This window comes from Festucalex cinctus, chromosome 8 (assembly GCF_051991245.1).
Source record: "Festucalex cinctus isolate MCC-2025b chromosome 8, RoL_Fcin_1.0, whole genome shotgun sequence".
NCBI classification, from domain to species: Eukaryota; Metazoa; Chordata; class Actinopteri; order Syngnathiformes; family Syngnathidae; genus Festucalex; species Festucalex cinctus.
The window spans coordinates 4671067-4743155 of record NC_135418.1 but is presented as its reverse complement, the minus strand read 5'-3'; the positions used below and the strand labels follow the sequence as shown (position 1 = coordinate 4743155).

Here is a 72089-nt window from a genome sequence, read left to right as displayed (position 1 = left end):
TTCTCAGATAATAAGTTTATATCGTATACAAACTTGGTCCAAAAATATGAAATAAAAAACGGAAATTTCTTACATTATCTGCAAGTTAAAAATATGGTTAAGAAACAAATCCCAACACTTCAGGACACGCTCCAACTGCCTGTCTTAGCTAAAGATATTATAAAGCTTTCTCCAACAACAATAAAGAAAATATAAAAAATATATAAGTTATTTTTATACACAAATAAAACGTATTTACCAACTTTAAAATGGGGAAAAAGACTTGTCTATAGTTCCGGAACCAGGCTTTTGGACCCAAATTTGTGAAAATGTATTTAAAATGACCAAACATACAAATTTGCAACTTATCCAATATAAGATACTTCATAGAACATATATTACACAATATATGATGAAAAAAATGGGACTCTCTGACTCCGACATTTGTCTCCAGTGCTCACAAAACACTGCCGATACTTATCTTCATGCTTTATGGTCATGTACTCCAGTGCTGTATTTCTGGACTAAAATCTTGGAAAAGCTCGCTGATATATTAAACTGTAGGCTTCCTTTATCTCCAAGATTGTGGCGGTGGTTGCGGCTTGTTTGGGGGGGGTGGAGGTATGGGTGGGTGTGGGGTTGGGTGTTGGGGGTCGGGGTGTGTTCGGGGGTTTGGGGGCCGGGGGTGGCGGGGCCTGGGTCGTGGCGAGTGGCGGGTTTGGGTGGGGTGCGGGGGGGTCGTGGGGGGGTGGGGGCTGGCGACCGGTGGGGCGCTGTGGGGACCCGCCGGGCCTCGTTCTGCGGCCTTGGGCTCGGGGGTGTGGGACGGGGCTGGGGTGTTCCGGGCGTCTGGGTCGGCTCGCCGACCGGTGTCCGCTCGGGTGGCGTGGGAGTGGCCTTGGTGCTGCCACGGCCTGGGGATTCCGGGGGGGGGCGGTGCTCGCTTTGCTGGGCCGCGGTTGACGGCTTCTTTCTTTATTTGCGGTCCTTATGCATGCCAGATCCATCGCACCAGCATCTACTGAAACTCAAACAGAATTCGCCTCTCCCTCCCACAGCCCCTTGAATCAGTGGGTGCTGGTGTCTGTGGATCTCACTTTGCTTTATCTATCCTTCCCTCCTTCCTCTCTTTAGTTTTTCCTCTGGTCACTTGAGATCTCAATTTATTGGAAGTTTGAGGTTTCTGGGGTTGGCATAAGACTCTGGTTTTGTAAACACGCAGGAGGGGTTTGGTTGGTGCTGGATTTCACTTTGATGGATTGGATGTACTGGCTTCTATGGATCTCACTCTGCCTCATCGATTCTTCCCTCCTTCCTCTCTTTAGTTTTTCCTCTGGTCTCTTGAGATCTCGTTAATTTGTTGGAATTTAGAGGCTTCCGGGATTGGCGTAAGACTTTGATTTTGTAACCATGGGGAAGGCAGGAAGTGTTTGGTCGGTGCTGGATTTCACTTTGATTTATCTTTCTTTTCTCTTTATTTTTTGTGACCTTTTCTCTGGTCTCCTGACCATTTGAACCTCACGACTCTGGCGAGACTCTGAAGTACCTGGTTAAGGTGACAGGTAATGGGATTTTTATAAGGTTTTAGGTGAATTAATGAGTATAAATTTTAGGGGTGTGAATTGCCTAGTACCTGACGATTCGATTCGTATCACGATTCACAGGTCACGATTCGATTCGATACCGATTAATCCCGATACGAATGGTCACGATTCGATACCGATTAATCCCGATACGAATGGTCACGATTCGATACCGATTAATCCCGATACGAATTTATAAGTCGATTGTTGCGATTTTTTTTCATTCATATTTAGAAAATACTAATCAGTAAGCTTGTAGAGTGTAAGATTTATATGAAAATGTATTATTTATTTATCTGAAATTTCAGTCTCAGCAGAAAGAAATCAAGATGGCGGGTGGAGCAGCAGCTTATGTGGCAGCCGCTCCTACTCTCTGTCATGCTCGGCAAAAACCTGAAATATACAGGACTGTGGACAACAAACTAATAGTGGAGGATGAACTTTTAAACTTCCTTGCTGTAAAATTGAGAACACTGAGCCAGGATGAAATTGTTATGCTGGCAGTTAACACGTTTGACTCGGAGTCCATTGAGGCTTCCAAGAAGGTGCTGTTTGAGGTGTGTCAAACAACGCAGCGCAATATAGCACATAAAGGAGCACAAAAAGACATTAACAACGTGAAGAGTTGTCTGAAAGTACTGAACGAATGTGGGGAAGAGGTACCGCATTTTGTATCGCACTATTTGGAGGCTTTGCCCCCTGTGACATTCACTAGCATGGATGTATGCAGTCTGCTCAAGAAAATGGAACAATTACAAGTTGACATTGGTGCCTTGAGGAGTGTGCTGCAACTTCAGGGGGAAGTATGCGCGGATCTTCGCGTGATCACCAAGGATGTCAATCGCCGGGTTTGCAACCTGGAAGACGCCGCGAGTGAAGTCAACAGTGGCCGCCTGGTCTGCCGGGATGACAGCCAGCAGGAGTGTGCCGGCGGCACGTCACGGAGTGGTGATGTCTCGGAAGTGATCGGGCCTGCGCGTGAGAGTGCTGTCAGCTGTTTGAACCTGGAGGCTGTGACTGACTCAACTAGCGATGCTACCTGTGGAAACAGGGCTAAGACTACGATCAGTGGCGGCATGGCGGAAGCGATTACTGCACGGCGAACAACGCATTTGCCTGGATCGCCAAAGTGGTCAACTGTTGTCAAACAGGGGAAGCCACGAGCTGGTCATAAGGGAACCCGCGTCAACATTGCGCCTGGTCTGAAGAAGAAGCCAGGTAAAGGCATGGCAATTGTGGGCACAGGAGCGGTTGGTGACCATATTAAAACAGTGACGACAAAACTGGTGAGTGTCTTCGCTACTAAATTCTCGCCTGATCTGGACACAGAGACATTGTCTGACTATCTTCGGAAGCAGCTTGGACGCGAAGTGGCTTGCCAGAAAATAGTCACTGCTAATAATAGATTCTCCTCATTTAAAGTTACTGCTGAGTGTCAAGAGGTAGCTGAAATGTATAACCCTGAGATATGGCCGAACGGAGCCTATGTGAGACGCTTTTATGAGCAGCGCAGCAGGGCTGGTGTTACTGGCTCGAATGATGCTAGCTTGGGAGCGCAGATGAGTGGGGCTTAGGTGGGCTGCAGCATTCGCTAGATTCAACATGGGTTTGAAAGTCCTGTCGTACAACTGTCGCGGTCTGCGTTTGGGGCAGACTGTGGAGGATCGAGCTCGGCGAATGGTTGTTGATCGCCTGTTGGAACAGTGTGATTTGCTGTGTTTGCAAGAGACGTTTCTGACAAAACAGGATCTAGAGGGATTGAACTCAATGAATGATAACTTTCATGGAGCAGGAGAGTCCAGCGTCGACATTAGTGATGGAATAATACGTGGACGTATTCCTGGAGGAGTAGCAATTCTCTGGAATAAAAGACTTGATTCCTGTGTAAATATAATTAGGCTCGGAGTGGACTGGTGCATAGCAATTCAGTTGACATGTAACGGAAAGGAATGTGTAATACTGAATGTTTACACCCCATATGAGTGTACTTTTAATGAAACTGAGTATTTATATAGATTAGCTTTTATGAATTATTTTATACAGGAAAATAAGTGTTCTAATGTATTTATTATTGGGGACATGAATGCAGACATTACTGATAGTAAGTCACTTTTTGCAAATCATTTGACACAGTTCTGTGATGACAGTGGCTTGATTTTGTCATCCAGAGACCTACTGCCTGTAAATAGTTTTACATATATTAGTGAGGCGTGGCATACGACCTCTTGGTTGGATCACTGTGTCGCAACAGTGGACGCACACGCTTCTCTGACAGATATGAGCATCCTTTATGATGTATCAACAGCTGACCATTTACCATTTGGGATGGAGATAAATGATCAATTGTTGCCTCTAACGGAAAACTGTTGTAATGAAAGTAGACTGTATTTGGATTGGAGTTCTCTCGCACAAGAAGACATTGTACTATATTGTGCAAGTACGGATATCTTATTAGAAAATATACATCTGCCTCGAGAAGCAGTAGTGTGTAGAGATAATAACTGTAAGAACTCTGATCATATATTAGCTATTTCTTCTATGTATGAGGATATAATGGATTCATTGATTAGGTCAAGTAAATGTTTTCAAAAGCCTAAATTTAAAAAGAAAGTAAAACCGGGATGGAATGCTCATGTGGCAGAATTCTATGCAAAGGCACGTGATGCTTCTAGAGAGTGGATGCTGGCTGGAAGGCCAAGATGTGGTCCAATTTATGAGTATAAGAGGGTCACTAATGCACAATATAAATATGCACTACGCTTCATTGTAAAAAATGAGCAGGCAATGAGAGCTGATTCTATGGCCAGGAAACTGCAGTGTAACAACACATATGAATTTTGGAAGCAGGTTAGGGCCATGAAAACAAAAAATTCTCTACCATGTGCTGTTGATGGTAAAACTGGAACAGATAATATCTTGGAGTTATGGCGGCAACATTATAGTAGGTTATTTAATTGTGTACAGAGTAACACTTACTGTGTGAATGAAGTTGACAGCTCAGATACAATCCTTGGTCATGAAGTACTGAAAGCTATCTCCAATTTGTCAAATAATAAAGCTATTGGTTTGGATGGCATCTCAGCTGAGCACTTAAAGTTTGCAAGTGCGAGGTTACTTCCCCTGATCTCCATTTGTTTCACAGCTTTTTTTGTTCATGGGTTTTTGCCTGACTCCATGCTAACTGTGCTATTAGTTCCTGTTATTAAAGATAAAGCTGGGAAGATTGGTAGTTCAGATAACTATAGACCAATTGCTTTGGCCAGTACTGTGTCGAAAGTTCTTGAAGCAATATTGCTGGATAAAATCTTAAAAATTGTTACATCCTCAGACAGCCAGTTCGGTTATAAAGCAAATTTAGGTACAGATATGTGTATCTATGCTCTTAAAGAAATTATTAGTAAATATAAAGCTCAGAATTCATCCATTTTTATGTGCTTTTTGGATGCATCCAAGGCCTTCGACAGGGTAAATCACAGGAAGCTGTTTATGAAGTTGATACAGAGGGGTGTGCCAAATTATATTGTTCGAATTTTAACCTATTGGTATGCTCAGCAGACGATGAGAATTAAATGGGGGAACAGTGTCTCCTTACCATTTCGCGCTACAAATGGGGTTAGACAAGGGGGGGTATTATCCCCAGTTCTTTTTAACCTATATTTGGATGAGCTGTCAGTAAGGCTGAAGGCATGCAATACTGGCTGTTATAGTGGTGATTTGCTGCTAAATCATCTGATGTATGCAGATGATTTGGTGGTTTTCAGCCCGAGTACTGCTGGTTTACAACAATTGCTCAACACCTGTGCTAGTTATGGTTTGGAGCATGACATCAAGTATAATGCAGATAAAAGTATGATTATGATATGTAGAACGAGGGAAGACAAAGGTCTGACATTTCCTGCTTTTTATCTGTCCAATATTGTGCTTCATGTGAGGAATAAAATAAAGTATCTGGGACATATATTCACAGAAGATCTGTCTGATGATGATGACATGTATAGGCAATGTAGGACATTATACGCACAAGCAAACACTCTGGCTCGCAGGTTTGGTTTCTGTACGGACAAGGTGAAGATCGAATTGTTTAAATCATACTGTACACCGCTGTACACAGCTCACCTGTGGTCAAACTACAAGAAAGGAAGTTTGCAAAGGCTGCAGGTGGCCTACAATGACGCTTTGCGGGTGCTCCTTAGGAGACCAAGATGGACTAGAGCAAGTGAGCTGTTTGTTACAGCTAGAATAAACGGATTACAAGCTACTTTGCGAAAGCTTGTATACAGTTTTATTTGTCGCTTGAATAGGACTATGAATGAAGTTGTGCTGTCTTTGACTGATATTAAGTGTAGTGCTGTACGGTATCAGTCTAGGATGTGGAAACATTGGTATGACTGCCTGATGACTGTATAACAGTCCCCCTGTTTTTTATTGTTTTTTATTGGTTTTTAATGTTTTTTGTTTTTTATTGTTCTTTTATTGTTTTTTGATGGTGTATATTTTGTTATTCGTTTGTATTGGACTTAGAGTCTGGAATAAAGTTGAAGAAGAAGAAGAAGAAGAAGATAGAGGTTGTAATCTGTTTCATGTTTGAACAGCATTAAAATAAAAATATTAAGGCTTAATGTGCCGTTCATATAACATTCTTCCATGCTCAAGGTGTGAATCCTAAAAAAAAAAAAAAAAAAAAAAAAAAAAAAAAAAAAAAAAAAATCGATTCTGCCGATTATTGAATCGATTCGAGAATCGCGCGGTGTAGTATCGCGATATATCGCCGAATCGATTTTTTTTAACACCCCTAATAAATTTAGACGTATTTGCACGCACGCGCACACACGCAAACGCACGCACGCACGCAAACGCACGCACACAAACGCACGCAAACGCACGCACACATACACAAAAAAAAAACAAAAAAAAAAAGCAATGATGATCAGACGTTGAATCGGTAAGACTACTGAATGAACAATTCTGAGCTCTTAAAAATAAATAAATAAATAAATAAATAAAAAATAAATAAAATAAAAAGTAAAAAAAATTCCCCACGCAAAAATGACAGATGATTTTTTAAGGAAAGACCTTTATACCCTAATATATTTTTTCCCCTTAACATTGGATAAAATGAATGGCAATTCATATAATTTCTAATTTCTAGTTCCTGATCGTAAAACGGCTGCAGGAGGGTGGCCAATAATGGTATCGGTCACAGCCGCGAGTACCGATACCTTAAAATAAGACTGGTATTGGCACGGATACCTGGTATTGGTAGTTGCCCACCATAGTCAGGATGCTACCACCTATGGCTCAATTTGAGCCAGGAAAAACCCTGTCTCCTGTCTTTGACTATTTACATACAAATGTAATGGGAACATCTAAGGAGGAAAAAATCTTTCAATTTTGAAAGGCTGTGTAAGTGTTTACAAAAACCCAAATATGCTCTTATTCGGTGTTTGGTTATGCCTATTCTAACCTGAAGATTTGGTTTAAACAAACTGGAACATTGGTTTGTATTGTGCACATGCTCTATTCGGCAGGAATATTGGTCTTTTGAGTACAGGAACTTCTTGTATGCGCGGTGGCGAGAGAGGAACACTTGACAGCATGGTGTGAGAGAGGAAGACTTGACTTGGCATGATGTGAGAGAGGAACACTTGACTTGGCAGGGTGTGAGAGAGGAACACTTGACTTGGCATTGTGTGAGAGAGGAACACTTAACTTGGCATTGTGTGAGAGAGGAACACTTGACTTGGCGTGATGTGAGAGAGGAACACTTGACTTGGCATGATGTGAGAGAGGAACACTTGACTTGGCATGATGTGAGAGAGGAACACTTGACTTGGCATGAAGTGAGAGAGGAACACTTGACTTGGCATCACGTGAGAGGAGTAGACGGGGAGACTTGAGTAAACATGGACAAGAGAATACTTGAGAGAACACTTGGTGTGGACGAGAGAACACTTGACCAGAACGTAGCGAAACCTGACCCAACGGCAACAGTACCACACCAGGACAAGACTAGACAAGACAATACAATGCTCCCTCCACGCGTGATCAAACCCCACTGTCTAAATATAACACTAATGAGACACTAACAAGACACACCTGGGAAACACAGCAGGCAGAAGGCACTAATTAGGTCAACCCACACTGGGAAGGGGAATGACACACAGGTGGACCTACTCAGACATAACGAGACAGGGGAAACACACAAGAAAACCAGACAAACACAACACACCAAAATAAAACAAAACCCAACCCAAACAAAACTGAAACATGACACTGTGTGTTCAGGCTTTTTTCAATAGTGTGGTTTTATGACAGCTGGAACCTTCTGATTCTTCTTGATTAAACTTCTGAAAGCATTAAAATAAAATGTATTGATTGATGGATAGATGACATACCACCTGCCAATACATTAATATGTTCAAATGACTTTTGTGTCCGTCCAACATCTGGATTTGGTCATCGAAAACCATAAACACCAGGCATGGTCAGTGGAAACACTTTCCCAAGCGCCTGTGATTTATTGTGTGTGCGTGCACATACACTTGTGGAAATGTTAAAGGCTTTAAGGCTGTTATTGATTGGAAAGGCAAAATGGCTCACACACTAAAAAAAAGAAAAAGAAATCAACTCAAAATTGAGAGCAAAATGTGTCATTCACTTTTAAAAGTAATTTGTTAGGTCAAGATTAGTTACCAATAATGCTCCATTTACCCAAGCCAGTCACTTTGTGCCAGATTAATACGACGTCAGCTCAAATTAAACTGTGTGTAATCACCTAATAACGCCTCAAATCAGATGAATAAAATGAAAAGCAGTTGCGTTTTATCTTCAGGGAGCCCATTTGAGTCCTACATCCTGAGGTGTCGATCCATCAGAAGGATAATCAACAGGCAGGTAATTGACATTGACAGAGCGTGATTGTTTCTGTCTTGATTCAGCTTGCGGTTTGAGACTTTGAGTGCGCGATTGCTGCCTTGCGTCTACGATGTACATTCTCAGCTTGCGGGCCTTTTGTCCCGTAGCCCTTTTGTGGAGACTGGCGCGGATTCATTGAAACTCTCCACTGCTGAGTGAGCTGAAGGAGCTGCTTTTTGTCACCCCCCCCCCCAACAGAACGTGCGCACACGCACATACACAGGCTGACGCTCTGCCAGCATTTCGTGGGATAATCTACCTTCCTGAAGGTTCGCTGCCGCACCCGCCCTTTTCCCTCTTTCCCACTGCAACACTGCTTGGTCTTCCTCCCGCCTCTTTCTTATCTGCCCCGTGTAAGCGGGGTTTCCTGCCAAATTTTGGAAGCAGCGAGCCGCCTTTCCAAACAAGAACATGCATGAAGAAATTCCACTACTAAAGGGGGAAAGCGTCCTCAGTTGCCCTCCCCCATCTTTTCCAGTCCTCATAGACCCTCAAACATGTGCAAGCATAGTTGAGCACAGCTATGGATATGGAAATGAAGATGGTTGTGTGTGTGAGAGAGGGCGTTTAGCTAAATCCCCCCAAAGGGGATTTGAAAGATTAAATCTTATCCCAAGCCATATATGATCATAAATCATCCTATTGGATTTCTTTGATTTTGTTGCAGGAATCCCACTCAGCCCTCTATTAGGAACGCTACAGTTTTGCGAGGCGCAATTGAAAACTCATAAAAGCTTACATGAAACAATACTCTGATGTCCTGACAGCAGCTAAAGGGATAATAATTCTGTACATACCCATTCAAGTGTGGGAGCACACTTTAAACAATACATCTGGACACTAAATGCTTCGACAATAGAGAAAAACACAACACACCATTAGACGCAGAATCGGGGGCAGTATTCAGTGAAAGGTCAAGTAGGTCTAATTTAGAACAAACAGTCGTTTGGGTGTTCTCCTAATGACAAAGGCGGTTCAATTGTGAGGGTAAAAAAATAATAATAAAAAATGGTATAATTAGTAGGAATATGAAAACATGACCACAGGAGAATATTTCCGCACAAAAACAAACATTTTAGAGGGATAAGTGATCACTTGAGTAGGCCTTAAATAACTTAGACTGTTATTTAAAATCTCTGAGATTTCTCTGCTCCAGTGAGTGGTCCATCAATAGTGGCATGTTATGAGGAAAGTCTGCGTGAGATGATTAATCACTTTCCTCCGCTGTGCGTATGGATCGGTGCCATAGACAGAAGATGCTCCCTTCTCTTCTGTTCTCCCACGGCCTTTTTAACAGCCAATCCTCCCACTTCTCACCAGTTTTCTTAGGGGAGAAATAGTTCTTCAGATTTCAAGGTTTGAGTACATTATGTGGTTTGCAATTTTAGTCCACATACATGATTCAGTGACAGAAATTACTCAGTGGGAACTTCTAGTGAAAGGGCAAATGTGTCTTGCCATTTTGATTCCGATACAGCCCTTGAAGAAAGAGCATTCAAGTTCAAGCAGTTTCAGATTTTATTTTTCATTTAATTGGCACATTCCTCGCTTAAGACGTCACTTGAGTTTTACTGCTAAAGCGTTGAATGCAGACTTTGTGTTCAAGCCAATAAAATCTGTTCAAGAGTCATGAACTAAATAAATCATACTTGTGACTGGCCTTCAGCTCTAATGTCTGGTTATGTATACAACAAATATGTCGTTTGGAGTAATAGGCCTAATGCACTGAGGACTCCCAAAAGAAGAAAATTAGATTTTCTCCTAATTGAAGTTGTCACATCAAACTTAAATAAATTGTATGCTAGATCAGGATTGCTATCAAATGTTATGTAGTTGACCTACCTTTTAAACTCAGGCTTTGACATTTCCTGTACACAATGTGAATCCAGACGTCTGGTGTCAAACTCTTTTGCATGTTTTTCCACAAGAACCCTAAAAATAGAGCTCAGAGTCAAGCTCACTGGTATGTGAATGTGTTTTTAATGCTTACTTAGTTTAGTTTAATCACACGCTGCATTACAATTTGACAAATGACACTGATTATTCAGCAGCAAGTGTATGACTTTGCTGGGTGGCAATCATGAAATGAGTAGTTGCCATTTTCAAGAAATGTCCTATTTTGACATTTACTAACCTCAATTTGTATAGCTTTTGAATGTTTCACACATGCAGAATTGTTTGGCTTACCACAAGCAATAACTCCTTTGTGTCAAGGTTTGGGTTGGGTTTCGGTTAGTTTTTATTTATTTATTTATTTATTTATTTATTTATTTATTTTTTGCTTTTGTCAAGGTTCTGGTTTTGAGTGGGTTTTGTTTGAGTTTGTCATCATGTTCCTTTAAGTTTCTGTTATGATCTGTATGTTCTGCTTTCCTTGTGTGTCTCCCATTGTCTCGTCAAGCATTGTCCTGCCCACCTGTGTTTGCCTGACTTCCTCGTGTGTCAACCTGTCAGAACCCTCTGCCACTTGTGTCTTGTCGTGTCAGTTAGTGTGTGTGTATTTAGTCTCTTGTCTCCCCTTTCTCTGTGTTGATTCATTGTCAATTTCCTCCGGTCATGCTGCCGGTTTTGTTCCACGCCTTGTCTCATTTTAATCTTTTGGACTTTGTTTTTTTAGTTTATAGCTCATTTTTGCCTCCTTGTTTTTGTTTATTCAACTTTTTTTTTTTTTTTTTTTTTTTTTTTTTTTACATCATTAGATTAACACTATACTGGAAAATGCATTGATGATTGGCAGCGTAGTCACTTCCTAAATAGCTGGATTGGGAGTGCATCTTCCAAATCTGGCATCAGAAGGTTTTAAGCATACAGACACGAATAACATGAATAACATCGCAACTGTCAAGACATGACTTGTGATCGTGATGGCATAGACTATAGCAAAGCCTAAAATTATGTTTTTACATGTCACAGGACTCTTTCAGTGAAAGCCTGAGCAACTGAAGTGTCGAGCTGATCAAAGGGTTTAGCAGCTGTCACAAACACAGTTTGAATCAACACTCTGACCATCACTAATTTGTTTTCTTCGATTCTTTTAGCTATCATTTAAGCCCACAGGCACCAGATTTGTCCATTTGAATGCTTGTCCTTTTTTTTTTTTTTTTTTTTTTTGGTACAGATTTGTTTCACCATGTGCACTTCACTTCTCCGAAATAATAATTAAAGCCCTGTTTGTTTTCTGAAGTTGTCTCCAAGAAATGAAAGATCACCGCTCAAGTTGGTAGTTAATTAGGGATGCTTATTCCCTCAATTATTCTCAGCACTATTCATGAATGTATTATGTTGTAACATGTTGTACCAATTAATCAATCAATCAGCAGAATAATGTATTTGTAAATCTTGCACCAAAAAAAGCACACACTCTTGGAGGGATTAATTACAGAAGCAGTAAGAGACGGTTCCAAACTACTTTTGCTCGATTGTAGTTTTCCTTTGGCCATCATCATGAATCCCAATTAGCACATCATACAATGAGATAAGCAGCAGTAATCACTGGGTGGCGTTATGTAGAGGCAGAAATAGTCACTTGAAACAGAAAAGGGGATGCACAATGGGACCTGGAGTCGTGGAGAGCAGCTAATGAGCATACATGATTCACGCTAGCTCTCCCCCACAGAGAGCCTCGACTTGGGCAGAGTGAAAGCTCACAAGAGGTGCAGCGACACATTCCATGATGCTGCCTGACGGAGACATAAGCGCAAAGGAGTGATTAAAAGTGTATCTTTTGTGGATGACAGATGAAAGGAAGTCTGAGAAGTCTAACGGCGGTTATTGAACCAATCAGGAGTCGAGTGTAAACACATTCATCTGTCTAAACATAGCAGTACATGTCATACTTTATAAAACATGAATTGAATTTTTCTCAACCAAACTTGCTGTTAATGACAAGGACTTCAAGCTCATGACTTCAACCTTTTCACAGTGCACTTATCATTTAGAATTATACTTCCCAGATATTCATTAAAACATGTTTAATTTCCTATTGTGCCAAGTTTTTAAAGCAGGTACTCTCAGAAAATCACTCTACAGTTTTCTATGTTATTTTTAGTTCAACCCTAGAATGGTTTTAACAACTGAAGAACATGTAAAAACATGTTAATAAAAACTCCACACTGAAAGGCTGGAGCTCAGATTTGAACATTAATTTTGGTGGTACATGCTGTATTCATACAGCAACTATTTATATTACAGTAAATAAAAAATACCATTACAATAATACCTTATGAGCCTTAACTAGCCAAACACACCATTCTGATTAATTTTGTGCTTGTCGAATACGAGTTAAGATGCAATATCCACCCATTTTTATCTATCTTAGGGTGTGGCCATTTTGCCACTTGCTGTCGACTGAAAATGACTTCACTGTGCCAAAGTGCTCAGCTTGCGAACATCACATGACCAAACCCAGAAAACAGGTGAGCCGTGATTAGTTGTTACAAGAGTCTTAGGCACTATAGGTGCGTTTCCATTACCCTCAGTTTTGCGCAAAAGGCAAGTTTTCGCAAAAGTAAGCTGGTAATGGAAACACCGGATTTGCGAAAAAACTCTCAAATATCGCAAAAAAGTTTTTGCGCTCTCATCAGGTGGTTTTCGAGACGTATCGAAACAGAAGTATTTCGCAAAAGTGTAATGGAAACACTTTTTGCGCATTAGTAGTCATGTGACGCGTACCCGCCCGGTCACGGAGGAAAGGAATGTAACACGTTGTTTATGTGTATTTTTAATAAACTTGCAATAACTATTTGTTTTGAGAATGATTAATTTCGGTTTTGTATTTTTGTTTTACATGCTGAAGTGATTTGTATCGGCTACTGCACGTCATGAGCGCAAAAGAGAGAGAGGTATAATCGAGCGAGCCCCCTTCGAAAAGTTGAAGGAGAGGAGAGCTTGAAATCCTGTCCTGCCATGCCTGGTTAATTTAGCAGAAAACATCAGAAACTTTTAACAATTTGTAACCCGCCTTTTACCCAGCTTCTGCATGGGGACAACAACATTTTAGGATTACAGGAAGTAGGAAGTACGGTGCCACTCGCTTTCGCGTCAGAACTGCTTGCAATGCCGACTGCCGAGGGGCACCCACAACAACACCGACACTAAATGCCCGAAACCGCCCGATGAAGGGTGAGTGTTTTTAAAGTAATATAACTACACCGGACGTCCGTCTACCGTAAACATCATGAGCACCTCCTACAGAATAGCGAGGTCTCGCGAGGCGGGACATTCCAAGAATTGCGCCTCAGAAGCGAAACTCTCGTCACTGGAAACACCGACAATTCGAAATTGTACTTTATCGAAATAGTACAATATCGCTTTTATTTTTGCAAAAAAAGGTAATGGAAACGCACCTTGTGATGCCATCTTTAGTGGACAGCAAGTGGCAAAATGGCCGCCCCTGAGATGGAATAAAAGCAGGTCGATTTTGCTGCTTAATTCATATTACAAAAATGTAATATTAATTTGAATGTCGTGTTTGACTAGTGGGGGTGCATAGTGTAATGTGTGATGGTTTGGGCCAAGTACAGCCATGGACGGTGCTGCTGGATGGATAGCGAGGGAGCAAACATGGCTAAATGTCCACATGTAATTAATTTTATTAATAGACAAAAACAACATGTTTCTTGAATAAGCGTACAACTATGTACACGCCCACTGAGGTCCACGGCATAAAATACATTGAAGGCAAAACGAAAAGTTGTTGAATGGGCATAACAATACAGAAGTACCACCATACGGTGGATTATGATAGAACATAATGTAAGATGAAAGAGATTTTTTTTTCCCCTATGCTTCCACTTAACGTACAGCGGTTGAATCAGTACTTCTTACTTCTTCCAACATCTTCTTTACACAAGTATATGTACTTATGCTTTGTTTATAACCAGGATCCTCTTTTTTTTCATTCAGTGTGAGTTTTTATTATCATGACGTTATATACTTTTATACTTATAAAAAAATAAATAAATAAAATGTCACTTAGGTTGACGCACCTGCCATGTCCTTGTACTTTTAGCAATGACAAAATTTTTATTCGTATTCTTTACTTTGGCCAGCCAGTGTCCTGAAATGCAACTTTAATTTTCTTTTAAAATAACCTCAAAGACTTATTTTTCGCCGGTCACTTTGTTTTCAACTTTCATCCGATAACGCCACCTTCTACTTTTTGATATTTAGGGTGAGGACTGTCAAATATGCCAGTTGTAGTTATTAAAAGAGCTCTGAAATCTCCATCCAGACTTTTAAAGCTCCTCGCGCTGTGATTGGAGGAGAGCGAGCACGTGGTATAGTGCAGTCAGTCTCTGTGCCGTGCCTCGAGCCAGCGCTGAGTGGAGCCTGTCTGCCAGCAGCTTCAGCAGCGGCTCTATCTGGATCCTTGCACACTCACTGACAATTAAAGGAGGCCCATTTTTCTTCTTATTTCTCGCGGAATATTGTTCACCATGGGCGACAAAAAGAGCCCTACCAGGTAATGCGACCGCCTGCTGACCAATTTCCACTCGTTCGAGGCGCCACGGGCTCGACGTTTGGACGCGTTTCCTTCACTCGGGGATCGTTTCTCCTTTTTCAGTCGCTCTGCCACAGCTAGCTAGAACAGTGCAGTCACTATGGCGGCTTCTCGCGCCCTACAACCCAGTCACTTAACAAAGGGATTTTTTCACAGGATACGCCTGACATTCGCTGAAAGGCTCTTCCGTCTCGAGGCAGTGTGCTGGGCGGCCCAATGTCGAATTCGACATTGTTTAGTTTTGCACGACACGTTAAGCTTCGATGCCGAAAAATACGAGCGCTGCCTGCTAGGCTAACTGGCGATATACAATCGGACGGTGTTCGCAGTCGTCCGCTGGTGAGCAATTAGGAGATTAACCAACGAGGTCCACTTGGCGGGACTCGAAGCAAATATTTGGAACTAACCCACTCCCCTACCCCCCCAACTGCTTCGCGCTGTCTTTGAACGTAGCTCGATCTTCTCGCGTTCTTCCAAAATCGCCTTTTCTTGGTTAATTTAGGAAATGTGTCAATTGCACCGTCTAAACAACTCAACATAACGTGTGTCTTGTTTGTCAGGCCAAAAAGACAAGCTAAACAAGCTGACGACGGCTACTGGGACTGTAGCGTCTGCACCTTTCGGAACACAGCCGAGGCTTTTAAATGCAGCATCTGCGATGTGAGGAAGGGCACATCAACAAGGTATCGTAACTCTCTCTCTCTCTCTCGCTCTCTCTCTCTCTCTCTCTCTCGCTCTCTCTCTCTCTCTCTCTCTCGCTCTCTCTCTCTCTCTCTCTCTCTCTCTCTCTCTCTCTCTCTCTCGCTCTCTCTCGCTCTCTCTCGCTCTCTCTCGCTCTCTCTCGCTCTCCTCTCTCTCTCGCTCTCCTCTCTCGCTCTCCTCTCTCGCTCTCCTCTCTCGCTCTCCTCTCTCTCTCTCTCTCTCCTCTCTCTCGCTCTCTCTCGCTCTCTCTCGCTCTCCTCTCTCTCTCGCTCTCCTCTCTCGCTCTCCTCTCTCGCTCTCCTCTCTCGCTCTCCTCTCTCTCTCTCTCTCTCCTCTCTCTCTCTCTCTCTCTCTCTCTCTCTCTCTCTCTCTCCTCTCTCTCTCTCTCTCTCCTCTCTCTCTCTCCTCTCTCTCCTCTCTCTCCTCTCTCTCCTCTCTCGCTCTCTCTCTCCTCTCTCGCTCTCTCTCTCCTCTCTCGCTCTCTCTCTCCTCTCTCGCTCTCTCTCTCCTCTCTCGCTCTCTCCTCTCTCCTCTATCTCTCTCCCCTCTCTCTCGCTCCCCCCCCCCCCTCTCTCCCTCTTTCTCTCTCTCTCTCTCTCTCTCGCCCCTCTGGAAGGCTGGTGTCGGGTCGATATTTATCGGAATGCAACTTTGATCGACAGTGGGACTTTTTGATGATCACCTAAGCAAACGTCGAGCGCATCCGTTTGTTTTACAATGTATGCGTTTTAGGATTTGTTTGGTTTTTAAGTTTTTTTTTGTTTTTTTTGCAAGGTAAGGCATGATGCTCCTGCAGAATAGAGGTGGGGATGCATGCTTGATTGAAGGTGTACTGCTGCTTAAGTGCACATATGGAGAAACAGCAACGGAGTGGGAAAAAAAGGTGAAAAGTGTGTGCCTCTGTCTGCTTGTTGCTTGTTCCATAATAATTTGTAATTTCCGATTAGTTGTTTGTGTGATGTGCTTTTACAGTTTTTAATTAACAGGCATTGAAAAATTGGACATCACTTTGATTGTCTCTGTCGTTTGGTGCCCAGTGTAACGTGTTCTCCATTTCTTTAGCCACATAACTCCAACTCATTTATTCAAGCTAAGTTTATCACAAAGTGAGCACCCTTCTTTTAACTGATTCATATTGGTGAGTTCGTGCATGTTTGTGTCTCTTCAAGGAGAAATAAATGTGGTGACATTTCTCAGAAGAAACTGAGATGAAATCCCAGAGTCACTTCTCATGATGGGATTCCCTTCAGGTTCTTTATAAACACCCCCTCTTTCCTGGCAGAGAATGTTTTTGATGACCAATAAGTGTGCAGTACGACTTTGTTTACACATGTCATCAGTTGTGTGATGATACTGAAACATAGATGAGTCATTTGTGGTTTACTGACGAGTCCTTAAGATTCTAACCTTTCCACTTGTGGTTTTACAATGAGTGTTCGGCCACCACTCGTCAGGACGAGGAGAACATTCGTTCTGTTTTACTGAGAATCCGAAAGATATACTTCCAGCTTAATTGTCCGCCTCCCCTCCCCCCATGTCCTCTCCCCAGCAGCGTACATCCACAGCTGATGATGCATGCAGAGCATGCTCTGCAAAAGCAGGAAACAGATAAGCGTGTCATAGCCGTTCTGTCATAGTGCCTTGGCGAAAGCCCAGTTGTTTCTATTTGCCCAGTGACTTCACCGCAGTGCTTGTCATGTATATCTCTTTGATCTGAGAACAAAACCTTTGATTCATGCAGTTGTTAGGTTGTTGGGTGGCCTTTCATTTTAATGAGTACCAGTGCTTCCCACTGAATTCAATTATAGAGGAATGGTGGAGGCATTTTCCTGTGATGTTGTTGAAGTCGCATATCAACTGTATTTATTATGTTGCCGTTTTAAGGCCTAGGTACAACAATCCGATGTCGGCCAAATGTGACCGAGGCCTACCCTCTGTGGCTCTGTTGGCACGTCACGTAGAAAAATTACGTAAATACACAGCGCACCGACCCCGACTATTATGTACCTTCAACGCATGCGCGAGAAGTAATTCCTCTCCATACCATCGGCGGCTATAGTCATTATTTCTAAAGTCAACTGGAAACCTTTCAGGGGCGGGATATATATATGTAAACAATGAATACCAGTTACTTTTTCTCTGACGAGCTCCTCCCACGTGAATGAAACCCTCCGGCTTTTTGCACGGTATCGTGTATAAAAGTAAATCCTGCCTGCTATATCCAGTCACAAAATGAGTGGGGGAAAAAAAATGGTCCAGGCTTTCCATCAGTACTGTTTATCCACGTTCGTCACTTCATCTCCTTGGCCCGTGCGTTGTTTCGCTAGCTAACAGCCAATCACAGTGATCAAATGCCCCGACGCCCGGTGCCAATTGAACATGTCAAATTTGCTGGAACCCCCCCCCCCCCCCCGAAGACGTATTCCAACCCGATTCGACTTTAGAACAATAATTTATACACTGATCAGACGGCTCATGCTGTCGGCCCAACGCTGTCTGACTCAACGTCGGATTGGTGTATCTAGGCCAGGGGTGGCCAAGCTCGGTCCTTGAGAGTCCCTATCCAGCCTGTTTTCCATGTTTCTCTCCACTAACACGCCTGATTCATGATCAGGATCGTTATCAGGCTTCTGCAAAGCTTGCTGATTAGCTGATCATTAGATTTAGGTGCGCTGAAGGAGGGAGACATAGAAAACAGGCCTGGATAGGGGGGGTACTGAGGACCGAACTTGGCCACCCCTGATCTAGGCCTTTAAACTGTGACACTCTTTTGCTCTGTGAACATCGGTGGATGGGGATAACCTGTTTGCAAACATCTCAGAGTAGAATCATACCAGCTGTCCCTTGTACAATTATGTTGAGCCAAGTTATGATGTTTTTGTTGTTTGATCAGGCTGGAGCAACAATGATTTCAAAGAAAAACGTTGCAAGTAAATCTTGTTTTGTCGCAATTGCACTAAAGATGGCTTGCACAATTTGTTGATGAGATGTTTCTCCATGAATAGTGTCTTGCATCAACTTCATTTGCTGCATCAAATTGGCAACGCTTTGCTCCTGAAGGTGCTGGCGGTTTGTCTTGACCCTTGCGGATTAACTCCCACTGTTCTTGTGGTCTGGAATGGTGCTGAATGAATCTATTCAGGTTTTATTCCTTGGCTTCACTTCAGTGCAATTCTTAGGGGATGAAAGGGGGGGGCAAAGGGAGATTGGAGCTGCAATAGGTGATATGATGTGCATCGTTCCCTTGATAGATAAAAATGAAATTTAATATGCGTCTTAATAGGAGGACAAGATATTTGTGTACTTGCCAGTTGTCTGTAAACCAGGGCCGTCTACCAGAGTAAAGTCGGCACAACTGCGGAAAGTACTAATTAGCTTTCATTCCCTCAGCAGAAGATGCAACATACTCGACGTATTCCCCACTTAAGACTCCTAATGCTGTATGTGGATCTTCATTTTGCTCATTTTCTCCCAGCTTTTACTTGTATTGGGCTCTTATGACTGATGGCCTGTGTGCTCACTCACCATGAGCCACAATAGAAGTGTCATTTATTTGGTTGAAATATTCTTATCTAAAGCTTGCATATCTTCTTTATCTGATACTGTGTACTTAAATCTACAAATTATGTATTTAAAAAACAAAACATTGCATCCACATGCTTAGGAAGCTACCATATTAAGGGTTAGGGCAAAATCGGATGAATGTGACATGAATCAGCTCTCCCTGCCTGTGTTATTCATTAAGAAAATCAGACAGATTTGGTGTATATTCACCAATGGCAAACTATACATCGGACAAGTCCACCTTTCTAGCCAGCAGATGTCGTACACGCAACTCCGCTGACTCGCAATTGTTGTCTACCTTTCATTGCCACCAACTGTTGCCACTAACATCCACACACCGTCCCGACGAAATCATGTTTCATCACTAGTTTAATACACTAAACAATTGGTAATTAATTAGAACATGCTGTCATTGATTCTGGTCTGCGGCTGATGGCCATTACACAAAATATTGCAACCACTGACCTGCATGTTTATGATTTATTCAAATTAATGCGTATTTCATAATTCCAACATTAATCAGAGTATTGTGTTTTGACTAGTGCTGGCACATACAATGTACTGGTATTATTGAGGGGGGAAATCAGGTTTAGTTGAGTTCCCCTTTAAGGCACAGTGTGTTAAATTACTGTCTCCAGAGCTTGCACTCTACCGAGTATTCAGACAAATATCTGTTGGATTTTTAGTCACTCATCAGGATGAGTGAATTTTACAGTAAATCATCACTTATGAAACATGTAGCTGTTCTACAGAACTTTGTTTTTTCTGTGATATATGTAACCATGTTTCTAAATAGACAATATGAAATAAATATATGATTTAAATACTTGACATTTAGACACGTTAACACTAATTAATGGGTAACTGTTTGTCAGGATTGTGACACTTGACTAGAAAAGTAAATAGTGAAAGCTTCGTGTGGTCAGCAGACTGTCATTCAAAGCAATAAGATCCAGTATCACCTTATTATACACAGTACAGTTATACAGGCATAACTTTTTTTGTTTTGTTTACAGTTCTCTCACAGTTGAATGAATGTTAATGTTACTTTAAAATAACAACTGTATGACTTAAATGTTCTAATATTATTAGCTTGAGTTCTGTGGGGAAAAATAAAAGAATGAGTTGTGTGGACGTGAAGGCATTGGAGACATCGAGCATGATTCATTCTAATGGAACAGGTAGAAGCTCGCACCACATTTCCAAACTGGCTGTGGGTAGGGTAAGCCAGGTAACCGCAGGTCACAGTTTTAATTTGTGTTTTCTAGTGCTGAAGAATGTGTGTTAACAAGGGCAAACTCCAGCTGTGACATTAGCATCTTGGGACAGGCCCTCCCCCATCAGTGTGCAGTCTAACGAACCTGTTGACCCAGTCCTGCACAGTGATGTAACTTGATACCCAAGTAGGCTAAATCGAGCCTCTTACCTCTCTGACTCTTGAACGAGAAGGCCCTCTGCCTTATGCACCTGACCCCAATGCCAATCTACAAGCCCATTCATTTTGTTAGCATGACTTGTGAGGTGTTTGGCAGTCATTGAAATTTCTGCCATTTAAACTCCATTTGCGCCAAGTTGTGTTGTTTTACATCATCTTGCATTGTGGTGCTGCCTGGTATGGTCTTCTGGGAGCCCTGGGGCCCCTAGAGAAAACGTATAAGAGCCCTCTAAAGTTGACAAATGGTAGCCATCAATGATCTCTTAAGGTACCTCAGTCGCTAACTGCTGCAATGTTGTTATCTCTTTTCTCTTCAACCATTTAAAATTGCTTCCATTGAGTAAAATATGTCATCTTTTTGTGTAATATCTAAAAACATAGCTCCACCAAAATTTTACAATGAACACAGTGTGACTTGCTATTTATAATAAAAAAAAAAAAAAGAATTTAACAACTAGTGGAACTCATCCATTTTTAAACCATCAAATTATGGAGCTGGTTTTGACATGTTTTGTGCTTCAAAAGCTGTTGCCATATCAGTGATATCAGTCATATTGATATGCTTGCTTGACGGTAAATGACCAGCAGCTATAACATTTTGTTTGCATTTTTTTTTGTTTCAAAAACTTGCAAAACAACCCAGGCTGACCAGCTTGAGTTTTTGTTGTTCCTATAAATAAACTACTATTGCATGTTGTATAAAATGCAGCTACAAGTTTCAGTTGTAGTCAAAATAATGTATTATTAACAGGGGTGTGCATCAAAATTTTGGTTTGGTCCTCAAATGAGTACCAGAAGTTGATGTTTGGTGCTCATTTTTATGCTGTTTGCTACTCATTTTAAATCCTGCCCCACCAACCTAAAGACTGAGAGCCCATGTGGGGGAAAATACGGCCCATGGGCTACAGCTGGCCTGTCTATAAGCCTCTGCAGCCTTTATGAAGTCATACAAGTACAAAATCAATGCACTGCTTTTATTTTGATGTGTATGTGTATCTGCAGTGCAAACGAACAAACGCAGGTTCAGTGGCTTCAGTGTTGCCAACTTGGAGGTAATGGCGCTGTATTATTCAGTGACTTCTCACACCATTATAGGAACTTTTTTTTTTTTTTTTTTAAATGAATGACACCAACGCCAACTGGTCTTCGTGTTGAAAACCTTTTTTTTTTTTTTTTTTTTTTCCAGCATTTTGGAGGGAAGAGAGGAATTTGCCCTTGTAATGATTTAGGAGTCCTAAGAACAGCTAATTGTGTATGATTATTATTTTTTTTTGCTAATGTCACCACACTTTAAAAATATAGAAAAAAAAATCTGGACACTGTTAGCTATGTTTTTGTGTGAATGGTGATTAATAGTGAAAAATCACCCTGAAAGCATTTTTAACTTATTCACTGCCTTTGACAAGAATACTTGTCAATTATATATTTTTTCGAGCGGGGATAGAGTCTATTCTGTCATCTGGTAGATTCGGTTTATATATAATTATTGAACGTAATATCGCGTTGGTATTGAGAATTTTGAAATTAGTTAAAATGGCTGGCAGTGAATAAGTTTCTAATACAAATATTATGATTCAATGTTTACTTTGGTAAATGTGCATCTGAAACGGCCTCGTAAAAAAAATAAATAAAAAATTGTTGACTCTCAAGCTGGCTAGCAATAGTACTGTCGTTAGAAAGTGAGGCATTATGAGGATGTTAATAAGTGTGACATACCGTGACCGAACATTTTATTCCGCCAACACAGTAACATAGCAAATTGTTTCATGTGATGACGTATTTTGACGGACCGTCAAAGCCGCGGTCCAACGAGACCTAGATGACCGTGCCCTTGGTGTCGTCACCAGTGTTGCCACAGTTACCTTGAAAAAGTAACTTAGTTACTTTACTGATTACTTGGTTTTAAAAGTAACTAAATTGCGTTACTGATTACTTGATTTTAAAAGTAACTAAGTTAGATTAAAAGTTACTTTTTTAGTTACTTTCAGCAGCTGCCAATAACACCATCTCAACATAAAAATAATGAGTTCCAAATACTTTATTGAAAGTGCATTTTTAACATGAAAATAAAGTTTTTTTTTATGAAAAACAAAATAGGCAGTCTCTCTTGACTTCTTGTAACGTAAATACTTTTTATAAAACAAAAAATAAAAATCTATCCAGGTTGAAAATGAAAATCCCCTAAATTCCTCTATTGTTTGTTTGTTCCGCTATTCCAGTGTGTACACATGTATCAGTTTAAATATTTATTAGTAGTTATTGACAGTTATAATTGTTTTTTGGTTTGTTTGTTTTTTCTCTTCAAAATAAGGATCAGGAAAACAAAAGGTTGATAATTTAATGTTAAATATAAATATTTAACCTTTAGACAGACACCAACACAATTAAACAGAATATTTGCACATTGTGAAGTATTTCAGAAACATAAATTTAAGACATGAAATAAACCTACCGTCCAGCCAAAAGAAATATGAAGCCACCTTATGGAACAATAAATCTATCAAACACATTTTAACCACTTAATATATGCAAAAATATTTCCAAAAGTTCATTTCCCTTTTTAATCAACAATTTTTGAATTTAACAATTGTTTTTTCTTTTGTCATCACTTTCATTTTTGGTTAATGTATGACATCTTTTTTTGTTTTTTTTAATCTGAGACACGATGATGACCACAGAATCACTACTGTTTATATTTTGTTTTTTGGGCTGTCGTAATCGCGGGCACGTCTCAGTTCTCCTATCTGCTGCTCATGCTAGTTGTAGACATTGACAGGGAGCCACAAACTGAGAAATGAGATACTTGCAGTGTGCTTTTAGCTTAGCTGGTGTGTTGGCTGTGGGACATACCTGTGTCGTTTGAATCCATGCATTGGATCGTCACGGGAGTTATTCTTTTTGGCTCGCGCGCAGTACCAACGCCGACATACAAGTGCACCGAGAGGACTCGATAGCCATGGGAAATACCGAGATGTACGGCACCGGCTTCTGCTAACTGTCTCCATTTGTATGTTGTCACTCGTTGCGCGCGCGCGCGCCGTGTCGCGAGCACGGAAACACGGAAGTAGCTTGAATGGTGATGCTACTGAAATGTAAACAAAACAAGTAGAGCACGGCGCAGAACTCTTGCTATTGTTATGAAAACCATAAAGCCTCACTCGCAACCGATACGGTCGTTTAGCTCCCCTTGACGAACGATGGTTCGGTCGAATCGTTTTTTTGTTCCACCCCTACTGAAAACGTAACTTGTCTGACGTCACTCCCCCTGGCGAGAGGGCGGAGACGACCTCATCCCATAATGCTTCACGGACCAGTTGAGGATGTAAATAAATTATTTTTTTTACCACTTTTATGGTCCATAATGCACACTTTTTTTGTTGTGTTGTGTGCCTGTTGGTTAATAAAACTAGTAGTAAAAGTATCATCACTTTTGTTTTGAATGTGCAAACCATTCATGACCAGACCATGGTTGAATTCAGTGTGGTGATCAATGACTTCTGCCTCATCTTCGTAGTTAGCAGTAGTTTGTGACTGTTACAACAGTGAGATAGTTCGCCTTCTTCATGAAAATGTGGAGTAACGCATTGATTCTCTGGACAGTAACTTTAATCAGACTACTTTGTAGAATAAAGTAACGCGTTAGACTATTAGTTACTTTAGAAAGCAACTTTTTTTAGTAACGCGTTACTAAGTAACGCGTTACCGGCAACACTGGTCGTCACCATGTACGGCAACTCGGCCACAGCCGCCACTGCTGGAGTCTAAACAGGCCATCATAATGTTTGTTTATTCGCGCCATGATGGCAACTTCAAAATAAAAGCCTCACAAGTAATACTAGTGTATATGGCCGTGCACAAGGCTGTTTTTAGTACACATGCAGACCACCTATGTGTAGTCATGTCTATTAAAATGAGTTAATGACACAAAATGTTGACTGACCTCGATTTTATGATGTTTTCAATTTTACTGGTTTGTACAATAAATTATTGTCAATTTTGAAATGACTTGGTCGGAACCATGAAAAAGCCCCAAACGGGTCACAATACTGCCTACGGCTTTTAATAAATATACTAGCATTTCATGATGTATGCATTGAATTGATGACTATGAATTCAGTCATTTATTCATCATTTATAAACTCTCAATTTTCATGTGTATTGATTGCAAATTTGCAATGGTATGTATGTACCACTAAAGACTGGATTATGCTTGATGCACAAATGCTTTGTATGGAAATGAGATGTGCCAAATCCGGCGAGCACACATTTTCCAGCTTTGATACTTGACGCGGCTTGTTCCCGCTGTGGTAGATATTCTCCCAAACTGTAGGAGGCACTGAGCGGCGTCTATGGCGTTTGAACACTTAATCACAATAGAAGTAGAAGACAATTTTATTTATTTTATTTTTTTCAACAAGCTATCAACATCAAGAGGTTGGGGTGAATAGTCTTCATAAATGAAAACAAAGAATCGGGAAGTAGTAAACACACTTTTTATGGCAGTGTTTCCTCATCCGCACGTTTTCCGTTCGGACCGTTTGCATAGCTCACAAATTCTCATAGGTGCGTGGTGCGGAAAATGTGGGCAATGCGGACGCCGCGTGGATAGGTTACTGAAATGACATCATTTCATCGCATGGAGCCATGCAGACGTTCGCAGACATGTCAAGCACAAGCCAAGCTTAACACTGATTGTCATGCAATAATATTTCTGTGATGTGGCGAGATTGACTGTTACCTTCTTTTTTCAAACATGGATGCATTGTAGATATGGCAATGGCAGATGCATTTATTGTGAAAACTGCAAGCATTAGTGACAGTTAAATTAAAACGACCACACTACTCTGAAGTTAGCTGTTATGCGTGTTTTTGAGGTTGCACAATTAGTGGAAAGTAAAGGTTGGGATGTGTACCTTTTTGTCATTCACAATAATGGAGTCAGTATAATCCACTACTGTCACATTAATACAAATGGTTTAGGAAAATGGCATTATGTAAGATGGGCACATTGGCACTCATCTTTCTTTACTTCCTAGACCTCACTCCCTGCCCCCACAGCATGCCCTGCTCATAGGAAACCAACCGACTTATCTAGTATTATCGTCAGCATCTGCACTACAACTGGAAGCAGGGGTTGCCCTAATCTTTCACGTTAATTGCCAGACTTAAAAGTTCTTAATTACTTCATAGGATTTGGCAGAGCATAAGTGATTCAATACAATAGCCAATTTGGCAGTCAGACAAAACAGACAAATGTTGAACACTGAATTGCGGCATGTAACGTTCAGGGAAAAGATCATGCAATCGACTCTGTAATGGTGAAAGAGTCTCCAAAGAATTCATAAAAAGGCTTTTGAGGACAAGCGCAAGAGGGAATGAGGGTGTATGTTTTATATGTCGAGTCACTGCTAGCTGAAACATAGAGATAAAGATGAGATAATTACTAAGGTAAAAATTTGTCTCAAAGTGGTGTCAGTTGTCAGCGAGAGTGTGTATGCGTGTTGCAGAAAAGACTGGGTATGGATGGCTTTAAGTGGGATGTGCTCATTCAGCCAAGAGTCTCAAGGGACTCTAAAGCAGAATGAAGCACATCATTATCCATTGAGCGGGAGCCAGTGTGGACAGTCTTTTCTCTTCATACCAGCACCATCACGCTTGGCAAGGGAATCAACTCTGAGGACATTAAAGAGGGTGGAATGAAGAGTTGCTGTGCTTGCTATGAGAATGAAATGCAATATTTCCTGTTGACCGCAAATGAGATGAGCTGGGATAAAGTTCTAAGAAGGGCTGTGCGGTATTACAAATCTCATAACCGGTGGCTCACTACTTTCCTTCATATTTGTTTTGTACCATCCCTATTTGTGAGGACGCGACAATGTGGGCGGTTGAAGTATTTACAGTACATGAAATGTGCATCACAGGAATCTGAAATGTCTTCACTTCTTACATGCCAAACAGTCTTTTTTACACATATTATCCTTGCTCATCTGGAATGTCCACAGTGGACTGTTGTAATTGAACGCATCTTTTGTTTGAGAAGTTTGTGTGTGCACAGCAAGATTGCAATACAGTACTTTGAGTCTATGAATGTGCCACATGGCAAATTGTCCGTGAGTGTCCAAAAAACGTGTGCAACAATGCCTCTTCACAACTGCTGTTGCTATGAATATGGATAATTATAATTTGTAATGGATGTGCGTTGCAGAATTGATTTTATTTATTTACTTACTTAACAACATCATAGAACATTCCATGCACGTTATGAATAGAGCTCATTTTTCACTTGTAGGTTACCATCATATAATTGGTCAAAACCTTTGTTTTTACATGTTGTTTTATTGAACCTTTATCCCAATGAGGTAATTTGCAATGTCAACTTGGCTACGGACAGCAGACATGTATGTAGACTTGGATAAGTCTCCATTAAAATAATGTGAATAGTGTGGTGCCTGTCAAGAGCATCAGTATCGGCGAGTACTAATAAATAACTGGCCGATGCCATTTATCGATACTAGTATAGAAATTTGAACACAGCGCACACTAGGGCTGGGCTATATGGCCCACAATTCATATAATAATAATAATATTAATAATAATAATAATAATAATGTGTTTTCATGACAACGCATATTTGGTGTAGCTCTATCACTCACTCAGCCCACTGTCTCCTGTATAGTCAATGTGTGCCACAAAGACTGTCCAACGGGCGCTGATCTTCAATGTTCCATTTGTCTTTCCCCGTCCGTCCAACATTCAATAACCCGTTATTGAAATATATTAAGCAATTCAGAAACTGTTCAACATTTCAGCATATCTTTTCTGTTAAATCTCTGTTCGCTTACTGTTTTCAGTGTTCACTGAGTTCAAAGAATAAAGTTACCACTGGCTTATCTAAAATCAAAGAGGCAAGTTGTTTTACTTGACAGATACAAAAGCAGATGTGACGTTGTCCATTGGCATGTAACTCATGCAAGCCAAGAGACCAACCCAGCGAGAGAAAAGCTTACAAGAGGTGAGGCAGATGCCTACTTAAAGCCATCATGATTCAGAAAAGGTAGCCGTGGGGGCTAATGCAGTGAGAAAGTGAGCGCAGTGGCAGACGAGAGAGGATGATGGAGTGGCACTGAAGAGAGGAGGGAGACAAATGAGTGATGTGAGCAATGTGACACCTTGATACTGCTGTAAGCAGCTCATACTTGCTCAGTGCATTTGCAATGACATGCTGTCTGTGCGTTATGACTTTGAGGCAGTTTACAATCCAAAAGGTCAGTCATGGAGAGTAAAAGTCCCTTCAGTTGTGAAGTGTGTCCTTTTTTTTTCTTCCTTTTTTTAATTATTATTATTATTATTATTTATTTATTTTTTTAACCAAACGTATATTTCCATCTTGCCCAGGAGCACATTCAGTTAAGGTTTATTGACTGGCTAGAAATTTTGAAGCTACTATGATACATAAAGTTGTTGCTGAAAGATGCAACGCCCACACTGTGAGGGTTTTTATTTATTTTTTTTCTAAACTGCCTTGCCTTGTTAACGGTGCAAGTAATTATTAGAATGTCAGCATGTTTTTGTATTGCTGTGCCTTTTTGTCTACTTTCAAAACATGGAAACTAAAAACAATGTTATCACTGATGCCATTTGTTAGATTTTTAAGTGCTCATATTTGTTGTGGTTTAATGTAAACAATTGGTGCCATCCAGAAGAGATCATTCTTGAAGTCCTGTTCTGCTTAGAAATGTATGAAAATGCAACACATCCTCTATGTATTCTCTGTATTGTACAGATTGAGTTGCTGTTGCTGCTTTTTCATGGATAAAAGTAGGGCTGGGAAAAAAAAAGTCGACCAAGTCGACTAGGTCGACTTTAAAAATAGGTCGACTGGAAAAATTTAAGTCGACGCTCCACCCGGAACCATGTTTGCGCCGTCGCCATCCATGTTTCACACGGACCTTTTATGCCGCCGCGCAGAGTGTGTTGCGAACTTCAGTGAGAAGAAGGCGGACAGAGTAATATTTATTTATTTATTTTTTAAATGACTCCTGTTTGTTTGGTCTGGTTGGTTGTTTGAATTTGGAGGTGTGCTGCACAGCCGCCATTAGCCTAACTGCGCATACAGTTCTTTTACTGCAAGTGTACATGTACACTCGTACATTATTTACAATATTTATTAGTTAAGATTATGTCCTCATTGGTTGCATTATTTTAAAATGGAGGAAAAGCGAATGGATAAGAGGACAGATGTACAGGCTCTTCTAAACATTTGGGAGAGGAAGAGAGCACGAGTTTGAATCAGAGTCACCAAGCCACCATGCACGTTATTACTGCCAAGCTTGGTTGGTGAGGTGAACAACGACCCTCAAAAAGTCTGTAACAGCTGCAAAGATACACCAGGACTTTTAAACGCTCATGGATCAGTACAGCGGCATGACTGCCGAGTGAATGGGACGGCCAAATCGACGCCACGGTTCATGGATACCGGCGCAATAACATGGATTCAGCGCGTTACGGATAGACAAAAGTAAACACGACAATAATGTTACAGAAATGCTTGTAATATTGTAATTTAGTTCGCTCCCTCGTGTAGCGCTTGGCAGCTGCTTAATTGTGTGACTGTCACTTTCTATTAGTCAGCAGTTATTTATTTTGCTGCGACCGGCAAGTCTTCTGCGAGCGTTAATTTGCCGTGAACACTCGGAACGAAAATTCTTGGCCTGCCGTGAATACCACTATTGCTTATAGACATTCACAAGCGTATATGAATAACACAAATGTGCACGACCAGTTCGCTGCGGCGTCGTGGTGGCCGTTTTGTCGAGTCAAACACATTTCACTGGGAGTTAGCTTAGCGTTTCACGGCAACGTAGGCAAAGTTTTTCTATTTTTCCACTCACCGGTCCGTGACAGAATAACCCCCCTCACAAACACGGCTTGAATAGCAAAGCCACGTCATCTTGGTCGCGAAAGAAGAGATTATTCCCCTCGGCGTTAAAAAAAATAAATAAATAAAAAAATCCCCTCGGTGTGGCAAAAAAAAAAAAAAAAAAACATCGGCGTGACAAAATAACACTCGGTGATCAGTTGCTGGTCAGGGCAAACAACTAACAAACAACCACCATCGCCTGTGTTTTAATGACCATACAACACTGAAATGAAGGGAAGGGCATGAAGAAGTTGTGTGTATGTGCGTGCGTGGCTGCGTGCGTCAATTCAACACATGTTCAACATTTGCGGCCTCAAATCTTAAAAAAAATTAAAATAAAATAAATAATAATAATAATTAATAATAATAATAATAAAGTCGATTAGTCGTTAAAAATATAAGTTGAGTCGATTTTTAAAAAAGTCGTTAGTGACAGCCCTAGATAAAAGTACTACTAGGAACTAGAGAAGTAACAAATGCAATATCAGTGACATATTTGAAGATATATTCATTAGGGGTCGACAAAACATTGAGAGAGCAGATGATATAACAGGGGATTGATCGGCCGGCCGAAATCCGTATTTTTTTCGGTGATCGGTGATCGGTGATCGGCCGATCCCTTAAAAATGAACCAATGTTTTTCCAACAATCTCATCTCCCTCCTCACCCGGGATTTACACCGGTTGCGTGTGCGGTGCGGCTGCGGTGCGGTGCGTCTTGACTGCGGGCTCCGGACGCGTCAATTTTTTAGCCAACTCACACTCCGCACAGCTGCGGTCCGGCAGCTCCGTCACCGACCACTTCCCGCCGTGTCTTGCGTGACCGCGCGCGATCATGTGGCATTAAAAACAACGACAAACACACAGAATGTCTGTGCTCAACAGAGAAGCAGAAAGAGAGGTGGACTTTTATTATTTTGTGGCTTTCCTCCTCCAATATAAACCTCTCCTCGTCCATGTTAGCTGGTGTCTAAACCGTGAATGAGCACCTCGCACGTTAACTCCAGGCCCGGCTACGCCCACATCACGTTTTGCTAACATGCTTGTGAAATAGGAGCTGGCGAGTGTTTTATTTTGAAAGGCAACCGAAAATTTATTTTGAAACTGCGTCGGTCTTCCTGTCCCGCTCGATGTGTTTTGTGCTAGCTTGCCATTTGCCGGAGGCCGACCAATGCGGCATCCGGCAAAAATAGAAAATAGGTCTATCCTTGCGGAAGGGCTTCTGCACACCACAGCTGAGACGCAGTCGACACGCAACGCACACGCAAACGGTGTAAATTGCACCATTCGAATGTATGGAATCTAATCGGTTGCGTCGCAAGAACGCACCGTAGCCTCACCGCAGCCGCATCCGGCGTAAATCCCGAGTCAGAGGTCTGAAAAAGTCAGCCACTGTCCTCTTCTGCTGAGATGACTAATAGGATTTTCATTTTTTATTTGAGAGAACAAATTCATGTGCAGTTAAAACTACTCATTTGTATTATTTCACCGATATTTTTCAGTGTTTTCCAATAAAATAAGATTGGAACACTGAACGTATACGCTTCTTGTTATGAAAAAAATCGGCTTCGGCAAAAATCGGGATCTGCAGGTCAGACTTTTTAAAAGATCGGTGATCGGCCGGAAAATTGTGATCAGTGCACCTCTAATACTCATTGCATTTGCACACATTAATATTAATGCTTTAAAAATTGAAATTCATGCAATGCACAAGCTCAATTTAGAATGTTTTGTTTACTTACCCGACGTCCAATTATTTTATAGGGCCTTTTGATCACTAAGCATGTAAACAATTTTGTGTACATGAAAGATTGAAATAGAATATTGAAGATATAGCGACATAATAGCATAAGGAAGTTAACATTTTATAAGCATTAAGCATGTGGGTCACCTGGGTTTTATGGTGTTTGGATTATTGTTTTTGTTAAACGGATGCCAAGACTGGATTTGGAAAACAAAAGAAATACCCTGCATATCTAGTTTGCCAGTTACCCTTCTCCCAAATCGATAGTTTCCGCCATCAAGTTACGCTGCTATCAACAATGGGGATCTTATTTCAACGGGGGAGCACAAATGGACTGAACACCAGCATATATACAAATTTAAAAATATATCAGTCACCACTTGAACGTGACCTGTCGGATGCTGTATGCCAAGTGAAGTGTTTACAAAGGTAACATTTCCCTTCTTCAATACAGCTGATTCATGATCAGCTCATCAGCAAGCTCTGCAGAAACCTGATAACGAGCCTGTTAATTGGAATCAGCTGCACTTCGAGTAGGGAAATCTATAAAACCTGAAGGACTCCGGCCCTCGAGGACCGCAGTTTGCCACCCCATTAAGTGTTTTGATGTTGCTGTGCGTCAGGGGTGTCAAACATACGGTCCGTGGGTTGGATCAGGCCCACAAAGGTGTTTAATCCGGCCCGCGAGATGATTTTATAAAAGGAAAAAAAATAAAATTACTAGGGATGCACGATATCGGTGGCCGATAATTATCGGCAATTATCGACTAATTTGACGTCAAACATATAAACCGGATAATAAAGAAATCCAGCAAAAATTATAGACGTGCCACGTTGGTCCATCGGTTATGGTTGTGGCTCATGTCAATAAAATTCAGCTTCATGTGCTATACATACATTGAAACATTGTGCAAAGTTTATACAATGTTTCAATGTATTTGTTAGACTTATAGTAGGACTCGAGAGTATATTTGTATTCAAGTTAATTTTGCAAACAATTATCGGCTTACTTATCGGTTATCGACATCGACACTTCTAAATTATTGGTGTATCGGTTAAAAACAGCATTATCGTGCGTCCCTAAAAATTAGTAGTCAGACCAATTAATCAGCTGGTCACAATTAAAACCTATAAATTTGTAATTTCACAAGCAATCCTCGAATGAGCAATGCAACTTGAACTTATGTGGATTTGCCCGAGATATGATTATTTTACACACCACCTGAAGTTATGGTTTGTTTAATAAATAAAATAAAATCATAGACAGACATAAACGTGTTAAATATGACAAAAATTCAATTAAGGCCTACTGGTAACAAACACATATGACGAGGATTAACATACTTATATCTTCATTAACTGCGCCATACAATGCATTCTGGGAACAATGTATATGCAAAAGAGGAAGCTACAACATGTCCGGAACTCATACAGGCAAAGTGTTGCTGCGTTCCATTTGTATTTATTTATTGGAACAATATAATTACAGTTGAGCCCCGTAATGTAGGGCTGGCCCACAAATAGCGAAAATCTATGTATACTTGATGCCAGTTGTTTTTAAGTTATACGCATTGATTTTACCGATCCGGCCCACTTGGTAATGTATTTTCCTCCAAGTGGCCCTTGAGCTAATATGAGTTTGACACCCCTGCCCCCTGCCCAGCTATTAAAAAAAGTCATCTTTAGCACGCAGTTGTTGCCCGTGTATTATTAGATATAATAATCTGGTGACGAAGCGTAAATTTGGATCGTTACTAGGGCTGGGTCTAAGATATCGATATTCTGTTTCATAGCCCAATATCGATTCATAAAACCATGAATCGATACTCAGTAATCAGTAATCGCGACAAACTAAGCGCAAACATTGATTTTTGCAGGACACTACTCCAATTTTTGGGATGTGTGAATTGAGCTTCAAACTCACGGGACTACACGGGACGTTTGGTCACCCTAGTTGAGCTATATCAATCACTCTGGCTGGGGGCGGCACAAAATTAGCTGGAGGCGGCCGCCTCGTAATTTTTAACAAAATAAAACACCGTTATATCGTCTGCTCTCTCAATGTTTTGTCGAGCCGCAATAAATCCCTTTTTAAACTATGTTTGTTTGCAGTGTTCGAGCAGTATTGTAAACAATAGTGGGGCCCTGAATCGGAGAGCCTAAATTTCATCTTTTTGCCTTGATGAACACTTAGGCCAGCAGTCTCCAAACTACGACCCGGGGGCCATTTGCGGCCCGCCATCCATTTTTTAGTGGCCCGTGACTAGGGCTGGGCGGTATGGCCAAAAAATAAAATCTCGCTATTTTTTTTCTTTTCTTTTTTTTTTTCTGTCATTCTGGACGATTACGATTTTACTCGATTTTAATCAAAAGTTAAAAAACAAGAAAAAACATTTAAACAAGGTTTGATTTATTGAGAAATTAATCTTGTGCAAAATGTTCAGACAATAACGTAAACAAATTTATCAGTTTTACAGTAAATTTGACAGCTTGTTCAAAAAAGCTACTCATATCTTTTGCATAACTTGCAACATAACTTGTGCAAAAAAAAAAAAAACTACTCACAGCCTTTTGCTCAACATAAATGCCACATATATAGCTTGAGCAAAAAAACAACTCATATCTTTTGCTCAACTTAATTGCCACATATCTTGGGCAAAAAAAAACTACTCATAGCTTTTGCATAACTTAATTGCCACAAGTAAGTAGTTCTAACAATTGTAAACAGGTATTGTAAACCACACATCCAGTATTCTGCAAATATACAACTCAACTCACAATAACATTTGTATATAACAGAACTTCAAGATCAACAGCGTAAAAATAATCAACACCACCTTTTATTGAAATAAACTCAAATTCCTTTCAAGCAAAACTAGCCTGTCAACTGACTCTGGCAAAAGACAAGCTCTGGTGCATGTCACAATAGGCGCTTTCACACCGCAGGAACTTATGATGGAACTTTTATATGTTCCGGGGGAGTTTGTCCAAAGTTTGCGTTCACACACAAAACCAGTTCTGGGTCTGGGGGGTTCGGAACGGTACTACCTAAGATCCTAGGCATGAGGAGGGTATTTGGGTGTACCCTAAATGACACAAGGTGGGGGCGTGTTGTCTAGTGTGTCATGATTGGTTGACTGGATGAGGAGGTGTGTCGTTTTGGTTAGATTATTATTTTTTTTCCCGCGGTAAAGCCGCCATTTCTTCTTTACTATACTCTATCGGGCGCGACGACTTTTTGTTCAAACATTTCGGAAATGGAAGGATTAAAAAACCGAGAGGTGGACGGACGAGGAAGTACAGGCTCTCCTGAGCAAACATGGGACGAGGAGACCCAACGGCACTTCGAAAGTCCAACAAGAAACGATAATAACCGCGAAGCTAGCAGAGTTAACATTACACACACACAAAAGCAAGTGAGGGAAAAACTAAAGAAACTCCAACAGGACTATAAAGAAAACTCAAGGACCACAACAATCGCAGTGGAAATGACCGCAAAATTAATAAATGTATGAAAGACTGGACGACATTCTCGGCTACCGGATGGGTTGTACCACCAATAGTACAAAGGAGGACTCTGCAATTACCATGCTGGAAGAGATGTGCGAGGACACGGCAGTGTGCGAGGATTCATTGCCAACAGCCTCGCTCACACACGAAGGTAAGACAGAATTGCCTCATGCACATCTTTGTATATATATTTATTTAGGTCGATGCGTGGTCGCAACGTGGCTTTTACACCGCGCTAGCATTAAACTGTTAGCGTAGCATGTTAGCTTAAACTTGGCAAAGTCACGCATCCAGGGCAACTCCGAGGCCATGTAATGTGAAATCATTCCTAAATCAATTAACTTAGTAAACGAAAAGTATTGTAGGCAGCTAACGCCGAAATAGCGCTGCTTTCAGTGACGAAATTGAAAAGCTTCGTGAAAAGGACGTGTGGAAGCTAGGCATTCTATTCACTGTTAAAAGCAAAACAACTACTTCGTTTTTTGTTTTTTTTTGTTTTTGTTTTTTTTCCTTAATACAAGGCTCTGCATTCAACGTAACTAAAACGTTTTAACTTGTTAGTCTCATCACCTAACAACTCATAAACAGTTCTAGGGAAACTGAAACGTAAGAAAAATAATGTTATGTACTGTGACTTACAGCTGGACCTTCTCTGTGCTCTTCTTTACGTTTTGATGCCTCCCTGAACAGTCCTGGTATGTTTCATTTCATTTTATATAACTTCAAAAGCTTCATTTAAAACTTTTAAACCAACACACCACTCAATTAATTTTGCTTCGTTGGATAAGGCAGTGTGTTTGTTTGTTTATTGGACATTATAAACAAATGAGTAGCAGTTAAAATTTTAAAAGAAAGAAGAAACTTATTGCAATCATTCATAATAGTTTACATGTTCAGAGGAGTAGAAAGGAGTTAAAAACTTGTCTAGTCCTACCCATTCTTTATATCTACTGACTCATTTCATTAAAAAAAAAAGTAAATTAATACATTCCAGTAAAAGAAAATGTATAATCCTGCTTGTGTAAACAATTGCACCTTAACACATGCGTGCATTTGTCATTAACGTATGTACATGAAATTCATAGGCATACACAATAATAAATCCTCATACTCACATATACAATTTTCATTTCATTCATAATGGTGCATTGAGAAAGGGGGGAAAAAAAGTTACATTCCTGCAATTTTACTAGTGTGTATGGCCTAAAAAAGCTTCAAGTGCCATATATTATTGCCATATTTGGCAATGTAGTGTGGCATATTCTGTTCTGTAACTATGAAAAATGAAAGTACATTAACGTGAGTGGTGTGTTTTACCCCTACCTAAATCATTGTACTGTACTCTTACTCATTGCACGAATCTGTTGAAACCGTTTAAGTCGATGCGTTAGGAAGGTACAAGCGAGGATGGTCCGTCCACAAGCAGAAACTGCGCCACTTGAACAGTTTCCTGCCCCTTTGTCAAGTTCCAATAAGTTCAAAGTCATGTAACTGGAAGCTCATCAAAAGTATTTACTGTCACTCATTGTACATTTACATCCCTATGGGTTTGCGGACACGGGACCGAGACCACCTATTTTTGGAATACCTGCACCAATTTGATGAAAAGAAGGTGCAGTCCACGAGTGTAATGTTCTTAGAAGAAATGCAGTTGCGCAAGGAGGACCTTGAACTCAGACGCGAGCAGCACAAGGAGGAAGTTGACCTCAGAAGCGAGGAGCGCAAGGAAGATCAACACCTGGCACATGAGCTGGTTGAACAAAGGCACGACAGAGAGTTCCAAATGGGCTTCCTGGCAGTCCTAAACAGACTTGTGGACACAAATGAGCCAAATGCATAAGTAATAAATGCTTTTGTTTTCATATCACTTTTGTTGTTCTGTTTTTTTTTCCACACGAATAAAAACTTATGCTCAATGAATTCTTTTTTATGTTTTTATTTTTGACAAACGGTATTGCAAACATAATTACAGCGTCCACCATTCAGAGGTTCTGATGTTCTTCCACTCTCTGCGCGGAACACACCCAGATTGGTAGAAGTGGCAAATCTGAAACAGAAACACAACAAATTAATAAATGTTAAGTTAATATCTACATTAATTACTTCTGTGCAACAGCCTTGTGATTTACATAACAGAATACCTTAAAATAGCGGAATATGCACCAATTTATGGCCCTATGATAAACCACTGGCTTGAGGTGGCAATCTGACACTTCCAAAATCATCACTTTTCCCAAAATCCCGGCACCTTTGTTCTAACATTCGTGCATCGTCAAAGAAAGCAAGCCATTTCAACACTTTGGATCGGTCAATAATGTGTTTAAAATAAAAAATAAAAAAACATGCGGACAGACTAACAATACATCCAGCTCCAACAGTATTATGAAATACGCAGCGTACATGTAGCGTGAACAGAAACTCGCCATCAAGCCCTATTTTGCCGTGAATTGCACGAGAACTAGGCAGGAAACACCAGTTTCCAGCGATTGCCCTTTTCATTGCAGAAAGTACGGCAAAATATCCACAAACGACCGACGCGCGGGGACACACGCTTCAGGTTATTCACATTTCATGTTACAGCTTAATTCCGATGTGAAATAAATTTCGTATAATTGTGTGTTTAAAACTTACCAGTGCACGTCTTCGTGCTTGCAGGAGTGAGTGTCTTCGTGCTTGCAGGTTTGACTGTCTTTCCAAGTGAGCAAGTCCTGCCCATTTCTCGTCTTGCTGTGATAATACGGCGGGTCCCAATGGTTCTCATCAACCTTTCCCGTGAAGTTCTAATTGCTGCAAACACAACTCTGTACAACATGACAAGGAAAACGAAAAGATGATATGCCTTGTATCATAACAAATGGCGATGGAGGGTCAAAGGTCGCGCTTTTCAACGTCACACTGGTTGTTTGTCATTCAGTTTTACCGGTACCGCCACTTGCTGGACAGGCAGGATAGTGCTGGGTTTTTCCTCCCCTGACATACGTCATCAGTCTCATTTGAATAAACTACCCTGCCCGCTTTCATGCTGTGTGAACGCGAACTCGTGGGCCGCTCACAAGTTCTTCGGTCCCGGAACTGACTCTACCATGAACTCTAAAGTTCCTGGGCTTTTTGGTGTGAAAGTGCCTAATGTTTCCCCTGGTACTAAATACAGCTCAAGTTTGTTGTTTCATGGTGTGCGTGTACTTATCTTTGCTAGCGTTAGCCACGCCGCACTCTCGAAGACGTGAGCATTCCTCCCATTCTTTCGGATGCATTTGGCGCAAGTGCTGGAAGAGGTTAGTTGTGCTGCCTGCTATTTTTCGTTTTAATAGCTGTTCGGCAAACCTTGCACACGCTTTTACTTTGCTCTACGTCACTCTTGTAAAAGCCGAACATGAGTCCCTTTTCTGGGGTCTTCTGGAGCAGAATGTGCGCGAGTAGGCAGCGTACCATTCGGCCAAAGTAGCTGATGTGGGGCTCCCGGTGATTTGGAAGCGTCACCTTCCTTCGCTGCCGGTTGGCGTGTGTTGGCTTCGCCGCTGTGTAAAGGCCTCAGTATACTTCTGCGTCAGGCTCACGCGGAGACGTTACGGCGGAGCTCTGCTCCTGCGTTTGCTTTCAAACTTGTGCGCGATACACATCAGATTAATTAATTAATTTGTTCATTAATTTATGTGCGTGTTTGTGTGAGTTGAAAGAAACGGGGGGAAAAAAACAGGTGTTGATGTAGACTGCCTGTACGGCTGTTGCGGGCTCCTGTGCGCCTACCAATGATGTCACATACCGCAGCTTCGCTATAGTAGGGTGACGTCATCAGCAAGTGCGCCAGCCACCAAACGAAGGACCCCAAAACAACGAGCGTAAACAGAAGCGAGCCGCTCAAGGTTAGATTTCACGATTTAGCTCATTTTCACATCGTGGCACTTTCAATGGACGAATTAATCGAATTAATTCGATTTATCGCCCAGCCCTACCCGTGACATATGCTAAAAATGGCATTTGACTCGGTTCAAATAAAATAAACAAAACAAAAATGTTTGGAGATGGTCAAAGTAAGAAGGGAGGGTGTCGAAAAACACAGGTGCTTATTAAAGGTTATTTTAGTTACGCAATTAAAACTAACGAATGAACTAAAACTAGAATTCAAAAAAACAATTTCGTTAATGAAATAAAATAAAATCGAAAATGCTTTTTAAAAAAACGAAAACTGAAATTACATTTTATGTTTACAAAACTAACAAACTATAATTCTAGCAAAAATCTCCTGAGTTTTAGTTTTTGATGTGATTTTTAGTAGATTTCTTTTCATATATCAATTGGAATAATGACGTTTGAAAGTATGTCACACAGAAGTGACGTCATCTAGCAGCAGCCAATAGAAAAGCACCTTCAGATGACATTGCTCCCATGTTTTTGTTTTTGTTTTAAAATATTGCGCACAAGTAATACACATTTTTTTTTAAAACAAAAAACAAATACTAATACTGAAACTAACTAAAACTAATAAAAACAGAACCACCCTGAAAACTAATAAAAATTAACTGAAATGAAAAATTCCCAAACTATAATAACCCTATTGCCATATTACAAATTGGTTTATATAATGTACAGCGTTCCCGCGGGGTCTTAAAAAGTCTAAAATTCAGAAAGTTAAATTTTAGGCCTAAAATGTCTTAAAAAACAGCCATATTTTCATCCTAGGTCTAAAATTTAATTTACCCAAGTCTAAAATTCTTACATCCGCTCCTTACATTCTGAGAAGTGTCTGCTCTATAGAATGAAAGAAAAAGAATGAACAAAAAATGCGTGTTGCGTTGTTTCTGTTATTTGCGTGCTCAAAGTGTTCAATGTAGTTCGGGCGGGCGGGAGCTAAGGTACGTGGGGGCGGTGCAAGTGAGATGTGACGCGCGGCGGCAGCTTGTTTTGCCGCGAGATACGACAACAGGAGGGGGATGAATTATCGTTGTTGCTTTCTGCGGACATCCCGAGCTCAACATGTCAAGCTAACACTACCGGGACAAAACCAAACAGGCAGGGTGGTGAACGACGAACTTATGGCACAGGATAGTGTGCGCGCGCGCGCGTCACAGCGAGTGTCAACAGACAGTAGCAGAAGCCGGTGCCGTACATTTCGGTATTTCCCTTGGCTATCGAGTCCTCTCGGTGCACTTGTATGTCCCGGTGTTGGTACTGCGCGTGACTCAAAACAATAACTCCCGTAACGATCCAATGCATGAATTCAAACTTCACACAGGTATGTCCCACAGCCAACCCGCCAGCTAAGCTAAAAGCACATCGCAAGCGGCTCTTTTTTTTTTCTTTTTTCCCCTGTCAATATACACAACTAGCATGACAAGCAGCTATAATAGGAGAACTGAGACGTGCCCGCAATGACGTCATCAAACTAAAAATGAACCACAGCAAAAAAAAATAAAAAAAAAATCAGCAGTGATTCCTTGGTCATCATCGTGTCTCAGATTAATAAAAAATAAAAAAAATAAAAAAAATAAGACGTCATACATTAACCAAAAATGAATGTGATGGCAAAAGAAAAAATTTTGATAAAAAGGGAAGGTTACTTTTGGCAAAAAATTTTTGATATATTAAGTGGTTAAAATGTGTTTGATAGATTTATTATTCCATAAGGTGGCTTCATATTTCTTTTGGCTGGACGGTAGGTTTAATTAATGTCTCAAATTTTTATGTTTCTGAAATACTTCACACTGTGCACATATTGTGTTTGTGTCTTTTTAAAGGTTAAATATTTATATTTCAAATTATCAGCATTTTGTTTTCCTGATCCTTATTTTGAATAGAAAAAAAACCCAACCAAATTATAACGACTAATAAATATTTAAACTGATACATTTTTCAGTCATATCGCCCAGCCCTTTGTTGCGGTCTATTTAAGTAATTGATTCAATATATGAAAATATAGAAGACATTTTTGTTGTTGTTTTTTAACACGTTTGAAGACACCGTAAAAATTTGTGGTGTTTTAAGATTAACGTCTACAAGCAACAAATGTCACTATAAGTTTTGAATATTTAAATGAATCGTATGTTTTGATAGCCACTGCTGTTGCAGGCAAAACTTGTGTTCCAATCAAATATTTTGCAAATATATCGAGTTGCGTGTGAGTAAGGTCATGCTACACCTCCACAAAAAATGGTGCGACCAAATCCTGTGCTGTGCGAGCAACTAAAAATGTTACTCGCACCAATGCTAGTAGTGGAAAAGTTGGTGTAGAGCCCTGCAAGTTGAGATGGTTTTGAGAATCAAATATGTGACCCCCCCCCCCCCTTTTTTTTTTTTAGGGGTCTTCGGTCGGTCGTGAAGTTGGTCTAAAATTTTTCTCATAGTGGTCTTAAAAAGGTCTAAAAATGGTCTAAAATTTCACTGAGTAATTCCTGCAAGAACCCTGAATGTAGCATTTTTCTAAATATGCAAAAGCACAAATAAATTATTTGTATAATTTTTAGGACTAAACACAATTTCTCTTCATAACATTATGTGGCCCTTGCGTCCTTCTGAGTTTCAGGATGTGGCCCTCAAATGAAAAAGTGTGGACACCCGTGACTTAGGCTATTTGTCAGGATCAATCATCAGGTGGCAGATGGCAGTATGAATAAAGCTAACCATCAATAGCTGCGTTTCCATTTCAGGTTTTGCAAAATAAAAGTGATATTTTGACAATTTTGATGAAGTACAATTTCGACACGGTGTTTCCATGAAAACTGAAAAATTGAATTCTCTGAATAATGTCCCGTCTCGCGAGATCTTGTAATTCTTGTAGAACGTGCTCATATAATGTTGCGCGAGGTTTGTTTACTGAAGAAGGACGTCCGGAATTGTTACGATTAAAAACATCCCTCCCCCATCATCGGGCATTTGGTGTGCACGTGCGTGCATATGTGCATATAACTAGTGTATGCTGTGGATGGATAGAACGTATTTGAACGGTGATGTGTGCCGTATATCGCTTGTTGCCCGGGGGAACGGCCATTTCTCATAAAACAATAATAAATTGTCTGTGTGTATAGAGCGGCGGCCTTGATTCTGCAGCTAAACCGCTTTGTGGTTAAAAAGACTTGTTATCCCCTTGGGAGGCAGTTACGACACAAAACTGAGTGGCACTGTACTTCCTCTACTGCGTGACCAGGTGGGTTCACATGACTACTGGAAATGCGGAAAAAATTGTTTCCATTACCCTTTTACGTAATGCTTTTATTTTGACATGTCTCAAAAACCACCTCATGAGAGTATGTAAGGGTTTTTTGCAGTTTAAATTTTTGTCTTTTCAAAATTCCTGTTTCCATTACTAGTTCGCTTTTGCACAAATCTGAGGGTGCTGGAAATGCACCTAATGTGAGGAATTGAAGCAAATTAGGCTTTCGGGTGGCAAATCGATTTCAGCAATGGAACATCCATATGGGTTTTGCCATTTCATTTTTATTTTTTCAAAATGTAGTGCCTCCAACTTGCTTGTCATGAGATTGGGTCAGTACATCCTTCTTTACGCAATAATCCATTTAATGTGTTATTTTGATTAGGTAAAAAATAAAAAATCAATCAATCATCTATTGACTGATATGAAATATCACGATACATTTTTCAGTCATCTCACCCAGCCCTACTCAACTAAGATTTTTATCCTCCTCAGTCACGTTAGTAAATATAGGAGTTCCTTGTTCTCTGGTGTTGTTGGATTGCGTACCTCATTGCAAGTGATGCAGTGTGCCAGGATTTCCACAGTCCAAGTGCAACCAAGCCAAACACGGCCAAACCGTGATGGTGCTGTGTAGTCGTAAAGCTTCTTCTTGTTCTTTCCGTAGAAATGAGCCCAAAAGAGGATGTTTGTAGTGATCAGAGAACAAACACACTGGGAAAGTGTTGGCCTGGCCAAAATGCACAGAGTAGCATGAAACCCCTGAAATCCTAACAGAAAGCGGCAGATGAAGGGATGAATGTAAAATGTTCCTGTTGTTTACTGAGAATGAAGAGAGAAGCACTCTAGACTGTGGCTCTTCTTTAGGTACTGTCCTCATTTAACCGCTGAGCACAAACACAAATTACTTGATCCAATGTGACAACACACTTGCAGTTGCTGTGATCGATAGCAAGCTCAGGGGTACACCAGATGCAGTAGCAGTTTTATTTTCATGCCTTTGCTCAATAGGGCATCCAAGTAAACAAGTAACAAATTAACCTGTGTTTATCTTCCATTTGTTTTTTTACATTGAAGCTGCATACAATCTTCAAAGAAGCGCCTTGAAAGAACGTCGAACACATTTGAACCATAGAATACTCCGTTACCCTGTAAGAGGCCAAGCAGTATTCGTAGAACATACCGGCTACCCAGTGGCAGGTTAACGCAGAAAAAACAGTTATGCTACAAGGCTCTGCTCCATTACCCTTCCTCCACAGTGGTGGGGGAGGGGAGAACCTCCCATGCGTCGACATAATCCTCAAAGTGTAATACAAGTGTTGACACAGATGAATGCGTGATGATCATTTGTTGGTTCATGCTTGTCAGCACATGATAGGGATCTTTTGTAGTTAAACCCCCACAGCCTCCTCATATGCGACATGTAAGTGATGTGCTGCAGGATCAGGCTGTGTGTGTGATGTGTGTGTGTGTGTGTGTGTGTGTGTGTGTGTGCGTGTGTGTGGGTGTGTATATACGTATGAATATATGTCAAGCAGCCACCAGCTATGAAGCTCAGTGGCCAAATTGGCGCAAAAACACAAAAAACAAGTCTAACTGTGTTTTGGGAGGTAATTATCATTTGATGAATGTGTTGTTCTGAAAAACATTTTACTTTATTGAGCGCAAGGATCCCACTTTTGTGCTTATGCTAAATGTTGATATTGGCTGAATGGGAATGAGATGGTACAATGGCCATAGTGTGAGTGCGCTCTTAGTCTGAGCTCTTCACCAGCTCAAGTCAAAAGACTGATTACCTCTGTCTCTCTATGTCACTCTCTCACTATGTTTACATGCAGTCAGTAACCCTTTGAACATGTGAATATTGCCAATATTCCATTCCATGCCATGTAAACGTGCAAAAACCCAAATAAGACACCTGGGTTACCCCTTTTGTAACCCTAAATTGTTCATACAAAAACGCGGTCAAACACCTGGATTGAACAAGGCATTGGTTTTTGTTCTGTGCATGCTCCATTCAAAAGGAATCTTCGTCTTTTGAGAAAAGGAACTACTTGTATGTGCGGCGTCTGTTTAACGTTGCCACTCGCTAAATGGGCTTAACTTGAAATACATCATTTTTTTCCTAAAACAGAGTGAGTTATTAGTTGTAGTGAGTGGTATTTATGGTCCGTTGAAAGTTAAAAGCAGAAATGACAGCTATTTGTGTAATAACGTCCGTGTCGCGATTTCGGTCGGGTTATGCATACGCTTTCCGCTCACGCATGTGAACAGGTTATTCCAAATGTTTCAAAAAACTCAATAACCCAAATATTAATTGCATGTCAATATAGTCTCTGTCTCTTTTTCTCTCTTTCTCTTTGTTGTGTTTTCAGCCATTGCATTCACTCATCATGGCAGGAAATAATTGCTTGCCCTCCTCATCTGTGTTAACGAGGGCTTTCCTGCTCCTCTCCATCTCTTTCACTTGCTCTCTCGATTGATTGTTTTGTCTCAATCCGCACACTTGTGTTGTTACATAGCGCACTGGCAATTGAGTTAATATGTGTTCAGAATAGATTTGTCTGTATTTTGTGACGGGCAGTTGCCACCTGTTCTGCTGTTCCGGAGAGGACATTTTGCATGCGAGGTTAACTTGGACTTTACCTGTGAGCAAGCGAGTGGCTATGAAACACTTGACCTTCAGCACCGTGGCTTACGATTGGTTGACACGACATGGACTCGACCAATCAATCATGATAATATTAGTGTTGTAGTGTTCTTAGTCTTTAAGGTGGCATTTTTGTTTTGGCTGATTCGCAAATTTCCCCAACAAATTTTTCAGAATGTTGCTGAGAGGTGATGATGACAGAGGTTGGCATCTTCTTCTTTTCATGGTCAATTACTGGTCATAGTTTTGATTCATTTTAATTTAACTTTGGTATGTTTCACCCGACTCCTTGGTTCATTTTGAGGTGTGAACTCAAAACAAAACTCTGGTGTGACCCAAGTCACAAATGGTCCCAGTATGGGTGAAAATGCACTCTAGTGTGATGTGATGGAAAACCTGACAAATTTTAGAGCCGGGCAAATCCATCGTTACCTGATGCCCACCTTTTGAAAAAATACACAGACTGATTGTCTGTACTGAATTGGATGTTTTGGTGCTCAGTCTGTATTTTTTTTCAAGGCCTCATGTCATAAAGCACTCGCCGAAAATGCAGAAGCACTCGCCGAAAGGTGGGCATCAGGTAACGACGGATTTGCCCAGCTCTAAAATTTGTTAGCTTTTCCATCATAACACACTAGAGTGCATTTTCAACCATACTGGGACCATTTGTGACTTGGGACCATTTGTCAAGTACTCGCCAAAAATGTGGAAGCACTTGTCAAATGGTGGTCATCTGTCAGTAATAGCTCAATGACAGTTTTGCCCAGCTGTTGTGATTAAATTCATTTAGATCGGCGAGCGCCAGCCACATGTGTAAAAGCACCCTTAGAATCAATTTGAAGAGTGATATCATTTGTTTTCGCACTGTTCTGGCCATTGCGAAATTGACTCTGGTGCCTTATACTTATGGACCGTGTTTTTATGTAATCCGCATTCAGCCAATCCACCAAAAATGTGACCAAAGATTTGATTTTCCTTATCAGCTTCTGTAGTTCAAAATTCATTCCCACTCACATACAGTTTACACTGATGAAATTGCTGCGAACAGCGATTGGGAAGAACATGGAAGGGAGCTCTAAACAATCGCACAGAAACAGACAACATGAGTGGAAATGTGTTCACATTTTTGTGTATGACAGGAAAGGAGCCCGGTGGAAGTCAGTTGCAGAGTCAATCACACTGAAACAGTTGTACATATATCGCTTTTCCATAAGCCCCGCACAACACGCTACCACACCACACTCCACGGAACTTCACTACACGGCCTCTATTGCATTTCCATTAAAGCAGGCACGCGCGGGCAGGGGGGGGGATCATTTGAACTGTCCAAGCCAGTGCGTGCGGCTCTGCCATAACATTTCACGAGTGGTAAGTCGCACCAACAATTCAACCATATTTACAATTTCATATGGACCACCATGGATGAAATATCGCCATCTTGATTTTGCGACTGGCTCGCGAAGCTATTTCTGAATGGAGAGCTCAGCCTCATTTATTTAACTGCCGCTGGGGCTCTCATTAAAGTGAATGGTGAACACACCGTTTTTTAATTTATTTTTTTTTAATTTAAAAAAAAAATATTTTTTTTTACCACAACTATTACAAATCCATCCACAAGTAGCTTTTTAAATTGTAAATATAGTTCAGTGTTGTTGTAAAACACTATTATATTTATTGTATAAACTGTATTTTTATGACTTTGGCAAAGACCGGCGAAAACCTTGCTTGCATAAAATAAGGAAATGGGCGTGCTCCCATGGTGTTGCTTGCTGTGTTGCTGTCGGCCAATCAGATGACAGGTGACGTCACGGCCTCACTAGTCCCCCGACGACCGGAGCTGCAGAACCACTGCCGAAAGGGTTCTAAAAAGTAGTTAAAACGGAACGACTCGGCCCCGAAAGAGTCCCATGGAGACGCTAACATCCGGGACAAAAAAATGTCGCTTTGGTGTGGAACTGGTCCGGTAGAAAAGTGCCAATAGTGTACTAGTTCAGTGGTTCTCAACCCTGGTCCTCAAGTACTCCTATCCAGCCTGTTTTCCATTTCTCTCTCAGCCAAATAGGAATGCCACAAACAATTATTTTGCGAGTCGACTAATCACCAACAGTAGTCGCGATTAGTCGACTAGTCAGAACATATCGTCCTGTGAAAAGCATTTTACGTTTTGGGGCTTATCTTGGCAGCCCTACAGCAACACAGCTGAGGATCGTTATCGGGGTTCATGCAGAGCTTGCTGATTAGGTGATGAAACACGTGTTGGCTGTTGGAGACATGGAAAACAGGCTGGATTAGAGGTACTTGAGGACCGAGGTTGAGAACCACTGTACTAGTTCATACGTATTTATTGATATTTTGTTCAATGGTGGATACAGCATAAAATAAACCTGCCATGGTTTTTACTGTATAGCTAAGAAATCATGCTCTATTCCTGCAGCAACTCAGGGAAGGTTTTCAGTGTAAGGTGGCATTGTCAAGCAAAACAAACCATGCCTAAAGCCCGATGCTGTACAGAAGCTTACTTTCCTTGGCAATAATGTGTTTTATATACTGTGTATGGGATTTTGCTAACATTTCCATTTTGTTCATGTAAAGTTCAGTGATAGTTTAGTCATTACCTATTAATCCCAAAGGTGATGTTTTGGTTTATATTTTTTAAGTTATTGGTGTCAAGTTGTCAAACATGTAACATGTTTTATGAAAAGGTATAGAAGATTTAGTTTAAAAGGTCGTTTCCGCAAAGAGGAAGACCTACATTGTAAAGAAAGAAAAAAATCTGGAAAGTTATATAGTTTAATGTTGTGGGAAAAATAGCGGTTTAAAAGCTTGTTTGATTTCAGAATCAGAATCATCTTTCTTGGCCAAATATGATGACACACAAGGATAAAGCAAACCCAGAAGAGGGGAAAGTCAAAAATCAAAACTTGTTTTGACTAATGTCATTTGCTTTGCCTTTTTATTGGAGTGAAAAGTAAACTGTAATTTGAAATCAGATTTTTGTAATTGAATGATTAACTTAATAAATAAATGAAAATATGAGATTGTATTTTTAGGAAGGATCACCTGGCCGTAATGTGAAGTGATCAAATCGATGAATCGATGATCCCTAGACATCAGCTTTTATTATAAACTAATACTAACTGGTCTTAAAAAAAATGTATACATTTTTTTAGAAAGGGGAAACAAGCATGTCTGGTAAACACATTTTAAAACAGCTTCAACATTGAGTACCGCTTGACAAGTTGTACCTAAACAATAGCAAGGTAAAGGTAGTGATGAACCTTAACTAAGACGGCTTGTCTGACTGTGTAAGGAGCTTTTCAAGATAATGATAGTAATTTTGGGGCATCCTGTGAAGAATGACACATACTGGCAGCAACAGCAGAATCGAAGAGTAAACATAGGGGTGCCTGTCAATCGTCTATTGTAGTGCAAAGGGGAGGTAATATACCGTAAAAGGATTTCCCACTGTGAGGGCTTGCACTGACTCAGTGTGATTCGCCAGGAACGTATTGGCAGCAGCATGTTGGAGCAATTTCAACAATTGGACTCATGAGTTCACTCATGGTTCTGCTCTCAATTTCAATGAGTTGTCTCTTGTTACAAAAAGATTCTTATACTTTATATTGGATACGTTTTGATAGTTGTTGCACCAATAGCCACATGAAGCAAAGTTTTTAAGAATATTAATTAGGGCACTATTATGGACGTCACCTAACGTGTACCTATCTAATATTCATCCATTCGTTTTTCTGTGCATTGCTGTTCACTTTGGTGAAATTTCTTTCAGCATATTCTATTTTTATTGAATAACTTCTCAAATTTATAAAGTATTTTTGTTTTGGTTTTTAAATCTTAGTCAGTAGACATCTTTGTTTTAAAATTCCAGTAAAAACGCTTCCAGGGTGATCAGCATATCTTGAAAAGTTGAATGAAAACTGAAATACTATTGCTTTCGACAGTAAATAGTTTTTCTAAAATTTAAAGTTAAATTTTACCTTTAGTTTTGATTTCAAACAAAAGTAGAAGGTGCAGAGAGATTCCAAGGTCTTCAGCATCTCTTATAAAGTTAACAAAAAAAAAATGTAAATAAGTTATCTGAAATTAATGCAGTTTTAAAACGATCTATTACTGGCTGTCAGATTAATTAATTAATTATTTATTTTTTTGTTTTTATTTAAAGGCTGATGCTGATATTCGTCAAAATGCTGATAATCTCCCCGCCAATAATCGGTCTCTAAGCAAAATAGGTGGGCAAAATTTTTGGTGGTACTCTTAATGGGGGGGGGGGGAACGTACAAAAACTATATTTATTTATTTATTTATTATTATTATTATTATTTTTGTTTTTTTGTTCAGAATCAATATACAGCCCAATACTCATGTCCTACGGTTTTGGTTTTGGTCCATGGTCTGGCAGTTGGGGCCTCCTGGGCTAGATGGTGTATTTCACAAATGAAAAGCCAAGATGAGAGGAACATTTTTGCTCCATATTAGCATCTCTTATGAACCCATTAAAGGTCCCCTATGGGCACTTAACACAAGATCCACGGGCTCCATATAACCATGCAAGGTAATGCATACTGCAACAGCCCACGGCTCATCGTCATTCACAACAGCTGGTGTATTGATTTGAGAGCGGTGTGAGCATCATGACATGATGCTCTATTATGGTCCCATTGATTGACTTGTGGTCAACGACACGATCCCGCCCCCTCTTCAAGCAGAGGGACTGTCTGAAATAGCCGACAGCAGGAGATTAGATGCGTTTGTTGCGGGCCATCAAGAGATAAATTGGATAATCTGACTGTGTAATGCTTGAAAGTGTTGGCCAAGTAGCCTAAAAGGCGTGTTAATACAGTGTGCTTTACTGTTGAGCAGCCTTCAAATGATACCAGACTGTTTGCTTGCTTGCTTTGCTCTGATTATTTCTTTGGCTGATTTAGTTATGATAAAGCTTGTGCTAGGTAGCGCAGGACAGGCTTTGCTGCGGGGGACCTGCAAGAGCCGCGGCAGTGCGGCAGCTCCATCACGGCCTACTGAGTGTTGGTCTGTGACAAATGGGGCTGTGCCTACTCTAATCAGATTAGAAGACCTAAGTGATGTGTTGCAAATGTCCCACCTTGTGATCCCGAGCATTCGTTTTATGATGGCCGTGGTCTAATGAGATTAGCTCTCAAACAGCGCTGCTCAGAGGCTGCTTGAAAGCTACGGCCCCTCCGAGTGGGCCGGGACTTGAGTCCCTTTAGTGCGCTAGCGGCTAGCCCGTCCATCGCCATTTGCGTGAGCACGGTTGGCCATGGGGCTCCATCAAGTGGCTAAACCGTTTTTGGCTATCCTCCGCAGGAAACCCAGGATCAACTCCCAGCTGGTGGCCCAGCAGGTGGCCCAGCAGTATCCGATGCCGCCCCCAGCCAAAAAAGAGCGACGGGAGCGCAGCGAACGCATGGACCGGGAGCGGGCGGACGGTGAAGGGGAGAGCGCCGTCGGGGAGGCTCGCCCCGAAGGCGAGCGTCCAGAGATAGTGAGGCCCGAGAGGGACACTCCTCCTCCTGACAAGGACAAGAGTGACAAGGAGCAGCCCGTCCAAGACAAAGCCGACAGAGAGAAAGACATCATCCCGGCCATCACAAAGAAGCCCAGCATCAAAAAGAGCAGGTCAGTGGGCACGGAGGCAGGCAGGGATGGAGACGTTTTGCTGAGGGTGGCATCGCCTCACTGGTGTTTGTGTCTATCCTCCCCCAGACCCAAATCAGACAGCCATCAGAGTCCACCCAGTGACAGACAGAGTATACAGTCGGGCAAATCGGCAACCAAGACCAACAAGAACAATCACATTTCCAGGTATGTGTCTCGCATTCATTTCCATTTAAGTAGGACTGAACAGTTTTGAAAAAATAATCTCATTCTATTTTTGTTTCACCTTGATTTTGCGACTGCAATTTAATATGCGATAAAAACTTTTTCAAGGTCCTCCTCCCATGTAGTTTTTAACATACAAACACAAATCATCAGACTTGTGGCCACTTTTCCTGAACCATGATCAGATTTTTGCTTTAATGAAACTTGCTGTACTTGTTGATCATGATCTCACAATACTAAATCTCAAATTTGAGGTCAGTCAGAGAGGGGTTTGGGAGCTACGGCCCACCAAATTTTCATATTTTCTGCAAAAATGGCTGTGGCTGCTTTCCTTCGACCCCCCTGTATTTCAGCAACTACCAAGTCAAACTTCAAAAACAGCCATTGTTGCATATTTTAGTGACCTTATGACCGTTTGTTTTAATTAACCTTGTGGATCGTGACATATTTTTTCATGAAATGTAATCTCTCACGTTCTCTAGCAAAAGTTTCAGAGAAGTAAAATATTTTTTTAGGAACTATACCCTCAGATATTCATTTAATAGTCATTGCAAATTGAATATTGATGTTGAATATTCATTTATGTTCATTGAAATTTGAATATTCATTGAATATTTGAATATTTATTGAAGTTGTATATTCATTGACATTTGAATATTCTTAGAAATTTGAAGTACCGTATTTTCACAACTATAAGGCGCACTTAAAAGCCTTCAATTTTTTCAAAGGCTGACCATACGCCTTTATAATCCAGTGCGCCTTATATATGGATCAATATTGAGCCGCAACAGGTCTCGCTGTCAAGACGCTATCGGTGACCCTGCACGATCGGTGACGCGCACGTGCTGAAGATCCCGCCATCTTGGATCGCTAACTACGGCAACTCCACTTGAACAAAATACCTTTATATGCCTGCGTGATAGTGCATGTTCGTAAAAACACGATACATCATTGAAAAAAAATCTTACATTCTTGATGCATTATAAAGAAACTATTTTAATTCTACAGGTTTTAAAGACGAATGTTTTACTTTTGACCCCATTACATTCCTAGTGAGTCTTCATTGTTATAATTTACCTTTAGTCTGCAGTATTTTTATTGTCTTTAGAACAATATTTAAAATATGTCATTCATTGAAGGTGCACCTTATAATGTGCTGCGCCTTATAGTCGTAAAAATACTTAAATTGAATATTCATTGATAGTTATTGAAAGTTAAATATTTATTGAAATTTTGCCAATAATATTCAAATTAACTCATTCAAACCCAAAAACATATAAATGCTTTTTATACTTTGTCCTTCACTCCCAAAAACGTGTATATACGGGTTTTTTTTTTTTTAATTATTATTAATTTATTTATTTATTTTATACTAGAGCATACAGCAGGCGTTGATGCAGCTTTTGACCTGAAGAGGTCACTTAAAGCAGTGGTAGTTACAAAAAATGGCCAGCAAGTGTTAGCAGAGTATAAGAGATCAGCCAGGGCCATGTTGTAACAAACTCTTTTTGCCAGTGTTTTCAACAGGAATGTGAATACTGATGAAACTTAGCTATATTCTAATGGCAATTTCTGCAAAATGAAAACAGATACAAATATACTTCTTTTCCTGATGAAAGAAGAAACTCTGTTCTTTCTTTAGGTAGGTTCCATGTGTTTATAGCAGTAGAACACAATATTGTATGGGCCTTCAAAATCAAGTAAAACAGCCGTGAGCGATGGGGGTTGCTTCAGTGAAAATGGCCGGGAGTGAACGAGTTAAGTGGGCTGTGGCTCCCAAATTCTTCGCGTTGGCCAAAAATATGAGCTTTAATGTTGTGACATCACAATCAAAAAGTACAGCAAGTTTCATTAAAATCGGCTTAGTTCAACCCATTGGGTGATTTGGCTTGGAATAACACCTACAGTAACACTTATAGATGCAGTGAGTGGGACAACACACTCACTATCCTCGGATTCGGTACATCAACATGTCCGCCGAAGGTGGTTGACCTTTTCTCACTAATTCTCCCCCTCAGGCCCAAGCTGAAGAACATCGACCGGAGCACGGCGCAGCAGCTGGCCATCACCGTGGGCAACGTGACGGTGATCATAACAGACTTTAAGGAGAAGAGTCGCTCGTCGTCCACGTCCTCGTCCACGATCACGTCGAGCGCGGGCTCCGAACAGCAGCACCAGAGCTCGGGCTCGGAGAGTATGGACAAAGGCTCGTCGCGCGCCTCCACGCCCAAAGGCGATCTCTCCGTGGGGCACGACGAGTCCTTCTGAGGGATCCTTTTTCTGTTGACCCCGCCCGCTCAACCCCCTTTTCAACCCACGTACTGGACACAATGGATCTCAAAGTGGGGGGGCAGACTTGACCTTCCCCCACGGCCACGCTGCCTCCATTCCATGACCAACCTGGTTGCGGCCTGGAGGAAGGTAGTGCGGTGCAACTAACATGGAAACGAAGGACTCCATTGGAAGAGGAAGAGGAGCGGTGGACTATACCGAGTTAACGCCCATGCTAGCGTCAAGACACTTGTAGGTATTGTTTTATATTTGGACGTGGATGTGAGGCCAAGTCGATCTTTTTGTTTTTTTGTCAAGAACATTTCTCCGCCAGGCACAATAACCACAGTTGTTTTGTTGTTATGATTTGTACCCTTATTTATTACCTGTTGCACCTGTATACTTTGATATTTTCCTTATGATGTTGAAGCTTGGCTGCATAGCTCTGCCGACCGATCGTTCCCTCAGTGTTTTTATTGCAGTTTGAAATTATGCCAGACGACACACACACACACGCGCACACACCCCTACAAAGGTGCTAGATACACTGTGAAAAGTTTTGCAGATCTCCCAATCACTTCATGTGATGAAGGATCCGATTGTCACTCCCTCAACAATACTGTCTCACTCTGAACACTGTTGGGACCTTCCTCATGGCTGCTGTGTGCGTCACACGTCCAAATAATCAACTTTCAACTAATAATCTTATACAGTATTGTGTGTCCTGAACTGTACAGTGTAGGCTGTTGTGTAAAACACTAAAAGCTGTTTGGTAATTGCTCCATTCCATAGTGCAAATGTTGAGTTTCCTGGCTCAAGCCTGTAGGCCTCTTAAATTGGAGTTTCTTCTGAAGCGAGCGAAGGACGGTTCGCGCGCCGTACCTCTTGGTGAAACCTTACGGAACTGTCCAACATACCTCGACATATGAAATTATTGTTGCGATGCATAAAAACCTGATGAAAGCGGCTGCAAATGAGTTATTTTATTGACAATTTAATGTACTTGTTTTTCTTAATGCTGAAATAATAATTTAAAGACAACAGTCATTGGAGGTGAAACTCAAATCATAATTGCAATTTCATATTTTAGAACAGCAAGGCTTGTTGAAGAGTTCTAATTCCCATAGACCCGTAGCTGATACAAGAATCGAATTTCTTTTTAACTGTATGAAATTGTATAAAGAATAAATGTGTATATGATATCTTAGTTTATTTATTGAAGGACCAAAGGAATTTAATATTGACATGATACATAGATGAATAACAATTTTGAAATGCAATTAATGCAATTATCTAATATTTGAGATGAATAACGGTTTAAGTAAATAAAGACTAATATAATCCATGTTCATGGTGTTCTTACTGTTCAGTCTTGCTGTGCGCAGCACGTCACACTGGACACGTACAAGTGATAAGAGGCAGGCTGAGTGAACCCCCCCACCATTCGAGATGTAGCCCCTTCCTCCAGAATTGCTCCCTCCCCTCCCCAGAGATCCATCCCAGCAAGATTGACTTTCTCACGAGATAATCATTTTTTGTATCTCATATCGTTTTCTTTCTTTTGCTCTTAAGAAGTGGTTCAAATGTAATCGTGTACTTTATTGCGTACAAATAATGCCATCAGTGTTCAAAGTGGGGAGAAGCCAAGTGAATAAAGTGGGCTGAATATGTAGGATTTTTACACGAAATAACCACCCGGTTTTGTAATGCAATCTTTCCGAAATGGGCCTAAAAAGCCATCGTTTCACTTGCCTTATCTGCAACCACATAGTACTGCAAGTGAAAAGATTTGTGTTAAATTATTGACAAATGGTCATTTGAGTATATGATGCATTGCTTGTACATAGTTTTAAAATCAGCAAACACTATATGGCATCGAAGCTGAAGTCTTTTTTTTTTTTTTCTCTTTTTTTTTCCTCATTTCCTTTCCGCGCAAGCAGTTCTGTTCTTGTGTGCGACCAGTAACCTTAATTTACTGTGTAAAGATGGTTACATTTTTTAGCTTTGTTTGTCAGAGATCCAAATATAGAATGCTTGTTTACTGACTGTATATCTTAAACGTGAATTCCCGACGCAGTGTATTATACAAACTCATTTCTTCCTATAAGATGTCTTGTACAATGCTTTTAAAACTTATTGCTCTGTTGAAAAGAAATGTGGGAACATTTGTAGGACAGTACAATAATCCATTTTTTGTTTTATCGTTTACGTTTCCCTTTTTTTTTTTTTTTTTTGGTTTGTTTAACTTCTAGCTGATGTGTCATTGTTTCCCCTTGTGAAATGGTCACATTATGTTTTCTGGTGTGGAAATGTACGTAGCATTTTCAGCAGATCACAGCTTCTTGTCCAGCTTCTAATGTTGAAATACGACATGTTCCTGGCATGTGCACGACTTTGCGCTTATAGGCTAACCTGATCATTTTCCTTATTGCTTCAAATAGAAACGTCTATTTATGAATTTTGCTTGTAGTTTTTCACAAATAAAATTGTTGAAGTTATCTATTTTCTGTCTGGTGTGTGTCTTTTCACATGGACGCAACTTTCAGCCTCATCAGAATGTGTGTACAACTACAGTTGGGCACATTATTGATCGAGCTGTCCTTTGGAGTGTTTGTTGGCCCAAGTGTACTCACACATGACATGAGAAAGCCCACAAGTTGACAAGAGCTCTCAATCATCAATTCCCTCTTCCCCTCCAATAGGCTGCTTAGCAGACCATCAATGTGTCATCTCAAATCTCCCAACCGCTGACTTCCTCTTTCACCAAAAATCCACCCGTTAACCTCTCATCATTGTGTGAAGGCTGTGGACTTCACAGGTGTTTTTCTACACCATTCCCAGTATTATTATATTTTATTCCTCACACTTTTTTGTCCTGCTACTACTTAATAAAATTATATATTTAAGTATACGTATATTCACATATTAGAAAAAATTCACATTTTTTTTTCTCATTCTAAAAATGAACAGATTTCCCACAATTCCCTGTTTTGTACCCCCAAATTCCCCATTCATTCCCAATGGCAGATTCAACATTTCACATTTACATCATTTCAACTTGACATTCAAAACATTTCACTCATTCAAGTCACTTTCGGGGTGAACATTAGGTAGGCCATCGTGGCCAATTGATTAGGTACGCCCGGGAATCTCAAACATATCTATTTCCTTGGATGTTTTTTATTTATTTATTTATTTTAATGCCTTGTGTATCCACTTTTTTAGTATACTCTGTCATGGGACAGTCAAGCTAGCCTTGTTTGCGACAATAACACGGTGAGAACATTAACTTCAAAATAACCCTTACCATACTAATAAAATATGGACATCAATGCCTTGGTGCGCTCTTATTTTGAAGTTATTGTCACAGCGTTACGGCTGACAACCGTCAGAAGCACATATATAGTTCGATTAACAATTAAGGAAAATCTACTTATTAATTGCGCTGACATTGTAATGGTGCCCGCTGCCACCATTTAGTGGCAGCTCCAGCGTTAGCGGCTAGCATCGCTAAAGTTAATGCGGCTAGCGCCATTAAGCAAGTGTGAAGACCATTTAAATTGATTACATTTAATACAAAGTGTAAATGACTGTGCGCACTTTGATGATGCCAGTCTGACAAGTTGTCGTGCTGATCACTTTTTACAAAAACAGGCTTACTCAACCGTGCTGATTTATCCAGCAAAATCGCAACTGTGGTTCTAATAAATTTGCCTCATAGACCTAAATCTATGTGCAAAATTTCTAGAGAGGATAATGTGCTGCTTGATAGAATTTTGTGGATAATAACAGCAGCACTTGAGAGGCCCACTTTTTGGTTTCATATGGCAGTCTATCGTTGTTGAAGCTGGAAACGCACTTCTCTGTAACATGAGTAAGATGTCGCTTCATGCCGGATCTTGAAGGGAACGACCGGAATCCTTCCTCCTGCTCTCTGACTTACGTCTGTTTCCTCAACGCCAAGGAGGAATCATAGAATGTCTCCCTTGAGCAGTGTTACAGTTACCTTGAAAAAGTAACTTAGTTACTTTACTGATTACTTGGTTTTAAAAGTAACTAAATTGTGTTACTGATTACTTGATTTTAAAACTAACTAAGTTAGATTAAAAGTTACTTTTTTTAGTTATTCAGCAGCTGCCGACACCATCTCAACATAAAAATAATGCGGTAGAAACTGAGTTCCAAATACTTTATTGAAAGTGCATTTTTAACATGAAAACAAAGTGTTTTTTTTATGAAAAACAAAATAGGCAGTCTCTCTTGACTTCTTGTAACGTAAATACTTTTTATAAAACAAAAAATAAAAATCTATCCAGGTTGAAAATGAAAATCCCCTTAATTGACCTTTCGCAAACTCCGCCCCCCAAACGAGCAATGACCAATCACACATTTAGCAACCGTTGCTATGTAAGCATAGTCAGTCACGCTTTACTCAGCTCTCGATGACGTCCATAGTCTGATTGATTTTATTTGATGGCTTACGGGACTGCTAACCACCATAAAACTTTACGGAAGAAGAGTGACAACCATTAACAAGCTCCGGACCTCCAAAATGATGAAGCGGTGTGCCTACGGAGTATGTAAATCGGACTGTGCTAAGGTAAGACTATGCTAACTCTATCGGGCTAACTAGCTAGCTGTAGTGTAGGTTGCTTTCGGGGCAATAACAAAACGATATCAAAGTTATTGTAGTTACTATTAGAATAATATATATTACTAGAATGTGATTGCCATCTAAGTTAAAGGGACACTTTACTTATTGATCCATTTTTAGCAGCAAAAAGTTGCTACTTTTTCAATAATTAATTTGGTGACGTGATTATTTTTTTATGTACATTTAATAACTTTTAAACCATTGTTAAAATGAATCGAACGCCGGCATGTTTGTTACACGTGACTAAATAACCCGGATGTTTACGTCACTAGTGTGTAAACGCTACACTATGGAAGCACTATGCAACGCAGCCGTGCATCTAGCGTCAAACCCGGAAGGATTAAACCTTATCGCTTCGAGCCAACACGACAAAATAACACTACCGAAGGAAAGTCTGCCTTGGATGTGAAAGTTGTGGCGCCAGATGGTCTTTTCGGGCACAAAATAAACTTTGACGAACGAGTGAATCAGGCGGGGGGTGAGTGGTGCTCGTGCGGGAGCTGCAGGAATGGACAATCCGCTAATGAATGTGTGCTGTCTGGAAATGAAAGAACTCGAGGATCGGTTCCTTGCGGACAATCTCAACTGCATCCTGGAACATCAGACATTCAACATGGCAATACTAAATAGACATTCTCAGGATAGCTTTGGTTGCGATGAAAGATGTGAAGAAGAAAAGTCTTGGAGGAGCAAATATCCAACAGGTAAAGTGACACACAGTACGAGCAATGCAAAACGTGTGGAACTGACGAAATATTTCAGGAAAAAGAAAAAATAGTAAAATTAAATGTATCGTCGTTACAGCACCCAACCTCCCCTAGCTGTTTTTTTTTTCCCACTGCGGTCAGGCCAGCCGCCACTCGAAAAGACGAAGTCAAGCCAGCCGCCCCAACGATTGTTAATACTGTGCATTACGGTAACGTGCCGACGTGCCCCTGCGTTGGCCACCTTCAAATGAATTATGAAATAAAACAGTCCGTGCAGTATAATAACCAATGCCCCCCCACCCCCGAAACATGCCTACCTTTCGCTTTAAATTTGCTTCGCTTCTCCGAGATCTTTCAGTGGCCGTAGTAAGACCTCGATTTGTGTCGGCTGTTGTGAGAGTGAAGGCTCCGTGTTGCTAGCAGTTGCGGCTCCTCCATCGGCTTGATTATTTCCCACGTCTGGTTCTTTAAAGATACTCGGTACTGCGTTGGGCTTTAGTATTAGGCGTGTGGCGTACCCCATCTCAAATTGTAACATATATTCGAAGTCCTCATGCCTGAAATGTTCGCTGCGCGCACGCCTGGTTGTCCTTCGGGAGGTTGACAGCACTTAGCAAACAAACCATTGTCTACTCAAGTAGCTTTTTTTTTTTTTTTTTTTTTTTTTTTTTTTTTGGGGGGGGGGGGGGGGGGGGGGGTCTCGCGGGTTTTTCCTTGCCGACGCCTTGCAAAATTTTGCAATACAGTAAGGCATAACTGACGTTTGTGTCTTCCTCGTTGTTATGTCTGCGTGAACTACTGTTCCCCAAGCGAGTATACACACTACCCAGATAGCAAAAGATGTTTATTCAACGTTGAATTAGGGTTAAAATGGATGATTTTTGGTTACGGTTGAAGATTGATTGGTCAATCAACATTGATTCAACAGCATTATGTTAACATTGAAGTTTGTGTTTAAAAGATAACATTGAATCAACGTTGTATTTTGGTTGAATTAAAACGTTTGAAAGGTCAATGTTTAATTAACGTTGAATCTATGTTTGCCCTTCTCGTTTTTTTTTTTCCTTCAGCTGAGAAATTGACTAGGAGGGGGGGAGGGGAAGTATTCTGGGGACAGGTGTGTGGGTGGGGGGTGTTAGAGTCTTTAAACATTTATAATAAATATAAAACATAAAGCTAACTACTTTGCGGATTTCATTTATTGCGGGTATTTTTTGGTACCTAAACCCAGCGGAAAACGAGGGAACACTGTATTTGAAAAACTTGTAAATTATTTGAATGTACTCGAAACACCTGGCATTTCCACCAAATAAACTGTACACGTTAGAGTTTCTAGTTTGTGCATTTCAGCCCAGTCATCAAAAATATGTGCCCACATCCGGCATAAGTCCGGCACAGGTGGCATTCAGTCGACACTGGCATAAGGCATGTGGGCCGAACATGGCCCAGGAGCAGCAAAGGTGGCACTGGCTTGACTCTGGCAAACAGGATGTGGGCCAGTTGCTGTGTGACGCATCTGGCCCAGCTATCAATTTACAACTCTGGGCCACATATGTATATCCAGTCTTGTCCCACTCTTAAATGCAGTTTCAGATTTATTTATTTTTTCTACACACATTTTTTTTACACATACTTATTTGCATAACAGATGTTAAGAAGAATTTTAATACATCATCACACAGACATTTCAATATGTTTCTGGTCAAACAATCAAAGTTTGTGTGTGAATTCTGTGAACGAACTTTCATGAAGCTTCCAGAGAGAAGTTCTTCGAACGTGCGTTCACCATTTCTTTGTAGCGATTCAAGGGTAAGTATTTAATTTTCCTATGTTTTACATTTGATATTTTATGGCTTCATATTGACACAACTACTGAATTGACTTCACAGACATTGGTGTGTGCGTGCGTGCGTGTGTGGTTATCTAAATTTTCCCGTTAATAGTTTCAATGCCATAATATTTAGTTAGGTGCACTCACTGGCTGATCAGAGAAAATCTCATTTTATCTGACCAGTTTTGTTTCAACCTGCAACGCATAAACTTTAAGTCTAACAATTCTAAAATAAAAACAACTATGAATATTCATATGAAGGAGATAATTATTTACATTTAGTGGAAATCTGATTCAGAGGTAAAGCTTTTAGGGGGCAATATTGTAATGAAGCTATTTTATTGAGACGCAACTCTGCGAGTATAATCATATAAAAAGGTACCAAATTATCACTAGCACCAAATATTACATTGTTCTGGGATAATATTCAGCTTGTATTGTAAAATATGCAGAGCTTGAATTATGTATTTTTTATAGTGCTGTGTGATATGTACATTGTGTGCATAATATTATATTTAAAAAATACAAAAGAGGAATGACTTATGCGTTACACACATTTCCCAGGTTATGTTTTAAAAATCTATTATATATCTCATACAATTTTAATTTCATCGAGTTGATTTAAATATCTACTGTACTTTCTAACGTTATTGGATCGCTGTTCCACAGTACGCCACTAGATGGCGGGACATGCTACTAACCAGACTGAAACACACATACATACACAGCGTAGAAGAAGAAGAATTTCAAATTGCCGACAGCCGTGCTAAGAGCGGGAATCCAAACGTCGACGTTCTGTGTTTCAGGTCGGTAAAAGTTACATTAAATAAAACAAATATGTATCACCATGTCCATTGTCAGTTGGGTCGCTAAGCATATTTGGTCTTTAGAGGTGGTTTTAGTGAAGAAATTGTTTCGAATGATCCTAAACGTTGAAGCTAAGTTGCTAATTCCGACGGCCTCTTAACAATGAGAGTTACTACAAGCCTATCTGTGTGCTATGTTGCTGATATGCTAGTAAGCTAACGAACTGCACTGAAGCGCTACAGGAGCGTTTACATGAAGAATGTATCTTTTTTCAGTCGTTTTTAACAGGCTGGTTTAACAGTTGAAGATAGAACATTGAATAGCGTTTTCTTTTAGGTTTAGTTTTTAAAGTAAATTAAGTCCACTTGTATAGTAATGTAAGGTTTATCTGTAATTTGTTTAACTTCTGTATATAACTTAATTCATCACGAAATCTAGTCGAATCATGCTTCAGGATATTTATTTGTTGAGGGAAGTAAAAGTATTTTTTAGTCATTACTAATTATTGAGCCTATAATGAACACATTTTTTTCACACTGTAATAAAACAAAGGTGTAAATGTTGTACTTTGTTGCTTTTAATATCATTTGTTGTCTGTTGATGTACAGGTTACTTGTGCTGTTTTGACGAGTCACATGGCGTACAGGTGGTGCCACCGTCTTCGAAACCAGATGGCTAATTAGTAATTTACTACTTATTCAAACTAAGAAGGCATGTTGTACCTTGGCCAGAGCTTGGTGAACCTCTTTGGTAAGTAAACAAGTGAACAAACACTCAAAATATTCATTTCTAAGAATCTGAAGAAAGCTTAGGTGAACTACCTTTCACCACATCCAAATGTTGAAATTAGTGACAGAGAATATAACTTGGCACAGGTTTAATGGGGAAGGAGAACATGCAGAGGTCTGTCTTACCTATAAGGAGGAAGAGGGCAAAGTGCAAATTTTTTTAAGGTAATGTTGGTATGTTTTCAGAATTCATAATATAAGATAACATAATAATTAATAGAATATCGGTTGTGCTCAGGTTTCAGGCTCTGAGTGTTTCTTCAAAATGTTCTGTCCACAAAATCCATTCTGAGGAGTAGCGCAAGACAGGTAAATGATTCTGCGCACTGTACTACATGATTGTGATGATATTATTGCGGTAACACATTGCTGACTTGTACAGTAAGTTTGAAACTTACATGCTGTGTTGTTGATATTGTTTAGGTGCACAACTCACTTTTTCAAGACTACAAACACAATTACAGCTCTACAACAGGTACCTAGACCCATTGTTAATTTAACTTGTGAGTAATAATAACTACTATGATTATGAAAGAACACAATCACATTGTGAAAAAAAATGTTGAACAGGGTCTTCTGTTTGTTTCAGGCAACCCTTTTTGCGGTGCTTGGGGACCAACCGGAAGAAAGGGAAATACTGTATTCGTAGTTGGTAAGTTTTTCAAAGGTCACTGTTGTAGAACCAAATCATCATAAATCTTAGCACACTTTTTTTATTTTATTTTTATTTTTTTACCAATTTGTAAGGCATAATTATGGAGGACCAAAACTGCCAAAATTCAAAATAAATAAATGCCTAAATAAATAAATGACTAAATAAATAAGTAAATTACTAAAAGTGAAAGTAAAAACGGATGAAAAATATACAATTCAAAAATGAAATACAAATGTATTATTTTTATTTTCAGTTTTAGTCATTTAGTTATTTAGTTAGTCATCTGGGGGGTGGAGAGGGGGTGATGTATATGAATATTGCAAAATTTAGTAAAGGTTATGTAATTTACTTAAAAGTAAAATCTTCAGGCAACGGGAGAATTCTATCAACAAAAGTTGAGTGCAAAAATTTAATTAATAATAATAATAATGTCGTCTCTCATAGATTAATCACCTGGCTGTCGTTGAAGGCACCAATTCGGACAACCTAATCAGACGGATGATGGCAACTGTGATGACAAATGCCCTGGGCTGTTAAATGAATACAACTGGGCAGGGAAGCAAGACAAGTGTTGCATTGGCAAGAAGGCATTCAAGGAGACAGTGATGCAAGACTGTATGTTTGGTGAGTTATCGCCTATGTAAACTACTTATTACAACACAGAGTTGTTTTTGAGCAGAATGTTCTGAGCTGCTTTCTTTTGTTGTGTAAAATCACTCCACCTGGGGTATGGAGTCAGAATCCTTCCAATACCCGAAACATCGTAATAAGGGTTTGATTCTCCGAAAACATTTTTGTATAACTGAAAAATTGTTTTGAATTGTCCAAAAATATTTTTGAATGACTGAAAATTCCCAGAAAAAGCTTTAAAAAAAAACACTAAGAAAAGACACATTTTAAAAGTGCGGCTCCACATAGACATTATTTATCTATTAATTAGAGAATGGTCAATTCCGAAATCAATGAAAAAAAAAAAAACCCCATCATTGATATTTCACAAAAACAGCAATTAGTATATGTATCTTTGTCTTTTCATTAATATATTGCAGTCAAGATGGACTCCATCAGGCCAGGGCTCTACACTAACTTTTCCACTACTAGCACTGGTGCGAGTAACATTTTTGGTTGCTCGCACAGCACAGGATTTAGTCGCACCATTATTTGTGGAGGTGCAGCATGACCTGGCTTAGGCATACGCAACTCGATATATTTGCAAAATATTTTATTGGAACACGAGGTTTGCCTGCAACAGCAGTGGCTATCAAAACAAGTCAATAATTTCTAATAAATTATGTCAACATTATTTTCTTTAGCTCAGTAAAAATCAGTATTTTTTTTTCTTCACCGCTACTCCCCTTACCTTTTCATCTTTATGCTGTCCTCGCTCCGAAGCTTCTAAATTTCACCAGCTAGACAGCGAGTTAACGACGTTCCAAATAACCAGACTTCATTTTCCTTTTGCGCTATTAATTTGAACAATGGCCTCTGACCATTACCCTCTTTAAGTCGTCGTAAAACTAGAAAATAAAATAAACAATGTACCTAACTATACACGACACACTTTCATGCTAGTAGCTAGTTACATTGCACATTCAACATTCTGTAATTGTCCTAATTAACTAAAATAAATCTACAGTGGTTTTTATATTGACATCGCATGTATTTACCAACATTGTCAAATTCAACAAAAAAGTGTTACTTAATACTTACTGATAGTTACTGTAACAACAGAACAGCTTTTTTTCTAAAACAATAAATTGTATTGGATACTAACTCTCTTCTCTTTTGTAATCTTGTCTTTCAGTTGCTGCTCGACAGCTTGACCGTACACTGACTCAGCAGGACTTTGGTGTTACTGTCAAGCATTGGCTGCGTTTTGCTCATGAGCGTAACGGTGGCATCCCAAGCAATGCTAGTGCCTTGGACGCAACTGCGAACGCAAGTCAAATTTAGTGTGTCTTTTTATGGACTGACGCACAGTCAAAGTGAAATGGTTACCGCTTTATACACTGATGTTCCTACAGTTCATTTCATGTTTATTTCATTCCTTTGTCAAGAAAAAGAATAATACAATAAAAACAAACATTATTTGAGGCAGAAACCAAACGGGTGTTATTTTCTTTGCCTCCATTCTCCCCAGAATTCAGTTACAAAGTACTGTGTTTTGATTTCTAATAAATGTTTGAATATTAAACATATTTTCTGTCCTAAGATTTTCATACATCTGGGGAAGTATGGTTAAGGAAATCAACAAGCTAATAATACATCCAAGTAAGTTGTAAGACATCTGCAGAAACACTAGGTGAAAAACATACGGTAACTTTTTTTTTTCTAGTGGACTAACCCAATATTTTTTGTTAGTTTAAAAAAGTAGTTCTATATTAATGTGCATGATAATAGTAATAATAATAATGTACATTTAGATGTAAATTCCAATGTAAATGATGATTAACTTAAAACATTTATTCCTCACATTAATTCACTATAAAAATGCATGTAGGTTCTGATTTAGATGATAGTTGAAACGACATTGATATTGTGTGATATATGGTTACAAAGCAAACGTTGACTCAACATTTTATCAACCTTGCACTTTCTGTATAATTTAAATGTTATAATTCAATGTAAAATCAACCAAATATACATGTAGATTCTGATTTAGATGATGGTTGAAACGACATTGATATTGTGTGATTTATGGTTGAAAAGCAAACGTTGACTCAACATTTTATCAACCCTGCGCTTTCTGTTTAATTTAAACGTTAGAATTCAATGTAAAATCAACCAAAGATGCATGTAGATTCTCATTTAGATTATGGTTGAAACGACATTGATATTGAGTGATATATGGTTGGAAAGCAAACATTGACTCAACATTTTATCAACCTTGCGCTTTCTGTATAATTTAAACGTTAGATCTCAACGTAGATTCAACACTTAAGCCGAACTATATTTCAACGTTGATTCAACCACATTTTGCTATCTGGGTAGTGACGTCACCACTTAAGGGGCGTTGCAACACGGAAGTACTTCTATGTTGAAAAAAGTTAAATAAATCAATATAGGAGTGTATTCTTCAGCTCTTATGCATGTTTCGTAGCTATACTAACTATTTACTGCCAATCAAGCCATACATGTAAAATTAAAGGAGCCTTCCTTTAAGCTTGTTCAGTCAGTGGTTAATGTTAGTTTAATGTCTTCTGTTAGCTTTTGCTTTTGTCTAAATCAGGGGTGGCAAACTGCAATCCTCGAGGGCCGGAGTCCTGCCGGTTTGATAGATTTCCCTACTAGAAGTGCAGCTGATTCCAATTAACAGGCTCGTTATCAGGCTTCTGCAGAGCTTGCAGATGAGCTGATCATGAATCAGCTGTGTTGAAGAAGGGAAATATCCAAACCATGCAGGACTGCTGCCCTCGAGGACCGGATCTCGCCACCCCTGGTCTAAATGTTGCGAGCTAACGTTAACACAAAGCTTCGTCAATTTTGGAAAACTTAGCGTCCTAATAAGTGCCCCGAGCTTATCTTGTTTTCATTTTTCATGCAGCATTTTGTGAACGGACACCCGTCTCCGGAGTATCCCAACCTTGTGCTTGCTGTACAAGTGTTGAACCAGACAAGGGAGCAGCTCGAAGGCTGTTAACCTTAATTAAATCCATGGCTAGGGTGACATAAATAATTTTTTTTATGATGGACAAAGAATAACAATGACTGATCTGATGCTTTCAAAGACAAAAAAAAAAAACACTAATGTTTAGCTAGCTATAAACACCGAGGTTTAGCTAACTTGCTGACCTAACAGTAATCCTCATATTTTAACAATACTAGACTAATATAAGTAAGAAAACTTACCCGGCAGTACAAGAGCACGACTGGTCCATAATGCTGTGCTGGTTGCATCTGAAGTATAGGTCATGGGGTTTTCTCAGATTTAGCGTATGTTTCCCCTTCGCTGGCTAATTTAATATTATGACTATAACCCTCCACTGCATATTGTAAACCTTTTTGCCTCGATCTGGAGGATATTGCACTGGTATTTCTCCAAAAGAAATCACTAATACACGCCGGTGTAAGTCTTCCCGTCACGGCTTGTGCTGTCGGAGTCACCAAGCTTGACGGACTAGCAACAGTAACTAAGGGGGGCGGAGCTTATGCGAAAGGTCAATTCCTCTATTGTTTGTTCCGCTATTCGAACTCAACTCCACTCAAATTTATTTATATAGCGCTTTCAAACAGCCTGAATTGTCACAAAGCACTTTACAGAAAGACAAAAAAAAAAAAAAAACATAACATAAAACATTAACACCAATACAGTACAATCACAACAAATCAACATTCTTCCATCCCTACATACGCTTTGATGTTTGAAGCAGTTTTTAGATGAAAGAGGACAGAATCAGCCTCCTTTCAGCAGTTGATCAGACGTGATCTCAGCATGCATTTCGTCACACACATTTGCTACAAGCTAAGTTTGCTTATAAGCTAGCTCATAAACAAGCAGTTGCTGCGTTCGCGATGAGCACCATACACACAAAAACGAATGGTCCAATTTTCCAGTCCCATCCAAACTGCCTCTCCTCCAAGCGCCGAACCACCATCCACTCCACGACCCGCGTACACCACCGCGCCCAGCGGCGACGTTCGCGTCCTCAGCTCCACCGCCATCCATCCTAGCTAACCGGCGTAGACTGTCCAGTGGCGCCGACATTTCCTCCGAGCAGAAGGGCTTGAAAAATGCTGCCTGTTTCCTGGCGCAAAAAAACACAAGCAGGTGCACGGTGGGGCAGTCGGATGGCCCCGACACTCCCCATCAGAAACCGTACCGGTGCAAGCATGCAGCTGAATGAGCGCAACCGCCAGACACCGACACTGTCCCTCGAAGAATATCACGGCCACCCGCCGAGAACAGTCCACTCCATAAGCGCCATCCATCCAGCTCACCAGCGCAGACTGTCCAGCAGCGACTTCTCCTCCGTGCAGAGGGGCTGTGAAAAATGCTGTCTAAGTCTCCTGGCGCAAAAGACACAAGCCACCCACAGGTGCCCGGTGGGGAAGTCGGATGGCCCCGACACTCGCCCAACAGAAACCGTGCTAGTGCAGGCATGCCGCTGAATGGGCGCGGCCGCCGGGCACCGACACCGTCCCGCGAGGAATATCACGGCCAAACCGCCGGGAACAGTCCAGTCCGAATCGGGTCCACACAAAAGACGAAACGCCACATGACAAAAGGAAAGACAAAGACGGCTGCTGCAGCTCACAGCGCCATCAACAAACAGCCAAGACAAGAGAGTCGCCAGACACACCGGCGCACGCCATCTTGTCGAGGCAAAAAAAAATAAAAAATGTGTACGCTTGAGTCGACTCGTGCACGCTGAAAACGTGACTTGTCTGACGTCACTCCCCCTGGCGAGAGGGCGGAGACGACCTCATCCCATAATGCTTCACGGACCAGTTGAGGATGGAAATAAATTATTTTTTGTAACCACTTTTATGGTCCATAATATACAATTTTTTTGTTGTGTTGTGTGCCTGTTGGTTAATAAAACTAGTAGTAAAAGTATCATCACTTTTGTTTTGAATGTGCAAACCATTCACGACCAGACCATGGCTGAATTCAGTGTGGTGATCAATGACTTCCGCCTCATCTTCGTAGTTAGCGGCAGTTGTTTGTGACTGTTACAACAGTGAAATAGTTTGCTTTCTTCATGAAAATGTGGAGTATCACATTGAATCTCTGGACAATAACTTTAATCAGACTACTTTGTAGAATAAAGTAACCCGTTACACTACTAGTTACTTTAGAAAGCAAATGGGTTTTTGAGTAACGCGTTACTAAGGCGTTACCGGCAACACTACCCTTGAGGTTTATGTTAAGTATATCATAAAAACGAACATTGCATTCAGGTCACAACCCAAGCAGTAAGACATTAAATATGAGTTCATTTGGATGTGTCGGGGTCAAATAGCAAGATCCGAAGGTGCCATTATGATGTTTGTCTTATAGAAGTTGCTGAACTAATTGCCCCTTCTCTCAGCCACACCATAAATTCAGGCTGGCCAATCACAGCGCAACGCAGAAGAGATATCCAAAACGTTCCTGACAGCCTCTGCTGAAGTCAGTGATAAATTTGGGTCATATATTTTTTTAAGTTTTCTAAGTATTTCTACTTATTGAAGGTAATTTTGGTTCAAACGATGAGCTTCATGTTGTGCAGAGGTGGAAGGCACATGCATTCTTTTGTTCCACTTTCAAACCCAAAATTAACCAAGAGTAGGACACGCTTGCTTGAAGCTAACATGGTGAATCACCATTTAGCTGTTATGCTGCATGCAAATTGGAATATGCTGCCAACATAACTAAAGTTAGCTCCTTGTGTAAATGCTTTTAAATCCAGGTTTGAATCAGTGAATCAGAATTATGCTTTTCCCCATACAGGTAAGGTCTTTTAACTCATTCAATCCCAAAAACGTGAAAAACGTTTTTTTTTTTAATACTTTGTCCTTCTCTTCCAAAAACATTTGTATATACGAGTATGTTTTATTTTGTTTTTGTTTGTTTTTAATGCGAGAGCATACTTTGATGCAGCTTCTGACATGAAGAAGTGGCTTAAAGCAATGGTAGTTATTTAAAAAAACAAAAAAAACAAAAAAAACAACAACCAGCAGGTGGCAGTAGAGTATACGAGATCAGCTAGGGCCATGTTGCAACAAGCTGTTTTTGACAGTTTTTTTTTTTTTCACCAGGAATGTAAATAGTGGTGAAACCTAGCTATATTCTAATGCTAATTGCTGTAAAACTGAAAAAGATACAAATAGACATTTTCTTCCTGGTGAATGAAGAGACTCTCGTCTTTTTTTTTTTGGTAGGTCCATGTTTTTATTGCAATAGAAGACAATATTCTTTGGGAGTTGCAAAATCAGTAAAAAAAAAAATCCAGTAAAACGGCAAAGGGTGTTGCTTCAGTGACAATGGCTGGATGAATGAGTTAAAGTGTTTCTATAATCCATTAAAAAAAAAAAAAAATTCTTGCACCGAAGACCCCCCCCCCCCCCCCCCCCCATATATATAACTATGTGAAGCACATTGAGCTTTCGCATTAAATGTGGTGTACGTTTCTCGTTTCTATAGAAAGCTGTAAGTTCCTCACAAATGGGTCACCATTCAAAAGGGTAATTCTAGGGACATTTTCATCAATATAAAGATCCCCCAACCCCCCATAATATAAAATAAAATTACCAGCAAAAGAAATACTCAAATAATGTACAGATACCTGACAAATTTATGTAAGTACAGTGGGAAAGTATTTATACTTCATTACTTCCCACCACTGCAACTAATCTGTTATTACATGCTCTGTAGTAAATTGTACCTTGTCAAAAATTGTTAATCCATAATGGAAAATCATACTTAATTGAAGCGCTATCCCCATTATCCATCCATCCATCCATCCATCCATGCGCCATGTAATCACACCAGTTAAAGAAGACGGGCGAAGAGGCGTTTCCTGTTACTCACCATCTCTCGTGTAGGAGATGGTGGGCAGAACATTCAAGTGCGGCCTCCTGCTGCGTGTCACGAGCATGTGATTGCAGCTCCACGCTCTTGACTCACTTCTCATCTAATTGCAGTGCATGCAGATTTGTCTGGCACGTTTGATGAAATCAAGGAGGTATTCATTTGTGTGGCCAAACAATACACAATACCCCACTCATGTCAGAGCGAAAAATCTAAAGTGGCCTCCGTTTGCCCGAAGAGATCAAATTCCCAAATAAAAGCACAATGATGAAGGATTTACCGAGCTGCAGTCTCAGTGCTCATAAAGTGGAACAGTAAATCTCAGCTGAAGAACCTCTTCTTCCTCTGTGGGAGGATTTTTTTTTGTCTTACTTTAACAGCTGTTGCAAATATTCTTTTTCATGTCATGATTGATTGCTTTATTTGAACATTAAGAGAAAAAAAGAAATGAAATGGATGAATAAAAAAAACACGCTAATAAATTACACAATTCAACACTGTTTATGTTCAAAAGGAATATGAGAAGGCAAAAAAAAAAAAAAAAAGCTAGTTTGTCCTACCCATTAGTCTGCAAATAGATTTGGATATGTTTTTAATACAATGCAATGTTTGCTTTTTAGACAGCTCTGGCTTTCATGTTTGATGAACAGCAAATGCAGTGTTCACAGGTGAAACAAAGCCAAAATCAAGCTTTATCTCACGACACACATTCAGCTACTGATAACACAAACACATATGACATGGATTAACGTCCTATAACTTCATTAACTACGCCCCACAATGCATTCTGGGAAGAATATATATGTAAAACAGATGGATATAACATTCCCGGAAGTCATACCAAGCAAGTATTTCACGTCCCATTTGGATTTGTGTTATTTTTTGGAACAATATATTTATTAACAGTTGAGCCCCGCTATTTAGAGCTGTCCTGCAAATAGCGAAAACCTGTGTATAACTGACAACAATTGTTTTTTTAGCCATTAATCTAAAAGGCAACACCCCAACAGCTACAAACACCCATCAGTCTCGTGTTCCAATACTTTTGCTCACTTAGAAATAGGGTTGGGAACTTCCGGGTACCTCGCGACACGATACGATATGCGATACAAGGCTCACGATAACGATTATCTCACGATATGACGATGCCGTGATTATCGATATATTGGCCAGGTAATAAGTCCACGATAATCTACGATAAAACTACTCAAGACATAAACTGATGTTTTTTCAATGAGAAAAAAGTGTTTCTTTTTGTACCATCACTGAAACACAATATTCAAACTGGTGTCTTTTTCACACTGAATACTTCAGTGTATTTGTTGTTACAAAGGCAAATGTCTTCTTAACGGAGACCACTTTCTGTGAATACATTTGTATCTTTTTTCAAAAAGTCGAAACAAAAAATATGTTTTAAAATGTTAAAATTCAAGATATAATACACATTTTCCATAGAAATGTATGCAAAACTGAGTCAGTTGCTGGACAGATAAACACAAGTAAAAGTAAGCTCATAAGTCTTCGCTTGAAGACTTCCGAACATTTCCCCGCCACTCTTATAAGGTGCTCCCCCTAGTGGCCCGTCAAGTAATTGCTTAATAAGTAATGAACAATGGAGCCATTATAGTGGCTGTATATGAACTACAAATACCGCGATACTTGCGTAGGCGTATCGATAATCTATCGGGAGACAAAGTGATTTATCGCAATATCAATATATCGTCACACTCCTACTTAGAAAGTGGGTGCTTTCAAATAAAAGGTTCTCTGTTCTGAGTCATTAAATAAACACATGTAAATACCATGAAATAAGAGCTGGACTTCTGAATTTTTGTCTCATATTCATCTTTTGAGCTGACAGTATGACACCCTAATAAATGTCTTCTGTAAAAGAATTGACCTTGCAGTTCCAGTACTTTTGGTGGAAGGCCTCACGTTATTCTGCACCTTAAACTTTATTCCTCCTCCGTAGTCTTCCATTTTATTCCTCACACTTTTATGTGCCGCTATTACTTCCACATTTTTCGGTTGATTGTCACCATGTCAACTTCAACATATTCCAAACATCCACACCTAGAGGGTGTAATGATTATAGCAAAAAGCAACCGTTTAGTTGACTGTTATTGGTTGGTGTGTTATTTAGTGATGGCAAAATGAAGCCCCGTAAAGCAGTGAAGCCCTGCATGAAATGCTTCACACACACGTAGGGGCTTCAAGATGATTCATTTCCTCGACTACGCCATCATGTGGACAGAAAAATGTATAACATGCTTGGTGCATGCAATAAAATGGTGGGGTGTAAATCATGCTCTAAATACAAAAGAATATATATTTGAAGAGTGTTTTAACATGAA

General features: G+C 40.2%; 1 protein-coding gene and 1 long non-coding RNA gene across 3 annotated transcripts; both read left to right on the top strand.

The window, feature by feature from the left end:
• The first annotated feature begins 14745 nt into the window (after positions 1 to 14745).
• rybpb (RING1 and YY1 binding protein b) lies at positions 14746 to 55278 on the top strand. Its single transcript, XM_077530057.1, has 5 exons — positions 14746 to 14940; positions 15540 to 15662; positions 49994 to 50305; positions 50393 to 50491; positions 52528 to 55278. The coding sequence occupies exons 1-5, from the start codon at positions 14915 to 14917 to the stop codon at positions 52775 to 52777; spliced, it is 810 nt and encodes a 269-aa protein (XP_077386183.1). The 5' UTR covers positions 14746 to 14914; the 3' UTR covers positions 52778 to 55278.
• A 5420-nt stretch (positions 55279 to 60698) lies between these two features.
• On the top strand, positions 60699 to 64328 carry LOC144024390 (uncharacterized). 2 transcript variants are annotated; one of them, XR_013284752.1, is made up of 8 exons: positions 60703 to 60778; positions 61388 to 61529; positions 61655 to 61732; positions 61806 to 61876; positions 61991 to 62042; positions 62157 to 62219; positions 62667 to 62846; positions 64027 to 64328. It is a non-coding gene; the product is annotated as an uncharacterized LOC144024390 (long non-coding RNA). The 2 variants fall into 2 exon arrangements; XR_013284751.1 differs by having other exon boundaries at positions 60699 to 61529.
• The last annotated feature ends 7761 nt before the right edge of the window (positions 64329 to 72089 follow it).

Bases quoted from the DNA above. Each gene is read 5' to 3' on its own strand.
- rybpb (XM_077530057.1), top strand. From the start codon at position 14,915: ATGGGCGACAAAAAGAGCCCTACCAG. The intron at 15,663-49,993 runs GTATCGTAACTC...TATCCTCCGCAG, and splicing joins AGGAAGGGCACATCAACAAG to GAAACCCAGGATCAACTCCC. The intron at 50,306-50,392 runs GTCAGTGGGCAC...ATCCTCCCCCAG, and splicing joins CCCAGCATCAAAAAGAGCAG to ACCCAAATCAGACAGCCATC.